At 40.5% G+C, this 70,300-nt stretch overlaps 7 protein-coding genes and 1 long non-coding RNA gene across 11 annotated transcripts in view; 2 read left to right on the top strand and 6 right to left on the bottom strand.

Moving 5' to 3' along the window:
- Positions 1-7,007, bottom strand: part of snx27b (sorting nexin 27b) — a 10,614-nt gene extending 3,607 nt beyond the window's left edge. For both annotated transcript variants that reach the window (XM_083989201.1, XM_083989200.1), the window contains exons 1-6: positions 6,562-7,007; positions 2,315-2,546; positions 1,829-2,021; positions 1,682-1,746; positions 1,491-1,595; positions 1,295-1,373 (exon numbers count right to left, since the gene is read on the bottom strand). In XM_083989201.1, coding sequence (XP_083845327.1) covers positions 1,295-1,373; positions 1,491-1,595; positions 1,682-1,746; positions 1,829-2,021; positions 2,315-2,546; positions 6,562-6,899 — 1,012 coding nt within the window. In that variant the 5' untranslated portion in view covers positions 6,900-7,007. The remainder of the gene's footprint in view (positions 1-1,294; positions 1,374-1,490; positions 1,596-1,681; positions 1,747-1,828; positions 2,022-2,314; positions 2,547-6,561) is intronic.
- Positions 7,008-14,005: 6,998 nt separating this feature from the next.
- LOC310998944 lies at positions 14,006-14,618 on the top strand. Of its 2 annotated transcripts, none has more exons than XR_014596021.1 (3): positions 14,006-14,053; positions 14,275-14,411; positions 14,520-14,618. It is a non-coding gene; the product is annotated as an uncharacterized lncRNA (long non-coding RNA). The 2 variants fall into 2 exon arrangements; XR_014596022.1 differs by having other exon boundaries at positions 14,020-14,053; positions 14,278-14,411.
- A 16,537-nt stretch (positions 14,619-31,155) lies between these two features.
- Positions 31,156-32,226, bottom strand: s100w (S100 calcium binding protein W). Its single transcript, XM_083989207.1, has 3 exons — positions 32,163-32,226; positions 31,644-31,792; positions 31,156-31,510 (listed from the first exon to the last, which is right to left on the bottom strand). Exons 2-3 carry the CDS (start codon positions 31,782-31,784, stop codon positions 31,322-31,324), a joined length of 330 nt encoding a protein of 109 aa, XP_083845333.1. The 5' UTR covers positions 31,785-31,792; positions 32,163-32,226; the 3' UTR covers positions 31,156-31,321.
- Positions 32,227-39,143: 6,917 nt separating this feature from the next.
- On the bottom strand, positions 39,144-40,539 carry s100a10b (S100 calcium binding protein A10b). Its single transcript, XM_083989208.1, has 3 exons — positions 40,305-40,539; positions 39,410-39,564; positions 39,144-39,315 (listed from the first exon to the last, which is right to left on the bottom strand). The coding sequence occupies exons 2-3, from the start codon at positions 39,545-39,547 to the stop codon at positions 39,157-39,159; spliced, it is 297 nt and encodes a 98-aa protein (XP_083845334.1). The 5' UTR covers positions 39,548-39,564; positions 40,305-40,539; the 3' UTR covers positions 39,144-39,156.
- A 607-nt stretch (positions 40,540-41,146) lies between these two features.
- On the bottom strand, positions 41,147-43,673 carry krtcap2 (keratinocyte associated protein 2). The gene is made up of 5 exons (XM_083989206.1): positions 43,545-43,673; positions 42,473-42,627; positions 42,190-42,253; positions 41,864-41,930; positions 41,147-41,742 (listed from the first exon to the last, which is right to left on the bottom strand). Exons 1-5 carry the CDS (start codon positions 43,546-43,548, stop codon positions 41,622-41,624), a joined length of 411 nt encoding a protein of 136 aa, XP_083845332.1. The 5' UTR covers positions 43,549-43,673; the 3' UTR covers positions 41,147-41,621.
- Positions 43,674-44,022: 349 nt separating this feature from the next.
- Positions 44,023-46,825, bottom strand: tmem107l (transmembrane protein 107 like). Of its 2 annotated transcripts, none has more exons than XM_083989204.1 (5): positions 46,412-46,825; positions 46,192-46,259; positions 46,012-46,112; positions 44,814-44,910; positions 44,023-44,499 (listed from the first exon to the last, which is right to left on the bottom strand). In XM_083989204.1, exons 1-5 carry the CDS (start codon positions 46,496-46,498, stop codon positions 44,430-44,432), a joined length of 423 nt encoding a protein of 140 aa, XP_083845330.1. In that variant the 5' UTR covers positions 46,499-46,825; the 3' UTR covers positions 44,023-44,429. The 2 variants fall into 2 exon arrangements, with proteins under 2 accessions (XP_083845330.1, XP_083845329.1); XM_083989203.1 differs by lacking the exon at positions 44,814-44,910 and adding an exon at positions 44,643-44,739.
- A 775-nt stretch (positions 46,826-47,600) lies between these two features.
- Positions 47,601-56,475, top strand: trim46a (tripartite motif containing 46a; the record flags this gene model as incomplete). Its single annotated transcript, XM_083989199.1, has 12 exons — positions 47,601-47,660; positions 48,579-48,837; positions 49,404-49,554; positions 50,358-50,556; positions 50,647-50,793; positions 50,879-50,974; positions 51,307-51,560; positions 51,650-51,771; positions 51,882-52,211; positions 52,937-53,166; positions 53,745-53,812; positions 56,022-56,475. The coding sequence occupies 12 exons, from the start codon at positions 47,601-47,603 to the stop codon at positions 56,473-56,475; spliced, it is 2,370 nt and encodes a 789-aa protein (XP_083845325.1).
- A 7,803-nt stretch (positions 56,476-64,278) lies between these two features.
- Positions 64,279-69,967, bottom strand: slc50a1 (solute carrier family 50 member 1). Its single transcript, XM_083990558.1, has 6 exons — positions 69,745-69,967; positions 69,445-69,522; positions 69,223-69,346; positions 68,960-69,121; positions 65,452-65,571; positions 64,279-65,366 (listed from the first exon to the last, which is right to left on the bottom strand). The coding sequence occupies exons 1-6, from the start codon at positions 69,810-69,812 to the stop codon at positions 65,259-65,261; spliced, it is 660 nt and encodes a 219-aa protein (XP_083846684.1). The 5' UTR covers positions 69,813-69,967; the 3' UTR covers positions 64,279-65,258.
- Between the last annotated feature and the right edge of the window lie 333 nt (positions 69,968-70,300).

Below are 70,300 nucleotides of genomic sequence, written 5' to 3'. Positions count from 1 at the left end.
ATATAAATAAAGTTGATTTGATTTGATTTGATTTGCATCACAGTTTCAGCTCTGTTAATCCAGTCAGGTTGAGTTTCCATTACGTGTGTCAAACGCCTTTGATCTGACATCAGATGTGATGGGACAATTGACATAAATACAAATGTATGTGCTGATTCAGATAGTTACATTGAATAGTGGTTGTTGTGATTATTTATTGCATTTAAATGTGCCTGACATTCTAGAAAACTGCCTGTGAGGTTTTGGTCACGTGTGCGCACTGTGTGCTGGTCAGCCAAACTACCACTAAGACCGGCTGCGGTCTGCCTTGCGCCGAGAGTAGACCAGGTTGGAGTTGGCGAACCTTCAATGCACCATCGGCGCAGCCTTTTGACACGAAACTGTCACTGCGTCAAGCTGAATCTGTCGACACCTCCCCCTACTGCGCCGCCACACCCATCTCAGCGCACCTCGGTCTGCCAAATTGGCTGCGCGCGGCGTTGCACCGAAAACAAAATTAGCACTGCGCAGGCTGCACCACCTTGCGCCTGGTACGAAATTAGAGCCCAATGTTTTATCTGCATGTTCAAAGTGTGCTACTAAAATATCAGTGATATAACATTAATTATAAGGAAACACATCTTTTAAAGTGAACTCTGAGACAGGAAGGTAACCAGTGGGAAAAGACGAGAAGACGAGTGATTCGCCTTCCATTTTTTCTACTGAGAAGAATCCCATGGCTGTCCTCCACATCACATAAAACATGCTTAACTTGAGTTGTTCTTTGCCTGAAAGAACTAACTTTGACCTCCTGCGACCTTTGTGCAAAATATCATCTACTTCTGTTTTATCGGCTGCTGTAGGACTGCTTCTGTCCTTGCAGTAACAAACACAGCTCAGAGTTCATGGAGTTGCTACATGGGTTGATAATAACTTTTGTATAGCTGCATTCAGTTGCCCTCTTTAATAGAAAAACTGACACAACCTTGCACCACACTGCCCTTGAGGAATGTTGGACAAGTTGATAAATAAAAAGAACATAGATTTGCAAAAGGAACTTTACTTGAAGTTTTCATTTTAGACTATTGTGAAAAGGACGGCTTGCACTCTTGACTCATGACACTCGAGCAAAAAAACAAACAAACATGCAATTACAACAAATAATACTCTCTGCTGCTCACTCATCAGTCAACATTTGCCACAACTGAAGCCCAAATATGTGTTGTGTTTCTGGCAAACATGGAAGACATTTTTAGTGTGGAAAAAAGCACGAGCAATCACACAAACTCATGCTTCAGTTTTATGTTCTACTGACCGAAGGTGTGGTTGATGACTTCAAACAGAGCAAAGTAGCTGGCTGTTACACTGTCCGTCCCTAGTTTCATAACCACAGCCTGGAAGACACAGGGGGAGAGAGGGTGAAAATGGGAAACAGGGTAAAGCACATGCAAGATGACTGTATGTCACATTTCCAATGGCGAATAGTTATACAGCCCTGCGTTTGTGTTTACCTGGTAAACCTGGTCTGTAGTGGAGTTTTTGCGAACTCTGACAGTGAGCGTGGTTTTATCCGGCATTGCTATTCTCAACTCCACATCCGACACGCCATTATAATTCTAGGTCATGAGAGGGAGAGACAATCTGTAGTGAGTCACAGACAGAGGGCTGCAAAAACAGACACAAATAGGTTTTTAAATCTTACCTCATCTGATTCAGACAGGAACTCCTGCATGATGTCACTTTCTCCAATTACCCGTACAGAGCACACTGGAGAACATATAATATCATTCAGAGATGAAGAAGATTACTTCACTTTAATTACCCTACTCTTCAAGGTTTTTCCCCTCACCTTTCTCTAAGTATTCTTCCAGGCCTCTGCGTCGTGCATCCAGCTGCTGCTCCGAGAGGGAAAATGGCCACTTCCCCGGCAGCTTGGGGAATGTAAAGTTGACAAACTCCCGTTTAAGATTTTGGTGTAGGATCACAAACTCCCGGTAGCGCTTGGAGCACAGCTGCCTGCCTGCCATGTACACATTATATACCTGGAATGAGAGAATGGGGCAGTTAAGGCAGAGAAAGACAGCGATGGACATGAATTCAAAGCAAGGACAGACAGTTAAGTTAAATTGGTTTTCAAACAAAAATATTTTACTATCACAGCAATTATTACTCGCTATGTTGACGTGATTTTTCTTTTTTTCCTCCTGTTCTTTTTTATGCAACACCTATCCACTGACCGGTCCTCTGATTTCAGCTTTCACTTCATCGGATTATTGTCTCAAATCCATGCCCTCCCCCTCCCCCCAATTAGTCATCTATCCAAAAGTTCACCCACCACAAACTTTTCCTGGTTGAGCTCGGTGTGTTTGTAGCTGGGCACAGAAATGGGGACGGCCTGTTTGTCAGAGTAGTCGTAGCAGGACTGAGCGGAGCCGTCATCCCCGGGATCCAAACAGTCGGCCTCCTGCGGCGGAACGGGCAGCACAGCCAGCACCAGCTCTCTCTCCCCGGCCCGGATCAGGTCGACCACCTGCTTATGGGTCGCTCCCTCTACATTCACTCCATTTCTGTCAAATGGACAAAGAGATGAGCACAATTGATTATATACTGACATTACTCTTTCTATATTTGAATAGAATACCTAATTCTAAATAAGGGTAGTACTTTCATTGTTCGTATTTATGGCACACTTGAGGCTGTAGCTGGTATTGGACTGATTTAAAGCAACACTTTGTGGGATTTGTGGTAGTTACTGGTATTCTGGTTGAGAAGAGCAACTGTCTGCTACTGTGTATTTCCCAGAGAAGCACAGATGTGAATTTGTTGCCGGTGCCATTGCCATCATTACCGGAGCTCACCATGGTGTTCCCACCCGCGCAGGGAAGTTACAGCAGTTTCAGTTGACGCGACCCGGCTCAGGCTGCAGTGACTGCACCATTCATCCTATTAACCATTTTTCTAACACTTCAATGAGTTTAGAAACATTATTTTAGAATGTCATGGATTTCTACAGTGTAACAAACAGCTTGCAAATATTAACGTGAATACAAAGCTGGACAAACCGTTCTTAAGAACAAAGAAAACAGCTGTGCCTCAAATGTTATTTGAACAAATTAAATACAACCCAGGCAATACATTGGGGGAAACAATTAACAAAATTTGAGTGGAATAAAGATAGACCCTTGTGTTAAAATGTGCTGGCTTCTTATATTAGTATATGCACTAAAATGATGCAAACATATATTTTCGACTTTTCAAACAGACAAGACACAGTTTTCAAGTCTATCTAATTGGTCAGCTAAGCCATGTTCATGTTGCCAAATACCACAAACTACCATCATTGTTTGATAGCTTATTAGGGATATAATGGTAGATGAAGGGTTTGTGTATCGTTATCCTAATCATATGATCCTAGAGTATTCACATTTTGTGTAAGAACATGCCGACAGTCAGCTATGAGCTCAACAAATGTTTTCCTGTCTCTCTCTCATGATTCCACTGAGGTGGACAATGTACAATGGATCCTATTGGCAATGACTACTAGTGGGAAACCAGTAAGGGGTCACATCCTTGAGCAGTGAACTACAATTACTGCCTTGCGGTTGTATGCCTCTGCCATAACTCACAATTTTCCCTTTCTAAGAAATGGCCAGAGTTTTTGCAGAACATTAGAAGTCACAGTAAAGTTGATACATACACTTCCTATGAAAGCACTTAAACTGTATCATAATAAAGATAAAGTAGTGAGTTATGGCAAAACGTGTTTTGTGCGGCCATGTTTGACCTTTGACCATCATATCTAAATCAGTTCATTTCTGAGCTCAACTGAATGAAGAAATTCCCTGAAGACATCATTGTGTTCATGAGAATACAACACACAGACGGAGAACACTAGCGCCAGCTATTAAGGAGGCAGTGGGTAGCAAGTGGATTTAGTGACAAAGTCCTGCTCACTGATTTGGAGTCAAATGAGTCAAAATCATTGTTGCAGAATCAGAGATGATCAAAGACTTTTTAGATTCTTCTTCCTTGTCCTGCCAAAACAAGTTGGGTAAATTGCAAACAATGCAACTAAGCTAGTGTTATGTAGCCTCAGGTTGTTAGCCTCGAGCAGAGATGAAGAGCAAGTTACAGATGTCTGGTAAACTCAGTAACTCCACGCTGCCAGATAACATTAACATTTTTAGACTTGTGCAACTTGTGGTCTTTAGCCACAACAGATGCTGAGACTTGACACAGCTCCCTCTGGTGACGATCAAGGCTTTACACAATGTACACAGTAGCACTTCCTAAAACATGTACAGTAAACAGACTTTGATTTTGTACAATCAGTAGGCCTACTGTATAATTTATATGTATCTCTCATAAATGTGGCCAAGCTCTCCTGGTGTATGGACGAATAGACAAGTTGCTGTTCCAGGCATAAAATCCAACAGTGCGCGGGAACACAGACAATTTGGGACAGGAAGTGACTGACAGCTGATCTGTTATGTCAGTCATTACGTGACAGCACAGCTTACATTGGCAGGGTAACAGAAGGCTAAAGCTCAGTGGACACAAGCTCTCTAATAACACAAAGACAAGAAACATCTACAAATGAGCTATACAATCAGACAAATGGATGTCCTCTGAACTGGACCCCAAATTACAAATCTGGAACTGTTGTTGATCAGGAAAGATAATGATATAGATATAAATATGCAAAGGAGAATAGGGGAGGAGTGAGGCAATAATAAAGCCATCTTGCAGGTGTAGTAGAAAAAACAGCAAGCGTCACCCTTAGCAAAAAACACAGACTAAGCACTTTGGCTGCTCTCTCATTCCAGCAGCTTTATGACTATATTATTATCACATGATGTAGTGGCCTTTGCTCTTGCACTATCAGCACTACCGAGCATGATAAACTGTTTTAAAGGGACATTTTCCTATGTGTCTCAGAGTCATTTCCCCCCCCCGTCTTTACAATTCAAGGTAATAATTAATTTATTTCCTCATATCACTGATGAGGAGTTAAGTGTTTTCCATACTCTTAACATGCACACATAGTTTCATGTGCATAGGAAAAGATGAACACATACACAAGCAGTTAATTGAAAGGGTAAATAAGGAGAGGAGTGTTGTTCTGACTGTCTATCATTGCACATTATACGTATATTAGTATTATGTATTTGATGCCTCTATAATGAAGCAGGAAACTGAATGGATTATTCTGCATCAAAGTCTGGGAAGCTGGCGTTGTTTGTAAATGTGCAAAGAAGTATTGATTGCATTGACAATAGCAGAGGCTGTGTACCACTGCAGCCGATATGCAGGCACTCCACTGTGTGTATACTTAGTTATTGTGTACATGCTGTGCTTTGACAAGAAAGCAGAAAGGCTTCACACAAACCATCAGATGAATAAAAACAATGAATCTGTAACAATCCAGCTTCATTTGGGCATGTCTTTTTTATTGTATGCAAAACCTGGGAGAGCAGATGAGGCAGTCCCAAATGAGGAGAGTAAAGCATTACCAGGAGTGCACACTGAGGCTGCATTAATTATGGACGATGTTGACCAAAGTAGCTAATAGAGGGAAGAATTATGCTTTCCTATGTATATAGTATACAAAGCAAGCACCTACATACATCCACATGCTTGCACACAAGCATACAGAAATAATGGGGTCAACAAACTGCCAGGTTACTGCAGACCATCCATTAACAAAGCAGTGTGCAAAAGCCAGCCAATGAGACAGTGAATTTTTAGAGAGCGAAGCCAATCAGAATTGAACTGAAGGCATCCCTCCCTTTCTGCATCACCTTATTCCACACACACACAGTCAGACATCCTACTGAAGCGCCAGTACTGGTGCTGATGCTGTATGCTGCACGTTGCTCTCCATAGCAACAGAGCCCAACATCAGCAAACCATCTGCATGCATACTAAGGTGCCAGTGAGGACAACCATCCTACATGCACCTCCCCTCCACACACACACACACACACACACACACACACACACACACACACACACACACACACACACACACACACACACACACACACACACACACACACACAAAATGTCATTGCAAACTGATAAGTAACATCAACAACACATGTGATGAATTTACCAAACTCAGTGCAATGACTCGTTATAACCTTTGTAAGGCACAGCAAGCCATCCTCGACGTGATGTGATGCAGGAATACTTGACACTGCATCTGGTCAGGATGATATGGATGTGTACAAGGGATGCCTTGAGGATGTTTGGCATGCTGGTCGAGAGGAATAGGTTTCAATGTGACAGGAATCCCTAATGATGCCTGGATCTGTCCTCTGTGACACACACAGACAGACAGTCCTTTCATGAGGACGAGCGGCTGCTCTGCCCTGCAGGAGGACCAGGGTGATGGTGGTGCCTACACACCCCGGATCCTGGTGGCCGACCCCGGCCCAAGCAGCCAGACAGACAGGGGGTGATGCTCACATGTCCTGCTTGCAACGGTTCGCTATGACAACAACCATTCCCCCCAAATGAACCACTCATTTGTAGCTTGCTGTGCTTTTTAGTCAAGCTAAGACGGTAGCAGCTACTTACACCTCCAGAATCCGGTCCCCCTTGGAGATGCCGGCTCGGTCGGCGGCTCCTCCCGGTAGGACGGCGCTCACGTGCTGCAGCGGAGCGTACAGTTCCCCGTTAATGCTCCGAAGTTGCCCTCCTTCGCTAACTTGTCCCCGGACATTGAAACCATAGCCCGAGTCAGACTTCACTATCCGAACAAGCCGTGGGCCTGAAGTAACGGTGGTTGCCGTCTGGCAGCTGCCGCCGGTGCCCGGTGTAACGTTACCGCTCCCGCTACCGGAGCCGTTACGAGAGGAAGGGTGAGGCAACGGAGGGACCGCTGAGCAGGTTCCTTGTCCCTCGACGTCCGCCATTTCTCTACACTATCTGTATCATCCACCCCAAGTCAGCTATCATTAAAGATTCCTCCAAACATTAGCTGGTGGTGGTGGTAGCAGGCTAATCGGCTTGGCTAGCCCCGCCGCGACCGATGTGCGCCGGAAAAAGCCGAAAGAGTCCGATGACGTGCGGGACCGCCCCGGGACGCATTCCGTGTGGATCACTCCAGACCTTCTAGAGAGCGGACAGGTCCGGGGAGCTGCAGCTCCGAGATGGTTTCCTGGAAAGGGCTACACAACTGAATGAAGTGGAGCTCCCGTGGGGTCAGTGGGAATCAAAGAGGGGAGAGGAGTTATTCTGCTATTTATTTACAAATCGGACCTGTAGGCTATTTCTGTGGACACTGATTGCAAAAGTGTCCCTGGCCAAGACAGACCAGAGCACAAACTGCATGTGCTTATACATTTCAACATAGGCTACTACACTACCATTCAAACATGGCTTAGTCTTTCTTTAAAATGAACCAAACAAGTTGAGAGTCGGCTACTGTTGTTCTAAAACCACATTTGACTGTGGATCTCCAAACCTGTGGATCAGGAATCTTAGGGGCCACTGGGGACAAGACAGAAAAATAGGGATAGGCCTTTATAGGCATCTTTTCTTTCATTCAGACATTTTTAAAGAGGCCTATGAAAACAAAAAAATAATTTCAACCATAAGATCATTCAAATAAAATAGGTGGAGAAGAAAAGAAAAAAATCACACTGAGACCAAAACTGAGACTATAACCTGTCAGGCTAGTTGTTTTCTACAATTCAACAAATTCAACAACACATCAGTGTTCAAAGTCTAAATACAGAGGACAAAAACAGAAAGATTAAGATGAGAAATAATTGCTGACAATGTTCATGAGCATATGCCTGAAGTTAACTTGAGAATAGTTTTCTGGAGACACAACTGTTTGTGAGTTTTAGAGACTTATTTTATGCTTCATTTAGCCTACATCTTACTCAGAGTTTTAAGGATCACACAGAGAAGCCTTTTGTTTTTATTCCTTCGATTTATTTGTCACATGACATTCACAGTCAGTGATTAACACGTAACATTTCAATTCTCTGAAGTTCACTGTAGGCTATGTATACAACGAGGCCAAAGTATTTATTCAGGAGGACATTCATGACAGAGAACAGTGAGGGCTGTCACGAAAGTGACAAACTCTTTGAAATCAACAACACTATCCTTGTCGGCATCCAGTATGCTGAACAAACTCTCCACTTCAGCGTCGTTGCTGTCCTAAAGAAAGAAAGACAGGGAATTGTTAGAAAATACTACTACTTTCGACTTATTGTAAAGACAGATTCACAGCTCTGTGTAACAGTGGCACTAGGTCTTTTTGTCTTACTGCTCCAGGAATCTCCTCACGAAGCAATGCAATCAGTTCCGTCTTGGTCAAAGTATCACTGTTTCCCTCTTTTCCGGCGTGTTTGTGGAAAGTAGACAAGAGTATTGCCATTGCATGTGGGATCCCTGCCATGTTGGCTGGAATGAGAAAATAACATTCATAGTGTTGATTCATTTATGAATTCATTTTACAAAGATGTAGGCTAGTAATGTGGTCCCATGCTCATGCATTATCGTCCAATCCACCCAAATTGTTTATTTCTTCTAATTTGTAGGCCTAGTTCTTTCCAGTTTCCACCGTACAGTACATCTGAGATTCTTGCAATTTACCAGTATATCTTTTGAAAGGAAACCTTGGCCTTTATCTTTTAACTCTAACCTGTTTCTCTAGTGTAATTTATTAATCACAATTACTTGTTATTTTAATATATTATATATATATATATATATATATATATATATATATATATATATATATATATATATATATATATATATATATATATATATATATTTAATATATATATATATAATATAGACTAGTATCATCCTTCAGAGACCCAGCGGTAAACATTATACACAAACTAAATTCTCGAGCTTTTTCACACATCGCTGCATAATAATTATGTTAAATGCAATGAATTTCAAAAAAAGTTTTAAAATATATTGTCACTTACGGATGCTGTGTGAAGACTTGTGTAGATCAAGAGCGTGGAAGAGACGAATGTGAGAGTAGAGCACAGATGTAACCCCTTTTTAAACAGTGCTCAACAGCCCTCCAGTAACACTTACACATGTCCAAATGTCATTTCAGGAATGAACTCTTTCTAGTCTGTCCTGCCATTGTACATTCCATTGAAATTAGAGTGGTGAACCACATGACAGTCTTTTAAGGGGAAGATGATGTCCTCCAGAAACATGGATAATCATGGGGTTCAGCTCTAAAATCTCTGAATGGGTCAGTGGCTCGTGTTGATTAGAATATACTAATAAGAGATATATAACTAAATGAATGCATTTCTAAAATTCTCCATTGTGTTTGTAAAGTGGCTGGAGAAAACACTAGAAACAGCTCATAGATTTTAAATTAAGACTATAGCTTTATACATGGCTCTTTCTTTCAAATGAATCAAACAATTTGAGGGTCGGTTGCTTTCATTTTACAGGTTTATTAGCAAAGTGGAGCAGTGGTTACAAACCTGTGGATCAGGAAACTCAGAGGTCACTGGGGATGAGACATAAAATTAAAATTAAAATCTGATAGGATATGTTTTCTCTCATTTAGACATTTCTTCAAGATCATTAAAATGAAAAACTACAAGACGGGGGGAAAAAATGACATCACATGTCAAAACTGAGAATATAAACCTAGGTCAAGAGTAGAGAGCTTTTTCATTTTAATTCACTGACTTTACACATCAGTGTTAGGGGTTGGGGGGCAGGATCAGAGGGATTAGAAGATGAGGTCAATTCATTATTTTTTTTTAAATGTTTATGAGCATACATGTGCATAAAGTTAACTTGAGAATACTTTTGTGGAGACACAACTGCTTATGAGATTTAGAGACGTATTTTAGGCTTAATTTAAGACACGGTAGTTTTAAAGTCTTACTCAGTGTTTTAAGGAATCACACAGAGACATGAAGCCATTTGCTTTTTAATCTGTGTTATCCCCTGCAATGAGGCCAATTAATTTTTTATGTATGTATGACAGAGAACAGTGAGGGCTGTCACGAAAGTGACAAACTCTTGAAATCAACAACATCATCCTTGTCGGCATCAAGCATGCTGGAGAAACTGTCCACTTGAGCTTTGTTGCTGTCCTAAAGCAGCTCTCCAGGCCTTTTTCTGCAATTTTTCAAATGTTTCTTTCTATCTCCCCTCCAGTAACACTTACAAAATGTCACTGCAGGAATGAACTCTTTCTTGTCTTTCCTGTCCCATTCGCATGCCATTTCCAATTAAATTAGTGTGGAAAAACTAGCCTACATGTCATTCTTGTGTTTCGTGAAAAATATGAAAACTTGAAAATTTCAGGGAAACATCCTACTGAATACGCCAAAGCACATTTAATTTGTGTTTGAGTTCTCGCAAGAACAAATAAATAAAAAATGAGCGTCTTCCATACTGTTGTACTGCACGCCTTTGCATTATACCATTGTTTTAGTTCTGTTATGGTTACTCCAGTCATGGTTCTATTTTTTTATTTGATTTAATTATCATGTGGTAGCACATAGTAGGCATTATAGTCTCATTTAAGTCATTTTCCAGAACAATAAATAACCATATGGAAATCAGGGCTTTCAGACCTAAAATCTTTGAATGAAGAGTTAGTTACATTTTCCATTGTTTTTGTAGGGCAGAGCAAACACTTAAATACAATGTACCCCACTGCAATGGCACTGGAGGCCACAGCCCTAATAATAAAGTATTTGTATGTAATGTAATGTAATGAAAACTTCTATAAACCTCAATATAATTATGAAGTTTGTAGAGGTAGAATTTATGGCCAAGCTGTTGTAGTCATTGGGTTCCACATGTCTGACCAAACACTATATAGTAGGTGGATGGGAAGTAGCAGGGGTCATTAATGCTTACAGTACCTAACAGGTTATTTCATGGTAGCTGTTTTGTCCCACAGCTTGGCTGCGAAAAGACAGCTGTAGGAGGATGTGGTAGATACTATACACCCCCCTCATTTAATAGATAGATTGATTCCTGGCAAACATTTGCATTGGAGAGAAAAATCTACAACACAACACACAAGGTGGTAGTGGAGAGACTACAGGTGCAGACACATGTCTATTGGACCTGTAGTGTATTGGAGAGAAAAATCTAAACACAAGGTGGTAGTGGAGAGACAGGTGCAGACACATGTCTCATTTTAGCCATTCTTAGTGTCAGAAGCCAAACAGAGAGAGGTTTTCTGACCCACTAGCAAAAAAAGGGGAATGCAATCGCAAGAGCCTGCAAATGTGGTTGTGAGTGTGAATATCCTGAAAAGTCTATTTTTTGACACAGTGTTGTTAGTATGAGCAGTAGCCTACCACAAGCATTTTAGTTAAATACATTTTTCATATTCAGTTACTGTGTTGATCCTAAGTTATTCAGTCTCCTATTCATCTGATGAATCCAAATCTTTAACATAATCAATGAAGGCCTCCATATACCCCCCAAAAACATGTTGTTTACCCTTTAAATGAAGTTATCCTTTATATTTATATAACAATGCAATAGTCTTTTTTGTGTGTATATATACTTATGCATTAATCTAATACCACATCTTTTTCATGTGTTCTACAATTGAGGTTTTACTATGAGGTGAATGCAGATCATACAATTCCATTTTAGTCCAGTGGGGGGAGTCATTTGTTGAAAAATAAAATGAATAGAGCTCAGCTGCACACCTCAATGGTACCACAGATATTGGCACCCTCGGTCAAAAGGCAGGAACAATGTTGATCCATACATACCCCGCAAATGTGTTTTTTTTTCTTTTCTTTTTCAATTTTAGATAATAAATCTGGAGCAGCAGCAGAGGAGTGTTTTGAAATTGTTTTGTTACTTTTCTGACATGATTTTGTTGATCATTTTTAGAATATCAATTTTTCCAAAGGTAATACCATCCATCTTTCATAGGACTCAACCATTCCTGTCATTAAAGGTTTATAGTACACAGTGACCACATTTTCTAGTCTTGGTGTAACATAAACTCTCCAACATTTAAACTTTTCTACAACATTAAATTGGGCAACCACAGGGGTGGGACTCCTCAGTAGTGAAATAGATGACTTGGTATTGTTCACTTTATGGTCTTTTGGAGTAAAAGGAGGCACTCCTTAAGACCTTCTACGACACTGTGGTGGCATCCGCCATCTTGGGGGAGACTGGACAAACTGGTCAAGAAGGCCAGATCAATCTTGGGATGTCAACTCAACCTGCAGGAAGTTGGAGAGGACATAATGATTGCCAAGCTGTCATCTGTGATGGAGAATGACTCCCACCCTATGAGGGAAATACTGATCGCACGGGAAAGCTCCCTACTGCTTGTTATACTGCTTCACCCAAAATGTGTGTTGGAGCAATTTCGTAGGTCCTTCCTTCCTGCAGCTGTCAGACTGTTGAATCAGCACTGGTCCCAGTCCACAACATAGAAGAAGGAAGAGCGCGCACACTCAAAAGAAGAAAAAAAAAAGTCTGGAGGTGCTCGGCTAACAAACAATTTAAAAAGAACAAGAAGCCAGCAACACTCGGTTTTTTGTGCTTCTGGGTTTTCTTGGTACTCTTTGGAAATTCCAGGTGTGGTTTTGCTCCCATAAGTTTAAACTTGGCATGAAAGTGCAAGTTGTCAAAAAACATCCCCAATGCACACTGTCAGATTGGTGATTTTTTAAATTTTTTTTATAAAATGCCACTTGCTATTTAAAATAAAGGCATTGTTACATAAATCACCAATCCTACAGTATGCCCTCGGATGTTTTTTTGAAACTTGCACTTATGTGCCAACTTTTGACTGTAGATTGGGGCTTGTGGAGGGAAGTTGCTGTGAGAATGAGAGATGCGTACTGTAGGTGTATCAAGATGGGGCAGGTTATACAGTATAACTGGTATGTTAACCTTTTGAGTGAGCTGCATGGGCAAGTTTAAATGTCATGTTAGTATTACGTTTGTAAGAGCAAGTGCCAACCTGGAACATAAAGAGGTATTCTGAGGCCAACCTGTATAGAAAAAAGAAAATTATCACGAAAGAAATGGGATTGAGTAATGCATGCAGGTCCTTTCTTTGGTGGGAAAGGACCTGCAGGCTTTGTTGATCTCAACACTTTGAAAAACCACTATCTGCTGATTTCATCCTCATGCCTGGCAGGAAGTAATTAACATCCACAAACTGGCACTGAGGTTTTGTACAACTTAAAGCTCCTAAAACACTCAGACACAACAGCTGCGGACACAGCAGAGTACTGGCAGCTGAGGTTACGAGTGCAACTTTGTTGGAGGTGGACTTGGAGTTTTTGAATATTATGCAAGGAGGACATTACTACCTGTCCTGCACACATGAAAGCAAGGTTATAATAGTATCACGAGACATAAGCAAAGAATAACTCAAACCGACAAAACCATGTGTTTGAAACCAGAGATAGTTAAAACACAAAAGGGAGAGGAGAGAGAGGAGAGTCATTGTGCTGTTCTCCGAGAGTTTCATATTTGCTGGTGCCATTTGATAACTCTCTGTAACCTAAAAAGCCTCATTCAAAAACAAATTAACTCACCTGTATTACTGGAGCTGCTCATTGCATAGGCCTCTTTTTTTAATGAAACCCACATCAATCTGTTGCACCCATACATGAATGTGCGTATGAGGATACAGATATATATATAGATGAACGATTTAATCTACATTTTATAATCTTGCTTTTCTGAACATTTACTGTAGGAGCAGTGAAGAGCAAAATGGCTAACAACAAGAAAAACAATCAAAGGACTCTAGTCTTTCTTTTAATCTTTCATTCTGTCTTGATTTATAAACAGTTGAAATCAGTGTTTCTACTACCCTCTATGGCATCCTCTGCTTGTCTTATGTGACATTTGAACAACAAGAGAGGATAGCATTACTGATAATTTGGAAGTTTTCCAGGAGAGACAAAAGAAAAGGGGGGGGGGGGGCAGGCAGGCTGGGAGAGAAGGTGTGTCAAATCTCATATAAAGGTTTGTGTGTGAGTGTGCTCTTCTCTCACTCCGTCTCTTCCACACTCTTCCACACTCCAGCTCAAGTCTTCATACAACTTTGGTAAGTGAAAATGTGCTTTTACATTATTACGTTATTATTACATTATTATAAATTTTAGACAATCCATTTGGGGGCGACGACTTGACTTCTGTTCAACCACCTCTAGTCTTTAGACACAGTGCTCCATGACGGTGGATCCATATCCATGTTAACACATTATTACACTCATGTTGAATGACTAATTAACAAAAAAATAACTCAGCAATATTTTCTCCTACCAGCAGCCATGTCAGGACTTAAACCGATCATGGACAAATTGAAGACCATTTTCCAGAAATACGCTGGAGAAGAAGGCTCAAAAGACACTTTGTCCAAGAAAGAGCTTCGTGCAGTGCTCTCGAAAGAGATTCTTGGGGAAGTAAGTAGAAAATGAGTTTTATTGTAACATGGAACTGTGAATGTGTCTTTGCCATGTCTCTGAAGTTTTATGATTTCCTTACAACTGCCCATCTGTCTTCCCTTATAGAAAGTATCAAAGCTTGAGGCACAAATCTACCTGGAGATGCTGGATAATGACGGGGATGGCACTCTTGATTTCAAGGAGTTTATGATGTTTGTGGCAGGCTACATGGTAACCCTCAATGAGTGACCAATAAAATACTTTGGACTCTTTGCCTAATACTGTTTTTGCCTCATTTGATTTCGACTCAATAAAAGGTCTGAGTGCTCACCTTTCACCAGTATTGCAGTCACATATATAAAATATACTTATGAGAAACAAACATGCTCCCACTATTGATGTTATTACATAGATTTTGCAGTTTGGGGGTTGGGGGGGTAAGGTAGAAGATGAAGATGGTCTCCAACAGGAACCCTGGCCACATTCATGCAACAATGACTGATCATTTGGACCTCAACAAGCAATTAAAGAATCATATCTTACGTCTTTAAAATTTCGTTTTAGAACAATAATTACATGAAGTAAGGAAAAAAAACAGGGATTGCCACACTGAGCAGAAGAAAAATCTTGGTTAAAAAGCCTTTATTCAAACATGGCTACTCAATCAATACTGGTTGGTTTCAAATTAGAAGGTCTTCATCATAACAAAAGATGTGGACTAACTTAAAAAACAAACAAATAATAAACTTGCAAGGGGGTGTCATCAATCTTAATTAAAGAAACCAGTTGGCCATGTGAGTCCTCCACCCTCCAAGTGTTTGAAGAAACATTCTATAATCCGTCACAAAAGTGACCATAAAAAATATTTCCAGTTGAAAGGCCCTAAAGGTGTAAAGTAAAGAGTAAATGTAGAGTGTAGAGTAAATGGAGTATCAACATATTTACAAAAAATACTGAAGCAAGAAACCCTCCTGATATGTGCAGGTACACGCACTCAACTGTGTTTAGTGTGGTCACAAAATGAGTACAATTGTCGATTCACGCGCATCCCTTGGCTGCACACACAGAAAGGACCGCCCCTTTATGCCGTTCTCTCTCCTCATTGGATAAAGGTTGTAGGATACAAGGAAAGTTTTCTCCTCGGCTAACAGCAGAGCAGAGTGACTGACAGACCCGTGTTTCAGACCAAACACTCTATATAAGTGATTGCTGCCGGAAGATATAACTATTTAAGACGTATATTAACACAAACATTCCGCTTACTTCTGCTTTAACCTATTTCTCAAAGTGAAATATTGTCCCCAGTGACTGTGATATGGACTATAAGGGTGAGACTGGCCAACTGCCAGCCAGGCTGTTGAATAAAAGTCAGGCAAAAAGGATTATGAAAGAAACAATGTTATAAAGGTGACATGATAACTTCCCTCTCACCACTACCTCACTTCCACCCACTGTTTGTGAAGAGGCAAATTCCTCTACCCACCTGAGCAGCCATGGGCAAACTCTTTCAGAAAGGGCCGTATGGCTGTGGGTTTTTGTTCTAGCCAAGCAGTACAGCACAATAGACTTGATCCATTTCATTAGCTGAATTCAGTCTTCAGGCAGCTGATTAGTCAAACTGTGGGTTCTTGACTGGTTGGAACAAAAACCTGCAGCCAGACAGCCGTTTGTGAAAGAGTTTGTCCATGCCTGCACCAGAGGGTCCAGACAGATGAGCCAAGGACCAAGTTGCAGGTGGTCAAAAATAAAATCTAAACATTTAAACAATCTACAGGTTTCAAGGTGCCATATCTCAATCAGGTCCATGAAGTGGTGGTGGTGGAAATATTTTAAAAGCATACATCAAATTAGTTAAAAGGTACATTTTGTAGTCATATTGGTCTTTTGAAATTACATTTGAGCCTGAACAAAAGTAGACTGAGGTTATGCAGTTTACCTCTATTGTGAGTGACCCCTACGTTTAACGAACAAAGTCAATATTGCACTAAAAATGTACATTTACAATGGTAAAATGAAAAGTACACTGAAGCAATATTGCACTAAAATGCAAATCCAACAACAAAGTTACAATATGCATGTCTTAAATGTTGCACAAAAGTGACAATGGTAATGTTGATAGGCGTCTTTTTGTTTTTGCTTTCAGTTGTTCTACATGTTTTATATATGTAAAATAGTCACACTAACATGTGATAAAGCACACAAGCATCTGTTATGTATGCTGGTACTGGTAACAGTAAAAAAAAAAAAGTTCTGTATTCCATAGCTATGATGGATACGTAAAATTAGTATACCTATTATCCCACCGGTCACAATTGTGGCCAACTATAAAACAATTGGTAGGCTATTACTTTTTCCCAAGTGTTGAACTTTTGAACAAATGATCAAAATAATTTTCTTTACATTAGGCCTACACCTATTTTCTACAGCAAGCTAACTTGAGGCTGCAGAATAACATCATATTCCAACATGATCCCACAATTTAACATGCAGTGTGTTTGAACATATCGCTCACAGTTTTTTTGTTGTTGTTTAGATACTGTATGACCATTTTCACATTGCTTTTCTCTTTGTAAACCATGAGAGGGCGGTGAAATCATAGTCAACCTGTCAACAACATTGTTGCACTACGCTCATTTACAGTAAACTAAGTTCATACACACAATAAAATTGAGCATTTGCACTGTGGAGTCGGATAACATCAACAGTGGGTGCATGTAATCAATGTTTGCTTCTCATAATGAGAAGTATATTTTAGATGTGACTATAATACTGGTGAAAGGTGGAGCAGAGTTTTTATTTAATCAAAATCAAAGACAAAGGCAAAAACGTTATGAGGCAAAGTATTTTATTCCATCATGCCATCAAGAACATGTAGCCTGCCACAAAACCGACAAACTCCTTGAAATCAAGAGCGCCATCCCCATCTTCATCCAGATCTTTGAGCATTTCCTCTGTGCTTATATTTGCAATCTAAGGAAAGACAGATGGGCAGTTGTAAGGAAATAGTGAAGCTTCAGAGACATGGAAAAGACACAATCACAGCTCATGTAACAATGGTACAACATATTTTGAACTTACCACCCCAAGATCCTCCTTAGCAAGCAGTGCACGGAGCTCTTTCTTGGACAAAGTGTCTTTTGAGCCTTCTTTTCCAGAGAATTTGTGGAAAAGTGTCATGAGGTCCTTCATGACTTCTTCAAGCCCTGCCATCGCTGCTGGAAAGAGAGAATACAGTTGATGGTTTATCTCTGTGCTGATTTATTTTTTGTTCATTATTCATGAGTGTGGCAATGTGGTAACATTCATATATGGATTTGAATCTACTACTATGGGGCACTGAATCTAAAGACTAGAGGTGGTTGAACAGAAGTGAAGTCAGGAATGTCCTCATTCAATAGTTTTATGCTCCTGTTAGTTTCCCCCCCGACAGTATGCCCACAGATCTTTTTAGACAACTTTTAAATTCTTTTACATGGCGTTTAGTGGAGACCTAGGCTAACTCCATGTAGTTTACGACCTCTACATGCACCATAATAATCACAATAAAATTTAACTTTTTTAATAATATTTGCACATTCAAAAGTTGACATCCCACAAAATGATGTTATCCCGTTTAAATCTGGCAAACATACTGTACAAACCACACCTAAGCCTATTCATTCATTCCAAATGTGACATATTCGATTTTAACTATTTTGATATTTCAAATAAAAATGATTTGTCTAAAAATAATGATAATATATTTTATAAAGAGAGACACTTTTTCACTTACCAAAGTTGTATGTAGACTTGACCTGGAGCTTAAGAGTGTGGAAGAGACAGAGTGAGAGAAGAGCACACACACACACAAACCTTTATATGAGAGTTTGACACACCTTCGCTTCAAGCCTCCACCCCCACTCCCCCCCCCACCACAGTTTTTCTTTGTCTCTCCTGGAAAACTTCCAAATTGTCAGTAATGCTACTCTCTCTTGTTGTTTAACACTAGAACCGCCAACTGCCGTTCATTGGACGACTTTGATTTTCATTTGTGCATAACTTTATTTAAAAAAGACATTGAAGTCCACCAGTCTGTGACTTTTCCTAAAATGATGTTGGGCAGCACCCCGTTTTGTTAAATACAATTAATATTACTCACACAAAAAAATATCGATCATGTTTTCTCATTTTTACCTATAACCGCCACGTTCGTTCATTGGACGACCAGAGAATTCACCGATTTGCGCCGACATTATTGGGCTTATGCGCTCTCTCTCTCGCTCTCTCTCCCTCTCTCTCTCTCCGTGTGTGTGTGTGTGTGTGTGTGTGTGTGTGTGTGTGTGCGTGCGTGCGTGCGTGCGTGCGTGTGTGTGTACGTGTGTCTCTGTGTGTACACGTGCGCAGGCTGCGCAGATGCACACTCACGTCCACACTTCACACACGCACAGTGCAGAAATTATTTTCCAGACTGGACAGACTAGTTGTAGAAGAGGTGTAGCCTACATTCAGGGGGGAAATATCAATATGATATCAAAAGAAAACGAAATTCGTTTTATAAAGCCTGTATTTAGGAGCAAACTAGTGTAAAAACAGAGTCGCTGTGCTCTTCATGTAAAGCGCCGACGTGAGCGCACGCGGGGGGGGGGGGATCCTGCGTCGGTATGATGGGCAGCTCCACCTGACATATCAAACAAAGATCACTAAGGACTATGGATGTTGCCGTAAAAGAGGGGGGAAAAAAAGAAAAAAAGTCGTTTATACGGTGGAAACCCGGCTTTACAGGCGGGGGCGGGGGTTCCTACGGTATGCCCCCCCCCCCTGCCTCGCGGAGGCTGCGGGGTGCAGCCTACTTCATGGCCCAGAGTAGCTGTTAAAAGACTACGACAAATGTAACACCTATACAGCACTAATTAACGCTTTATTACAGTTCGTCCAATGAACGACTCATGGAGGTTATAGGTATATAGTGTGCAACGGCGGTGCTAGTGTTAAATGTCACATAATGGACAAGGCTAGGCAAGGCAAGGCAATTTTATTTGTATAGCCCATTTTTACCAACAGTTTGTTTCAAAGGGCTTCACATAGCATCATTACAACACCCTCTGCCATTAGACCCTCACATCGACTGCGGAAAAACCTCCCAAGAAAACCCTTAACGGGAAAAATTTGGAGAAACCTCAGGGTGAGCAACAGAGGAGGGATCCCTCACCCAGGACCAGTAGACGTGCAAATGTTGTATACAGACAAGAAAACACTTTACAACATGGAATATGGGAAAACATGGAAATGGAATATGTCAGTAATAATATAACGTTTAGAGTTGATGATGGCAGTTTCTGGTGGGCAGGCTGGGCCACATACAGGAACGGCAGGGAGAGCAGGCCAGCTTAATGGGAGTACTGGTTGGCAGGCTGGTTCATGAGCAGGGAGTGCAGCCAGTTTAACAGCAGCGGAAAGGAGTTGATGCAGGCGGCGGTTGGTGCAGAGGGATGGAGCTCTGGAGAGATCTGTGGAAACACAGAGAGAGTGCGAGACACCAAGGCCAAACTACAAAGTGCAAAAAACTTTGCAGCAGTGGTCAGGGGCAGGCAATTTTGGACAAATTTAGGCAATTCTGAGTAACAAGAGACAAAATAGGAAGACAACAAGAACATTGGCAATACAATGTCCATTCTGCCTCAGTCAAGATTTGAACGCAGAACCTCTGACACCAAGAATCATCCACTACACATTGAGCTATTTGGCTAAAAGTGAGATCTGGTGTGTGGCTTGACAAATGGAGTCACCAGACAGACAGCCGCTGTGAAGGCAGATTTCCAAAAATGTCAAAAATTCTGTTATGAACACAAAAATCTGATAATTACATCTTGACAGCATGGAAATGGTGGTGATTTGTTTTTAATGATAAATGTTTTGCTTCATAAGAGAAAATCTGATGTTTAAAAATGCCCATCTTACCTTGACTGCAGTTGTTCCCATGAGAGCAGAATTCAATTCAGTTTTTGAGATAAAATTCTAATATTTGCCAAACTTCATCAACCATGACTCCAAAATATTGTCAATCTTTTTCAGGAAGATTGAAAATGTTTTAGCAAGAATTGGCTGTGTGATGTTCAATGTGTTTTTCGATGTGTGTTGTTTCAAATTAATTGGGCCCTCCAATTAATTGGTTTCATAATTTATTTCAAATATATTGATAACATCAACTGAGAGAATGAACTTTGTGTCACAGTCCTCCCAACATATTGGACATTATGGGGGCCGCCTCTTGGAGGCGCAAAATGGTTTAGTCCACCCATACCAGCACTGGTGTTTGTTCAGGACACTTTGCTTATGGAAAAGGAGGTGGCTGTTGTATAGTGTGTGAGTTCCACTGTCCAGTGGTTGCTTGTGTATGTGTGTGTAAAAACACTATTTTTTTATAGCAGAGGATTTCATAGAGGGAGTAGCTACGTTAAAACATTGATTTCAACTGTTTTAAATCAAGACAGAATGAAAGATTAAAAGAAGGACTACAATCTGTTGATTGTTTTTCTTGTTGTCAGCCATTTTGCTCTTCGCTGCTCTTAAATGTTCAGAAAAGCAAGATCTTGAAATGCAGATGAAATTGTTCACCTCCCCCTAAATATCTGTATCTTTTTACATGTACGTTCATGTATGGGCAACGGATTAATGTGGGTTTCATAAAAGAAGTACAGCAACAAGTCATACAGGTTTCATTCAGAGTTCATCTGTTTTTGAATTAGGCTTCTTTAGGTTACAGAGTTACTAAATGGCACCTGGAAATATGAAACTCTCAGAGAACAGCACAATGACTCTCCTCTCTCTTTTGTTTTTTTAACTATCTGGTTTCAAACACATGGTTTTGTCAGTTTGAGTTATTTTTTGCTTATGTCTCATGATACTAACCTTGCATTCACGTGTGCAGGTACAGTAATGTTCTCCTTGCATATTCAAAAAGTCCACCTCCAACAAAGTAGCAGTCATAACCTCAGCTGCCAGCACTCTGCTGTGTCTGCACTGCAGCTGTTGGTGGATATAAATGCAAATGCATTTGTAAGTATTTTCCCATGGAGGACATAGTGACAGAATTGTGTACAAACCTGGGGCCACAATACCACCAGCTTGATCAAAAAGGCTCAGAAGAGCTTCTACTTTCTTAGGAGGCTGACAAAGAACCTCCTCTCAGGATGTGCTGATCAACTTCTACTGCAGCACTGTGGAAAGCATTCTCTCCTACAGCTGCACGATCTGGCACAGCAGCTGCACTTCTGCAGAGGGGAAAAGCCTGCAGAAAATAGTGGATTATTGGCTCTCCACCTATGTAGTTCATGTCTTAATATGTTGATATCTAATTATTTATTGGCTCATTGGTGCACCTTATGTTTTTTAACTTTTCCTAAAATGTTTTGCTGCTACAGGAGAGACTGCCAAACAAAATGTTGTTGTTTATGCTTCTGCAATGACAATAAACTTAAACAAGCCTTCTGTTCATTTGTGTCACATCAAATGTATCTATGATGATTTATCAATTCTGCAAGTGCATTCATCTTGATCAATATTCGAAAACTCACAAGGAAATGCATTTAATTGTGTTGTCCTGTTTCCATATGCTCTTTGCTCTTGGTGGGAACTGTTGGGCCATTGTACATGCTGTTATGAAAAGAAGGTCTATTTTGTCTCAAGTGCCTTGAGGTAACTCCTGATGTGAATTGGCACAAAACTGATTTATCCTGACTTGACTTGACTTTGAGGCTCAAAGGGATTTCATGTCAGATTCACTTTATTGCCCTTCCTGCCAGGCATGAGGATGAAATCAGCAGATAGACAGCATTTTAACCCCATCCACCCATGAGCTTTGGACTTTTTCAAAGTGTTGAGACCAACAAAGCCTACAGGTCCTTTCCCACCGAAGAAATATAGTAACATTACTCAATCCCATTTCTTTCGTGCTAATTTTCTTTTTTCTATACAGGTTGGCCTCAGAATACCTCTTTATGTTCCAGGTTGGCACTTGCTCTTACAAACGTAATACTAAGATGACAATTAAACCTGTCCATGCAGCTCACTCAAAAGGTTAGCATACCAATATTATTACATAACCTGTCCCATCTTGATACACCAACACATCTCTTACTCTCACAGCAACGTACCTCCACAAGCCCTGTTTAGGTTTATTCGAAATCTCACAAGGAGATTTTGTTGTGGTGATGTTGTTTCCATGTTGTTGTTTTTTTACTTTTCTTAGAGATAAATGTATGTTTCTGATTGAAGCATTTTGTAATTTTGATGCCATGTATTCATGGAAAAATGTATTCATCTGGGGATAAAAGTATTAGTGATGCGATGACGCTACATCTGTTTTCATTCCCTTCTTTGTTCCTGATCCTTTTTGACATTTTTGTTCTGTTTAGTTTGGCTATGAAGTAGTTTGCATCTGTCATCAAATGAATAGCAACAGATATTTTGATTAGGCAGACCTTACAGGACATTCACACTCAAGCCATGACATTTGGTGGTGTGTTCATTTTTTTCTGCTATGGTGTGATAAGGTCGCCGCTCTGGTGGTTGACTTCTGACACAAAGAGCTGAATAAAACTTTGAGAACTTTGAAACTTTTTTCAACCACAACATACATGTGCATTTCAAGAAAGATTTTGGATATAGTCTTATCAATACTTAGAGGAGAGGATCAGCATAATTTTTCAGTTGAGACAACTCCACAGCCCTTTCCAGCAGAACAAAGACAGTTAGAGTTAATTTATGCTTACGCTGCTTTTGGTATAATCTTGCGAGCCAGTAATTTGGGTCCCTTATAGCACTTATTAACTTAATTGTACATAATGACTTTACATAGAATATACAGTATTAAACGTTTTATTGAGCCCAAATGTGCAACTGTGAACCACCTTCTGTGCCTGTTGCATGATTCCCCTATTATTTTATTGACATTTTTGGTTTAGCTTGTTTTCATTTGGCCTCTCTCTCTCTCTCTCTCCCCTGAGTCTGTTACTGCTCGAGGTTTATGCCTCTTAAAAGGAAGCTTTTACTGTAGTAGACCTTCACTTTCTAACAGTATATTGATGATTTTTGAAGTGTTGAGATCAAGAAAGTCTAACATGGTAATTTTCTTTTTTCTATTTATTAAGGTCATTCCGTTTTATTTAACCTTTCTCTTGTGTCCGGGTCACCACTGACCCGTTTTTAGGTTTTTAATGCATAAAAGTACCACATAAATTTGTTTAGAAGAATCAAGGCTTTTTGACTTTGTCAGGAACCTCTATTTAAACAAAATAAAACAAACAAAAATTCATCATGTCTGCAAATCAAAAGAAATTGGTAAATAACTTCTTGTCCTCCCTTTTATAACCTTGAGTCGAAAACAAATGATGAAGTTCTCAGGCCTTAATTTGTCTCCGGTATTTAAGCTGATGTGAAGGACCGTAGTTGCTCTCCTTCTTCCTTTGTATGTATATCATGTTAGTTCAGCTTTGAAATTTAGATGTGGCATAAACGATGTAGGGTTGACACAAAATAGAATTTGTTTTACAGTTTGCACACACAGACTCGTTTCCATGACATGACAAAACAGACATAACTCAAAAATTATAAGATGGTATAGCCTACAAACTGTCTTCATCTTCTCATGGTCTAAATTTCACTAATCATGAGCATTCTTTGCATGACCAACTTTTTTATTTCAGTGTTGAGACTGCACTTACAGTAGGTAGCACTATATTGTATTAAAATATAATCTAAACTCTTGATTTGTTTGTGTCTTCTCCCTTTGTTTCTTGGATCCACTATGAATCTGTTTATGCACCCGCAGAACAACCCTACTGGACTTTCACAAAAATGTGCTTATTAATGTGTCTCTGGAATATGTTTTAATTCATAGAAACTCACTGAAGATGCATAAGAGAACACTACTTGCTCACATGGCCAGTGGTATGCTGGCAGATGGTTACCTCTACTGAAGTAAGTTGCTACTTTGGTACACTAGCGCCACCCAGCATTCGTTAGAGGGAAATGCAGTTGTGCAGTTGCTGAAAACACAGAGCAGCACTGAATCACTGTTACAAGACAGTGTGTGACTATTCAAAGCTTCTGGACACAGGTTAAGGATTTATCGTTAATATACTAGATTGTGTAAGACGATCATTTAGATGTAAAACATATTGATTTAATTTATCATGACTATAAGCATGAAAAATAAATATCCAGAAATTAAATTAGAAACAAACGAACATGCAGTCAATTAACACTTTGTTATCAGCCAGGTAGACTGTTTCAAAAAGACAACATGCACATGCTTTATGACCACAAACAGGACAGGTTGGACAAGTCCCACAAAGACAGTCCTTAAAGTCTAAATCCTGTTGTTATTCTATTCTGCTGTTGGCCTTTATGCTCTTATGTAGGATTAACATTAAAATGACATGTCCTGTCCTGACTATACCTGTTTGTTTTTGCAAACACTGTAATTTGTATATAAGCTCTACAGTGCTGCTGTATATTTCACTAAACAAACTACTGTAATTACAGACGCCATTCAGACAGGTTGTAGGAAGGCAAAGGCCACCAGTGTAACTATACATTATGTGTCTATAGGGGCTGGAATGACTTAACACGCAGGGCTGAGCGAATGAAAATCCAGTTTAACCTTCGTCTTGTGTTAGCTTTCTACTGCCATCTATGGTGTCCGGGTCAGTTTTGACCCGTGTTTTAAGTCAGCTGTAAAATATACATCTGTCATCAAATGAATAGCAACATATATTTTGATTAGGCAGACCTTACAGGACATTCACACTCAAGCCATGACATTTGGTGGTGTGTTCATTTTTTTCTGCTATGGTGTGATAAGGTAGCCGCTCTGGTGGTTGACTTCTGACACAAAGAGCTGAATAAAACTTTGAGAACTTTGAAACTTTTTTCAACCACAACATACATGTGCATTTCAAGAAAGATTTTTAGATATAGTCTTATCAATACTTAGAGGAGAGGATCAGCATAATTTTTCAGTTGAGACAACTCCACAGCCCTTTCCAGCAGAACAAAGACAGTTAGAGTTAATTTATGCTTACGCTGCTTTTGGTATAATCTTGCGAGCCAGTAATTTGGGTCCCTTATAGCACTTATTAACTTAATTGTACATAATGACTTTACATAGAATATACAGTATTAAACGTTTTATTGAGCCCAAATGTGCAACTGTGAACCACCTTCTGTGCCTGTTGCATGATTCCCCTATTATTTTATTGACATTTTTGGTTTAGCTTGTTTTCATTTGGCCTCTCTCTCTCTCTCTCTCTCTCTCTCTCTCTCTCTCTCTCTCTCTCTCTCTCTCTCTCTCTCTCTCTCCCCTGAGTCTGTTACTGCTCGAGGTTTCTGCCTCTTAAAAGGAAGCTTTTACTGTAGTAGACCTTCACTTTCTAACAGTATATTGATGATTTTTGAAGTGTTGAGATCAAGAAAGTCTGAAGGTGCTTTAACATGGTAATTTTCTTTTTTCTATTTATTAAGGTAATTCCGTTTTATTTAACCTTTCTCTTGTGTCCGGGTCACCACTGACCCGTTTTTAGGTTTTTAATGCATAAAAGTACCACATAAATTTGTTTAGAAGAATCAAGGCTTTTTGACTTTGTTAGGAACCTCTATTTAAACAAAATAAAACAAACAAAAATTCATCATGTCTGCAAATCAAAAGAAATTGGTAAATAACTTCTTGTCCTCCCTTTTATAACCTTGAGTCGAAAACAAATGATGAAGTTCTCAGGCCTTAATCTGTCTCCGGTATTTAAGCTGATGTGAAGGACCGTAGTTGCTCTCCTTCTTCCTTTGTACTGTATGTATATGACACAAATATGACGCCATATATGTATATCATGTTAGTTCAGCTTTGAAATTTAGATGTGGCATAAACGATGTAGGGTTGACACAAAATAGAATTTGTTTTACAGTTTGCACACACAGACTCGTTTCCATGACATGACAAAACAGACATAACTCAAAAATTATAAGATGGTATAGCCTACAAACTGTCTTCATCTTCTCATGGCCTAAATTTCACTAATCATGAGCATTCTTTGCATGACCAACTTTTTTATTTCAGTGTTGAGACTGCACTTAGGTAGCACTATATTGTATAAAAATATAATCTAAACACACTCTTGATTTGTTTGTGTCTTCTCCCTTTGTTTCTTGGATCCACTATGAATCTGTTTATGCACCTGCAGAATAACCCTGGACTTTCACAAAAATGTGCTTATTGATGTGTCTCTGGAATATGTTTTAATTCATAGAAACTCACTGAAGATGCATAAGAGAACACTACTTGCTCACATGGCTAGTGGTATGCTGGCAGATGGTTACCTCTACTGAAGTAGGTTGCTACTTTGGTACACTAGCTCCACCCAGCATTCGTTAGAGGGAAATGCAGTTGTGCAGTTGCTTCTGCTTGCGGTCAACATGGCAACTATATCAAAGCAATGAGTAAAATTCAGGAAGCAATGAGGTCACAAACTGAAAACACAGAGCAGCACTGAATCACTGTTACAAGACAGTGTGTGACTATTCAAAGCTTCTGGACACAGGTTAAGGATTTATCGATTGTGTAAGACGATCATATAGATGTAAAACATATTGATTTAATTTATCATGACTATAAGCATGAAAAATAAATATCCAGAAATTAAATTAGAAACAAACGAACATGCAGTCAATTAACACTTTGTTATCAGCCAGGTAGACTGTTTCAAAAAGACAACATGCACATGCTTTATGACCACAAACAGGACAGGTTGGACAAGTCCCACAAAGACAGTCCTTAAAGTCTAAATCCTGTTGTTATTCTATTCTGCTGTTGGCCTTTATGCTCTTATAGGATTAACATTAAAATTACATGTCCTGTCCTGACTATACCTGTTTGTTTTTGCAAACACTGTAATTTGTATATAAGCTCTATAGTGCTGCTGTATATTTCACTAAACAAACTACCACTACGGTAACACTTTATTTTAAGGGGTCCTTGTTCCTGTGTAGTTACCTAATTAATTACAGTGTAATTACCTATGTAACTGCATGTAATAGCATGTACTTACATTGTAAATACATAGTGTATTTTGGTGTACTTACAGGTCCTTGTTACACTTGTAATAAGAAATGCTTGTTACAATACCTGGTCAAAGTGGCCTCTCTCTTTGGGGAAGGGGTACACCTGCCAGAAAAATGGGTGAAACCACAACCCATGTTGCCTGGGAAAACTTTTCCATCAATCTTCCTCCTGCCTCTTGAGTCTTTGAACATTTATGCTGTTTCACAACTTAGTCTATGTAACAGTACACCGTTGTTACTCTTTGATACAGTGTAATAAGCACATTAAAGTGTACCTGGGATACCTCAGTCCTTAAACATTAACTGCAATAACCAGTGTCTTTGATAGTGTACCACGTGTGCTGTTACACAACGTAGTATATGTAACAGTTGTGTTAGTACACCGTTGTTACTCTTTGATACAGTGTAATAAGCACATTAAAATAAAGTGTACCTGGGATATCTCAGTCCTTAAACATTAACTGCAATAACCAGTGTCTTCAGTCTTGTACCACTTGTGCTGTTTCACAACTTAGTCTATGTAACAGTTGTGTTAATACACCTTTGTTACTCTTTGATACAGTGTAATAAGCACATTAAAGTGTACCTGCTGGGATACCTCAGTCCTTAAACATTAACTGCAATAACCAGTGTCTTTGATAGTGTACCACGTGTGCTGTTACACAACTTAGTATATGTAACAGTTGTGTTAGTACACACTTGTTACTCTTTGATACAGTGTAATAAGCACATTAAAGTGTACCTGCTGGGATACCTCAGTCCTTATAAATTAACTGCGATAATCAGTGTCTTCGATCTTGTACCACGTGTGCTGTTACACAACTTAGTATATGTAACAGTTGTGTTAGTACACACTTGTTACTCTTTGATACAGTGTAATAAGCACATTAAAGTGTACCTGCTAGGATACCTCAGTTCTTACACATTAACTGCAATAACCAGTGTCCTCGATAATGTACCAAGTGTGCTGTTACACAACTTAGTATATGTAACAGTTGTGTTAGTACACACTTGTTACTCTTTGATACAGTGGAATAAGCACATTACAATAAAGTGTACCTGCTACATACTTACATGTAACATCATGCAGAAACTTGGTACTCAAGTATTTTTACATAAACCAATAACTAGAATAGCATTTTTTTCAGAAAATGAGACAATGCTGGATAACTCAATTCATATGGAACTGAAAACATCATCAGCAATCTGTATGCATAAACCACACACTCAAAAAAATGCATTTCAGTGTTCCTTTATCGTCCTTTATTTTTATTATCCCCAAAAAACCACAAGGCTTGATTTTTTCCTTTCCAATGGAGTCCTCTATTCTACTCCTCCGTAAAACTGAAATGATCACAGAAACACAATTTACTTACAGTACTTACAGTAGCATTGCATGAATAGGTACACTTCAGTTAGCATCCAGATTAACAAAATGAAAAGAGTTAGCATAGACTGAAAGCTAGCAAGGTATATTTACCGAAAACATAACTAATTATGTCTTAATTACAAAAATACACAATCATGTAACACTATTGACATATTCTACTCACAGATAGACATTCCCCAAGGCAAAAGCATCCATCAATATTATTTAGCAGTCTGTTTAGCCGTCTGTGCTCACTTTTACACCGGAGCATGCAAGTGAGCATGTAACAGAAAAAACACAACATAGCTGGACTTGACGAGCCGAGCGCTCACTTCGACGCGGTTTCTCTGAACCAAAGAGAAGACCACTCACTCGGACATGGTTTCTTTGAACAAAAGCACACACTTTTTTAACCCTCAAAGACAGTACAAAGACACTGGTTATTGCAGTTAATTTATTAGAGTTGAGGTATCCCGACCCAGGTACACTTTATTTTAGTGTGCTTATTTCACTGTATCAAAGAGTAACTAGTGTGTAGCCTACTAACACAACTGTTACATATACTAAGTTGTGTAACAGCACATGTGGTACACTATCGAAGACACTGGTTATTGCAGTTAATGTGTAAGGACTGAGGTATCCCAGCAGGTACACTTTAATGTGCTTATTACACTGTATCAAAGAGTAACAACGGTGTACTAACACAACTGTTACATAGACTAAGTTGTGAAACAGCATAAATGTTCCAAGACTCAAGAGGCAGGAGGAAGATTGATGGAAAAGTTTTCCCAGGCAACATGGGTTGTGGTTTCACCCATTTTTCTGGCAGGTGTACCCCTTCCCCAAAGAGAGTGGCCACTTTGACCAGGTATTGTAACAAGCATTTCTTATTACAAGTGTAACAAGGACCTGTAAGTACACCAAAATACACTATGTATTTACAATGTAAGTACATGCTATTACATGCAGTTACATAGGTAATTACACTGTAATTAATTAGGTAACTACACAGGAACAAGGACCCCTTAAAATAAAGTGTTACCCAAACGACTGTAATTACAGACACCATTCAGACAGGTTGTAGGAAGGCAAAGGCCACCAGTGTAACTATACATTATGTGTCTATAGGGGCTGGAATGACTTAACACGCAGGGCTGAGCGAATGAAAATCCAGTTTAACCTTCGTCTTGTGTTAGCTTTCTACTGCCATCTATGGTGTCCGGGTCAGTTTTGACCCGTGTTTTAAGTCAGCTGTACTAAAAAAAAATGTTTTCATCCAATTTGTTTTTCTTCTCTTGGTTACATTGTTAGGCTTTCTATCCATGAAAATATTGGTATTAATATCTTTGGTGTGGGCCCCTGGGCCTTTTTTTGTCAGTATACCCCCCTTGGCTTCAATTGAACCTTCCTCTTGTCAGCTTTCTGCTACCATCTATGGTGTTCGGGTCAGTTTTGACCCGAGTCTTAAATCAGCTGTAAAACACACTAAAACAATTATTCATCATCCCATTTGTTTCTCATCTCTTGGTTACGTTGTTAGGCTTCCTTATCCATGAAAAGGTTGGTGTTGCACTTATGATTTCAGTTTGAACTCTCATTATTGTTCTTATCGTTATAATCGGGTCAAAATTGACCCTACACCACAAATGTCATAATTTTTCTTTGTTTTATTTTGTTTAAATTGTGATTCCTGACAAAGTCAAAAAGCCTTGATGCTATAAACAAATTCATGTGGTACTTGTACGCACCTGAAAACGGGTCACTGGTGACCCGAACACCAGGAAGGTTAAAGGATAGAACATTTTATATAAAACGATATTAACACTTTCATGTAAATAGAAAAGTTCCACAGATATTGGTCCTGTTGTTCACCTTTCATTTTCAGATGATTTACTATTAATAAATTGAGAGACAGAAGAATACAGATGGACACAAAGTTGTAGTATCTTTAGTGGTGTGGATAAAAAGGTACTGGTCAAAGTTTTAATCTACGGGGAACTTCAGTAAGTAAGACTAGGAAGTTGCAGACGAAACATTTCCTTTCATGAAGCACTAACTGTGACACGGCCACGGGAGACCAAAGTGAGTAATGTAGTTAAATGTTTGATGAGTGAGTGCTTATTTCCTTCCGAAACAATGACACCAGACACTTAGCAATGAAGCAGTGATTGAACATAAACGCAAAAGCAAAGGAGGCCATCAACAAATTAAATACTCTTGAATTTATTTATTCTCAGTTGCTACTGAAAGGAAACTTCTTTGAAAACCATCTTATAAGAGACAAAAACAGGACTACCAGCATGTGCATGTACGTTTCAGACACAAGATCAATCCATTTTTAGCTTTATGTGCAAATGGCTTGGTACCAACAGCATCTGTCGTGTGATATATTATCTATGTTGTGTACATGACATATGTGTAAAACTTTTTATACATCATGGTGCTACAAGCAGCTTGAAGTAAATATTTAGTCTTCTTGTTCCTCTTCTTTTTCTTTGCCCTTGCCTCTCTTGCCTCCCTTGCCTGTCTTCTTCTGGTAGTAGCATTTGGCCAGGACAGACACACACCGACAAAACTCTCGGAAGTTGACCTCACCATCATGGTTTTTATCGAGCATCTCCATGGCTTCCTCAATGTCAACTGCGTTGATTTTATCCTGGAAGATACATTCATACAGCAAAGTAATGATTATGACATGTACATGAAAAAAGGTGTGTAAGAAGTGGGGCAACATTTTTCACTAATGGGCCAGTGCATGTCATGTAACCTGGGTGTGTTGCATTGTTTACCTTCAACTCAGGGCTTTCTATCTCTTGTTCCAACATTTTCTTCAGCTCCAACTTGTTCAGCTGTTTTTTCTTGCCTTCATCATCAGCATACTCCAGAAATATATCTACAATGTTTGTAATTACCTGCTCCAGACGGGCCATAGCTGAAGCTGAAAACAAAGACATTTATTGATTGAGACACAGGTTTAAATTTTAAGTTCAAATTTAATTAAGGTGAAAGATAACACCTCTATACAGAAAACACACCTCTCTATAAGAGACATGACATGAATCAGAGACATATACAAAGACAAATGTATCATGGGATGCATCAAAATCAAAGGTACAGAGCTCTGCACTAGCACAAGAATAAAGGTTTTGTAAATGCCATGAAGCACTCTTAAGTTTGACCTATTAAAAAATATTGTCAATTTATAGACTGTCACACACCTCACCCTCGCTATCTGGATTAAAAGTTGCTATCTTCTCTCCTGCCACAGAACTGCCCCATCCCACATCCCCCTTTCCATCACAACTCACCTCAGAGTTCACGTTACCCAGAACAGAAGTGAAGAGAGGTCTGTGTCAGCAGCTCAGCTTAGATGAGACTGTTGTCAGACGGACGGGAAAGCCTCCTCTTAAAGGCTAAGCACCCGCTGCCTGACACACACAAACACACACAAACACACTCACCCACAGTGATTCATGCCTGGGTAATGCACTCCACTCCACCCACCCACTGTCTGTCTTAAAGTTGTACAATACATCACTGTAAAAATAGTTTTGTTTATAATGGTTGTCGGTTTGTTAACAACTTGCATGCAGGTTTGTTTGGGTGTGTGTATTGGTATGCGTATATGTGCCTACCTTTGTGCGCTTAGCTGCATGAACTATTCGGTTGCAGATGAAGTAAGGTGGGGCTAATTTTTTTTTTTCATTGAGAAGCTGCTCGGTTTTGGCCTTCCGGAGAAAATATGCCAGAGCAAATGGAAAGTTACAGTCACAGCCATGAGAGAGACAGAGAGAGTGTGTGTGTCTGCTCCGTCCTGTTTGTACTAAAGTTTTGCTAATGTTCCATATAAATAGGGCTACCAGTAATTTCCTATTTTACGAGGTTTTCGAAGTTCTGCGAACCTAGTTAGTGATGGAGACTTTATCAAAACAATACATTGTGTTTCTAACTGCAATGACATTATTACTACTTAGTTTAACTCTGGTGTTAAGGTGGTTTAGAAACCCAGAGATGTTTTATTGCATGTATTGTATTATGTACTATTGGAATAATGTTACACACACTTTTGAATTGATGTTTGTAACTTTTTATTTTATTAATGAATGACTTCTGAATAGCTTTGCTGTTATCGAGCTTCATGATGGGAACAAACAGTTTAACTTAAGTCTGTCTACTATAATTCAGCTGAAATGAATAAAATCAGCAGCGGTTAAAGGTATGCTGGATATGAAGTGAGTTGCTTGAACATGTCTGATTCTAGCCCAGGCCATTCCCATTCATCCTGCTCAGCTATTATGTAACTTGGCCTCCATTTTCCATTTCTCTGTTCCAGGGCAGCAGAGAGGTATAGCTCTTTTCCTCCTCTCTTCCCCTCTCTTGTCCCCTGCCAAGTCCTGTTAATAAGTCAGTTCTCTTTTTACTTAGACCATATTACTTTCACTTATTGAATACTATCAGATTCTCCTCGCAGGGGAGAGAAAGAAAATAGAGACGGAGGATCATGTGGTGTTAATGACAAAAAAGTTCATCTTTCCACACTCTGCTAGTTGGGGTATGAGTTACACTTTCACCACTGGAGAGGTTCCTATCTCTGCAGTGATACGCCTGCACCATGGACATGCACGCTGCATTGGGAAAGGTTGAAATAGCTTTAAACTCCCCCCTCAATATTTATTAACCATCTGGTTTAACAGTTCCAAGGATCAATTTTTAGAGATAAACATATGAAGATGTAAAAAAGGTAGGAAGTCATCACCTGTCTGAGTTAAAAAACAACAGCAAACAAAAGTAGTGAAACAAGTTCTTACCATAAAGGCACCATGAGTCACAGAGCAACGACTGACAACAAGGACTGGGTGGTACAGGTATTTCTACACAAAGCTATAGGAAACAACGTACGTTTTTCCAAATATTGTTGTAGGGTGCAATGTATAATTTGTCTTTTGTCTCTTTTGTATTTCAAGGTAGCGTGAGAAAAGAGCAACCCATACAATATACGGTACATTGCCCACATAGTTTGTGGGCAGCCACAGGCTATGGCAGCTGTGGCTCAAGAGGTAGAGCGGCTCCTGCAGTCTACATGTCACTGAACCTATAATTGCCCCAATGTATAATCAGTGTAATGTGTGTGTGAATGGTTACTTAGAGCTACGTTATAGGTAGGTACAGGAGTATGAATGTGTGTTAATGGGTGGATAGTAAAGCGCTTTTGGTGGCTTTATAGAGATTAGAAAAATGTTAAATAAATGCAAGTCCATTTAATTAAAATTCAGTACACTCAAATAAAATAAAACTCAAGCTTTACTTAAAATGTTTTGTCAAGAGGTTTCACATAAGGGTGGAAAATACAATTTATCTAAATAAAATATGGACATAAGCTAAAAAAAATAATACAACTGACTCAATAAACTTGGAAAAATGAATTTGAATTAAGAATGATAATGGGGTTTTTTTATTCACACAACCAACCAACCAACCAACAAGTGTAAAATACTCACGAAGAAAGGGCACAGCTTAAGATGGGACTGCTTGCCCTGTTCAACAGCAATCAGCATTTGAAATAGCAAAGAAACAGTTTTTGTGTTTCACCCTGCAATATTAACTGTGAATAGTGTGTTTCCACAGTCAGTGATGGGAGTGAGAGAGAAACTGGGAGAACTACCAGACTGTGTAGATGGAGTTTTCTGGACATCTAGTGGTGAATTAGAGACAATACACAACCTCCTGCTTAAAGGGCCAATTCGCCAATTTGATAACATCATGGGATGACCTGTTAACCAAGCAATGACCGCCCTAAACTGTCACTGTTATTTGGTGAAGAGAATGATCAGAAATGAGTAGGCTATCTTGTGGTAAATGTTATTTGCTGGAGAGAATCAATGATCCAGTCAGTTGGACTTGGAAAGTCCAGGTTTTTTTTTTGTCTGTTTGAGACTACTGAATCAGGCTACCTAATCATTTCAAATTATACCCTATAGTTTAAATTAATTATCTTTATTTACAAGGGTCAGCTTATTTTTTTAACTACAATCCTTTAGCAAGATGCCAAATCAAATAACATTTTATTTGTATGGTACTTTTCACACATAAATGCAACACAAAGTGCCTCACAGAGGCTAAAAACAACAAAGACGAAAACCTAACCCTCCCACACAAATACAAATAATTGCGATTAATGATTTAACTGTCTTTTTCTGATCATTTTATGCCACTATTATAGTGCCTAAATATAGATTAGTAATACATATATTTATGAAGAAGAAGAAGAGCCATTTATTGGCATTAAACATTGGAATCCCTGATGCTAATACAGTAGCAAAATGTGGTCATTGAATATTAGAAATTAAAGCAGAAGTAAGTGGTCCGGTCGTTTTCGCTAATGCTGCGTTCCAGGCAGGCTTTTGAAATCGTAAATTACAGCTTCAAGTCACAACTTACGACTTTGTAGCGTTCCAGGCAACCCACTCGTGTTTTTCCGACCTGTTTTACCGGTGAAAGTCACTATAACGGCCACTCGTAACTTCCGACCGGTGAACTCGTACCAGATCGAACTGGTACGACTTCACGGTCGGAAAAATACGAGTTTCCTTGAACGCACCATAACAGTCCTCGTCCCTACGTCGCCACATTCACGGCGTCCCTTGGCTGCACACACAGCCCTGCATGCCGTTCTCTCTCCTCATTGGATAAAAACTGTAGGATACAATAAATGTTTTCTCTTCGGCTCAGAGCAGAGCAGAGGGACTGAGAGACCCGTGTTTCAGTCCAAACACTCTATGTAAGTGATTGCTGTCGGAAGATATAACTATTTAAGACTTATATTAACACAAATATATCACTTACTTCTGCTTTAAGCTCCTCAAGATTAACGGTTTGTGGCGCTCCACTAATGTGTCATTAAACTGTAGCAGAAGAAAGAGGACCATTCAAACCTCAAATGGTGGAAAAGGATGAGGAAATAGTGATGGAAATAGGACGTTTCTGCTAGTTTCATACAGCTGTTTTTATGTAGATGAATGGAAAATATTTTAACGATGTAGGCCTAACACTACTGAGGTGATGCATCCACTGTTTATCCATACAAAACAGTAGAACAATAGCAATGCAGAGCACAGAAATGATCAAAATGATGTTATTTAAATGACTGACTTGGTGTTATTTAACACGAGTGTGAGTTGATGTAGCAGTGTCCTCAACGCTGACTGACAGCCCTTAGTGGCTTGTCAGGTAGGAAATATTCAGACTGTATCAGGTTCATGGCTGTAGCTGAGTCAGTCAACAAGATAAAAGCACTAACACTAATGGTGTTGTTACTTAATATGTGGCAAACAGTGAATGCATTGCGGCTTCACGCAGATGGCTTATGGTTGAAAAGCGTTAGTTGCTTTCCCCATATTAAATTATGTGATGACTACTCAAATGTGAGCACCAGCAATGTTTTCTTAGCACTGGGAATTTAACTTTGTTGCCCTGGCCTGACTTGAGATGGATGAACCATGCCTGGCCTCAACACGCTTGACTCACAATCCCAGTCCAAGGTTTTGAATTATTTGTTGTCAGCAGATGTTACTATCTGTTGGGACCACCTGTACCTTGTGCATGATTTACAGCAACAACCTGAGGGACAATATCAACACCCATAGGCCTACTGTAGATCTATAACAACAACAAAATACATGATTATAAATATTGTTTCCTGGACCAGCAGCCACGTTTTCAACATACACGTGTACATAAACAATGTGTGGCTGAATGGCCACAGCCCACAAATATACCTCTATCACACACACACACACACACACACACACACACACACACACACACACACACACACACACACACACACACACACACACACACACACACTGCTCTGTAAGGTCATCAATAACTGTGGCAAAACTATGAGTGTGTGAGTTTCTCAATTTGTAATTAAAACAGGATTTGTGTTGTGAGAAGTGTGCAGTTGCTTGAGCAAGTACTTTTACCAATATGTTTGTGTGACTACAACAACAAATTCCACTGCCACAATTGCCTTTTCACATCAGAGAAAAAACTCATAAAAGTAGACCAATGTATGTTACCTGGCTGCCCCACACCGGATTTCCACCATGTGGTATTATATCAGTGACTGCAGTCTAATGTCATCCAAAACCAACCAGTGCCAACCACTTCATCATCATCATCATCATCATCATCATCATCATCAAACATCTTTGAGGTAGGAATATAACCACAGGAAGAAGAGCAGTCCAAGGCAGGAACAATAATGAGAAAGAGCCTACCTCATGGGAGGGTCTTCTTTACTTCTGGGCTTTCTCTGCATGATTGTTATCAGCTCATTTCTAATTTACCTACGGTGACAAATTGAGGGTCTGTCTCTCTGCAACACTGGGGTCCCACTCAACCACCTCAGTAGGACACAATGGTGGGGCAGTGGAGCAGTACCTGAAGCAGGGCTGTTGCTCTGTCTGTTTCAGGTTAAAGCTAACTAACAGCTTTCCCCATCTCCAGCTTTCTTCTTTTATTTTCTTCTTTCTTAGCTTCTTCCTCTCCGGGCTAGTGCTAATGCTAACATGTAACGTTACCGACTTTTGAAAAAAAAAAAAAAAAAAAAAAGTTGATAAAGGTTGTATATTTGTCTGAATTTCCGTTTATCTGGATTTTTTTTTCGCGCCCTCCTTTTGGCTGCTCTAAACCTCTAAACCACTCGTGTTTTTTTTTCATGAAGCATCATCTTTCCTCCATAGCTCTCTGCGGCCTCTACCTGACCTGTGACCTCTGACCTCATCGTCATGATTCCGCCAGTCAGCAGGAAATCAAAAAAACAAAAACAAAAACAAATCTGCAAATAAATGCCCATTGGTTGGTTTCTTTTTCAATAGGCTACCATGTACACACTACTTTTCATACGATTTAATAAAAAAAGAAAAGAAAAACGTTTTACCTCCCCTGCCCAGCTGGTGGTGCTCCAGGGCTCTGTATCTTGTCTCTTATTGCCAATCAGATATGTGACAGAAATTGTTTGGTGATTGATTTAGTCACCATTTTCAGTCCTGCGATTGCATCTTTTCTGAAGCGTCCATGTACAAACACTCCATTTTAAACTTAATAGTAATAACAGACTGCATATTACAGCCTTTAACTGCCTATTTAGCTACCGTACTTCAGTTCTCTGTATTGCAGATGCTGACTCACTGTCACACTGTCAGATCTAGATCTTACTGCTGCCACCTGTAAGATATGTCTGTAAACACACAGAACATGTAGACTTATTCTACTATGACACATTACATCTACTACTGAAAGCATTACACATGTGTAGACTTATGGATAAATCAGTTGCCTGTGGTACTTACTACAGGCAACTGATTTATTTTGATCTTCCATTTTACAGCCTTTGCAGTATCATTATAGTGGTGACTGCCAAACATATTCAGAATCAAGCAAGAACGACTGACAGAGATTGTTTTGAGAAAACACATTCCCCTGTAGGTATAGATAATTAAATTGATCTTTTGACAGATCCACTGTCAAAAGATCAATCCACTGCAGCATAGCAGTTTCTTTGGACTGAACAAATCTCAATTAAATTATGTAGAATACTTTCTTCCAACTTAGACATTTTGGCTGATGTATTTACAGTGAAGTTCCTTCAGGTAAGTTTCCACTCAGGATAAAGTCAACCCAAGCCTACCAGTGCCACATGCGTGAGATAGCAGAAGAGCTGAAAACCCAGGGGAAAGCTCTGGTATCTGAACTGGAGGAGAGCGTTGAGATAAGACACCACCACCCCAGAAAACATGAACCTTCCAACCACAGAAGATTTTGAGAGTACTTATAATCAAAGCCCAAACCCCAACACATGAGTTCATGGCACAGATGCAAAAACTCAGAACACACCTATCTCATACCAGCACATTCCCATCTTGAACCATTTACATACTGTATAAAGAACTGCTGCCTTTGCTGAATGATCATGGTGGATTTACGAGAGAAATTATGTGCATCAGATGTGAACCCATCAAAACTCTTAGTACATTCTGTGATTTTTCTGGCTTTGGCAGAACGCTTCTGGACTAAATTGGTTCCAGGGGTTCATGAAATAGGTGGCAGGAAACCGTAGCAACATTTAATATGTAGGAATTATGTATATTAATGTGCAAAATAAGCCAAAAGACAATCACACTGTTATTCTTGTTGTAGGGAGTTTTACTTGTGAATCTGGCACATTTGTGCTACAATATTCTTTAACAAAAAATAAACAAAAAGACAAAATGTCACATTTCCTGTATTATTTGCCAATCACTTCTTGGCCTTCTTTGAATGGAGATTACAACATCTCTCACAAGCCATTGAGAGACCGACGATGAGGGACATGAATTCTTCAAAGTCCACCTTGGCATCTTTGTTTTGGTCCAAATCTTTCATCATTTGGTCGATGAGTTTGGGATTTTGCTGTGCCTGGAACAGAGTTGATGAGAGGCAATTCATGGTGGAGTCATAAATTATACTGATGAGTGCCGAGGATAGTGCTCGTATATGACAAAGGACTTACTTTCAGGAATGTGGGTAACTCAGACTCCATGAGTTTTTTCAGCTCTTTCTTGCTTAAGGTTTTGCAGTCGCTGTCCTCATTTGCGTAGCGGTGGAAAATCACAATGAGGGACTCCATGCATTTCTCCAAGTCAGTCATGGTTCCAGAAGAAGATGCTGAAAGGAGAAAAGACAAGTTTGAAATTATACGTCACAAGAAATTTCCTTTTACTTCACTTCAGTTGGAGCAAGTTGCATTATAACGTTTTTAATATAGGACTACCCAGACTTTGTGGAAGACTAACACGCATTCCTGCAGAGGTATGCAAATGTTAAGACTGCTGAGAGAGCAGTGGGTTTGAGTACTTCATCTAAAAACTAAGTGAGGATGTCAGTGTTGCTTTTACTGGCACTCAAAGCAAATTCCTTGTGTATTACACTTTTCTGGCACAGAAACTGAAAGCCTTATCTGTAACCCTTATCCCACCCAGCCTCTCCCTCTGCCTCCCCTCACTTCGCCCTTTATTTGGTTGAGGTTCAGGGAAACGATGCAGGCCATGGGGACGCTCAAGACAAAGAAGTGAAATAACTTAGTGACTGACTAACGGAAGGCCAGCCGCTACTTGTCAGAGGAGGAACACTTGACGTAATGCGCAAAACACGTCCAAGCCAAGCAGAGGAAACATGTCGACATATCGACATTAAACTGAGAGAGAAAAAAAAAGTTTGTTAAACTATAAATGCAATGCGACATTTGGAAGCTGAGATTTCCAATATTTGTAGTCCTCCTGAGAAATGATCACTTCTCAGAATTAACTCCCGCAACTTTGAAAAGAACATTATAACTATAAGTAAAATAGATATAAAACAAAAGCAGGGGAAGAGAGAAGTGTTGAAATCATAAAAACTAAACTTACCAGGATACGATGAGGCAGAATCTGTGGTTTTGGGTTTGGAGAAGCGAGCAGGGGCTCACTCACAGTTTGTTCCTAGTATTTATAGTCAGCTGGCAACGCCCAATGTGATGGGAGGGACAAGGAGGGATACAGGGGCAAAGAGAGTGGGCAGGCAAATACAGCCATGCGCAAATATAATCTCTGCCCGTTTTCACCTTCACCGCAAGACACAGATGATACACAAGTTTCAGATACGACACAACATAACAGTTGATGTCATTTCTCAGGCACACCAGTTCCCACGGGGTGCAATCAGCATAACAGTTTTACGGCATATTTAATATGAAATATCCTCCTTTATTTATCTAGGGAAGTTCCACTGTCCGACGCCCTGTCTACACTGACACGGTTGCACCTGGAAGCTGCCCAAAACAACCATAGTCCGACCCGATGAGCTGTTGCACTGAAACCCCTGGGTGATTAAATCTTGTTCAATGCAATTTGACTTCCTCCAATTCTTTGTTTTAAACCATTGTTTGAAGTGCAAATCGTAGTCCAACCCTTTCCTCAGTCCCTTAAATTAAAATGGTCCTTCAGGAGTTGTGAGTTTTCCATCTGCATCACAACTAACACACCTCAAGACATATTTGGAACCTCAAATCAAAGTTAGAGTTGCATATTTTCTTTGTCTTCATTCCCAACTATCATGATCTTTGTCTTAGGCAGTTTTATGAGTTCGTCAGAGATGAATCCATGCAAGTCATGGTTTGTCCATGGCTGTGCATGAGCTCACAGCGCTAAGGTGGCGCCACACCTAGTTAACCTAGTAGCAGCTGCCAGAAAAAACAATAGGCTACATTCAATGTCTTTCACAGAGTTTAATTACAAAATGAATTAAACAAAAAAGCAACTCGAAGTGCTGATGAATATACAAACAACATGATGAATCTCTTTGCAACCAGTGTAAAAACAGTGCTAATGAGACAGTTAATAAAGGAATGTAGAGCCCTGTTTAGCTGTTTTTATGGCCTATCAAATAGTATAACAAGATTGTATATGGGCATTTCTCCATGATTCAGATTTTAAATTACTGTAAAAACAAACAAACAAACACACTATGTCATGGTTCCAAGATTGTAATAATTGAAATGATTAATACTTGTAATATTACCCAACCATTTTTAATAGCCTGGAGATACACTTAAGGTCAGGGATCTCAAATCCATGACCCTTAGTGTATCTAATGTAATTTTGTGACATAATATGCAAATGCTGTGTTGCAATGGCCATCAGCAACTGGACAATATTGACTGGTTCAAATGTGCTCCAACAGATTCATCAGTTCTTCCTCTTGCCCTTGCTGGCAGCCTTGGCTGGTGTAACTGCAGGAACAGCTGCCTGGTAGAGGGCGGCAGATACTTTGTTGATGTAGTACAAGGCGAAGAGGGAAAAGATGAGGCTACACAAAAGTAAAGAAAAAGCAAAGGGTTAGGGTTAATTTTTAAATGTACACAGTGAGAGATAGTTTCAACTGTGCGGTATGAAACAGAAAGAGGCATTTGTAATCTACTGTTACTTACCATGTGGTGACACAGACGCGATGCACTAACCCAGAGGCAAACAGTGACAAGCACAGGCAGAGCAGAACTGAAAGATGAGAGAGTGAGTAATGCTGGTGAGAAGCACAACCTGAATGATACACCACAGGACTTATATTTCTGTATATTGTGGGATTCTTACAAACAAATTATAATGTTAAGATGGCATATCAAAATCACTGGCTATTAAAATGGTTAGTTCCTTTTAACTTCTATTACAGTGATGTTTGGATATGAAGTGATCGAGAATGCTAGTGTTTCAGTGTAATCTGAAAACAACAACACTGACTGCATGAGTTTACACTTACTCTCTGGGAATATCTTAGCTTGGAATCCCTTCCCAAAAATCAGGTTTTCCATATTATTGAATGCCTGGAAAAAATGTAGTTAAGGAAGCATACAACTTAATGGTACTTTCATGTACGGTATGTTAAAAATTGATTCAGTGATAGGCTACACTGTGCTCGAGCTTAGTAAACAAATGAAAACAAAAATAGGAGATGTTCAACAACAAATAGCTGTGTTGCTAAGTGAAGTCTTGTGACATGGGTTAAAACAGTTCAGTCCTTAAGGCCACAACCAAAAGGATACAGTGAGGGAGCAGATGAAGAGGACTGAGCCCAGGAAACCTCCCAGGATGGTGAGCCACTCAGTAGATCCCAGCTGCTTACTGAACATCTGCATCCCAGCAAACACCAGCACCGACAGCAGACTTGACAGCACTAGTGAGGTTCCTGTGTTCGCCGCTAGAAAAAAAAAAGAGTCCAGAAATACAGCATCATCAGGAAAAACTCAGGTTATTATTGTCCTAGAGCCGAGGCATTCGTCAGTTTGTTAGGAACAGGTAGCTAAAACTGCTGCAGTCTCTCCTGTCCAGTCAGTCCTGTGATGTATCCTACCTTCCTATCTGAGTCAATTGGTTTTTGTTAAACTGTACATTAATTCAACTGCTGGAGGATTTTAAAAAGGTACACAGTTCACATTGCTGTTGAAATGAAACTGCAACATACAAAGAAGTGTGCCACCTGTTTAGACTATACTCACTGGTTTGAAACAAGCTGACAAAATTATAGAGATAATTATCACTTTTTCAAATGCAGTTGAGAAAACATCTGCAAAATGATCATGCAGGTGAACGCCTCTCTAACGCAGTAACAATAAAATAAATAAATAAAAACTGCACAATTAAATCTTAATGGCGGAGGATTTAAATCAGGTCTCTGTAGTTTTAGTTTGAGTCAGTAATTAAACTATAATGACGGATCATAAACAAGTGTCCCAGAGTACTTAGCCCTGTACCATTTTATGAATTAAATCAAACTCTAACTCTTCCTCAACGTAACGCCACGTCAGTGCTCGCACTCCTTCCGACACCTAAGTTAGCTATTAGCTCACGCTGAACAGTCCCTGTTCGCAGTAACAATCCCCAACTACTCCACATACACAGAAAAAAAAGCAAATACGGAGTTTCTGTTTCTGTTGTTTGTGAAACGTTACGAGGACTAATCATTTCTGCAGGTTTAAACCATTCACACATCGTGCTAGCGTACTTCTCTACGTTAGCTTGACTGCAGAACTGGACGCTAACAATTTCAATATCTGTGCAAGTGAAAACGCCTTCTGTAAGATAATTTGACCGATACATTAATTGTGCAGCACATACCCATTATTCAGTGTTAAATTAGAGTCCTTGAAATGAAAAAGAGGCGAATTGGGGTTAATTTCGTTGAGCCAACGAAATGTCCCGGCTACAGGAACTGAAAAACTTCACCACCCGGTCCCAATAACAGGTGGGACCGGTGGGCGGAGTCACAGGACTGCGCGTCATCAGTAAATACAACCACGATGCTCTTTGTCTTCACAGGATTATCTCCCCACTACTACACACAAGACACAACTAAAATACTTAAAAAATAGATACATAGTTTATGCACAATTTCTATTCTGTAAATAACTAAAAAACACAAAAACAAATAGTGAAATATGAGAGAATGTAATCTTTTATTATTTTCTTCAACTGTTTCCATATGTCTTTTTTTTTAAATGTTATTTTTTATTTAGGATTACATTATTAATAATATATACATATATTATAATAATAGCCTGTGCTGTTCTGTACACTCATTGTAATAACCCACCATTCAAGTGCTTGAATGTACACTGGATAAAGACCATGGTGGTAAGTAATTGATAAACCAGCATAAAAAACCCCCAGCTAGAAACAGTTTAAGTAAGAATTTGTACATCTATTTGTAATTACAGTAACATTGTAAGATTTTCTAAAGATATCACAAAAAAAGTCAAAGACCTCTAAAAACAACAGCACAATGTTTAATGAAAAAATACTAACTCTCTTTACACTTCCTTTCATAAACATAACTTAACACATATTCTGCATCCATTTCTTTCAATATAAAATTAGTAAACACACATTGCAGACACAGAGTGGCTTGTATATTCCCTTGATGTTTGCTGGCTTTGGTGGTGATGCACTGAGGAAGATGTCAATATTCTCCTTTTTTGTAGCACTTCACATCAGGACTGTCTTTCACAATGGCTTCTTCTTAAGGCCCAAGACAGATATAAACAGAAGAAGCTCCACAAAAGTAGGCAACACACTAGAGGGAGACAGAGACAGAGACAGTCACATTACATACCTCATACTTATATACTTGCTGATACTTTGCTGTTTACATTTGGTCTGTCTGCTTTGCTCTCTTTACTTAAACCAGTATCAGCACACACAAGGACACACACCAACCTGCAGACTGCAAATATAACCCAATATGTCCAGCATTCCCACTTCTCAAACACAAAGAAAGACAGGGAGACGGATGCACTGCAGTGAACAGCCAGCGCTGGTTGTAATATCGGTCAGGGAAAAAACACTTTGGGAAAATAAACACACATTACCAAGTTCATCCACACTAACCTGCAAATGGCAAGGATCCACCAGTAGATGTCACACGCCCACTGCTCAAATAGAAAGAAAAGCAGAGCCACTGAGGCACTGGCATGGACTCCTATTGCTATTGACAAAGAAGTTGGAGTCATGGAATTGTAACTGATGACTAGATGACCTGACTGTTTCAATATCATTCATATTTCATATTCATATTTTATTATCTATCTTTGTACTGTGATACTTTTTGAAGGCTTTAGGACAGGTTTTCAATGTGACTCTAACTTCATGTTGAGGCTGACATCACTTCGGTAGGAGTAACATTTCTCAGTACACCTATAAAATTATGATTTTTTTTTTTTTTAATGGATGGTATTACAGTATTATTATTTGTATTTAGTAGCTTATAGTGAGGAGTCATGCATGTAACAAATGGGGAGAGAAGAGTTTGACCAGCAACAAAGGTGCCCACTGTACCAAGTCTCAACAAAGAATGTTCCACTTAAAGAAACTCCTGTCCTTTAATGTTGAAAGGAGAATGCTTCAAATGTTCTATTGCTCCTTCATTGAAAGCATTCTTTCTTTTTGTATTACCTGCTGGTTTGGCAATGCCACAGAGGCACAGAAAAAGAGGGTTAGAGAAATTATAACCATATCTAGTAAATTGCTGCGCATTACTTTGCCATGTATGGAAGGCATCTACAGAGATAGGATAGAGAAAAAGGCAAGGAATATTATAGGTGACCAAAGGCACCCCCTTGCCCACTCATTTAACCCTCTTCCATCCGGGAGACGATATCGCCCCCCTCTGTTTATTAAAAACAGAGCTAAATTTTCTTTTGTGCCCCAGGCCATTAAATCCCTTAATAATAATCGATAGTCACTGTTAGTGTTGGTCAGCTCATAGCCTGCTCAGCTGGTCTGACCAGGTTAAGGCTGCGATAAACATAAAGCTGACTCACTGATGATGAGTGTTAATGATGAGTGTTAATCTGTGTGAAAGTTGTACTGTGCTGTTTTTATCTGTGTTGTTGTTGTTTTTTTAGATGAAATGTCAAGTGATCTGCTGCAACTCAATTTCCCTACAGGGACAAATAAATTACTACTACTACTACTACTACTTAGATTTGAATTGTTTGTGTTGATCTGGATTTATATCAAAGATACCATTGTCATCATTTATCACTTATCAAAAATGAGTAATCCATAATGTCACAGTGAAGGATACACAGGAGTCCTTGGCTGCAGCTGAACATGGACACTCCTGAGAGGAACCCAGCCAACTCTATAGCAAACAGGCAGACAGTGACTCCCAGTCCCAGCACCAACCTGAAACAAAGAGACACCTGTTAGAGAGGGTGTGTTTTTCTGGCTTTGACTCATATCTCTCAATCATTACCGTACTTACTTTCTGTCCTCATAGTCATATTGGTCCTTTGTGAAACCCAAAGGCAAACAGGCCTTTACATTATGTTCCTGTAAAACAAACATTACACACAATTCAGCAAGAAAAATAGAAGACGAGTGATAATTTGCGAAGACATAAAACGATAGTAATTCTTGCCCATACAACCCGCAAAGTAATAATAATAATGATGAAAAAAATCTGTCCTTCTCACTTAACTTACCCTTGACCAAAAGATGGTGATGACGATGACAAGGTGAGCTATGATGGTGAGAAACCGTGCAGGGACGAGACTGCTGGCAGCCGACATGCTGAAGTTGCACTTACTAACCTGAGCTAAAACAAAAATACGAGTGGCAAGCAAAAAGTACTTATATTTTGTGATCCGTCGCAGTTCTGTCCTGCAACTCTCCTTGGGAATAATCTCCGTCTTTTTGTCTAATTTAGCATCTTAGCTCCAGCCCCACACTTTAGTTCAGTTTCACCGAGACGAAACAAGCGCTGCTGTGATTTAAATGTGAACTGGCTGTAGATAAACTGTTTTTCAGCCCACGCGTCGCTGTCTCAAACAGGATCGATGTTCACGAGTGACAAAAACACGCGACCTTCACGCCGTTGTCGCCCACGCTTAAGATGGTTGCTACCGGGTTGCTACAACAACCGCCGAATCGGTACGTTATTTATAACTCACCGGGTTGGCAACCGACATTAGAAAGGTTCCGGACCGACTGGTGTCGTTTTCCTTCTTTTTATACAGTCTATGGTTTTCCTTCACAACACTGCCATCTAACGGTAACACGAAGAACTAGGCCACAAACAATTAAGCAGAGGAAATATTAAGGTTACGGAGGCACACGAAGAATCCCCCCAAAATTCAAACGATCAAAACGCTGTTGGCAGGAAACCAGGGTTAAATCTATGGGTTGAATTCATGCTTTTAGAGGGAAAAAAATAGAGAGAAAGGAAAATCTGTAATAGCCTAGCCCACTGTATAAGAGTGTGATAATTAGGCCCTATATAAGATTTTATTGTGTTTACATCTTCGAACATATAGGCCTACAAATCACTCATTATTGTATTAAAATGTAAGATATGATTCATGTTTATTTGCCAATGCGGCTGATCTCGCCTGCAACCCCGGATCCCCCCACCCCTCCTTCTCTCCTCCCCCCGCAATCCTGATTCTACGACGACTCGTAGCAAGACAGACAACATCAGCGTGTGCGCAACAGCACAGCACACACCGAGCAACGGAAAAGCACCGAGAGCAAATCTGTAGTCACGGTTCCCCAGCCCGGGCCTGTAGGTTTGTCCTAACGTCGGTGCGACTGAGACAACCTGTCCCCGGCTTCTCCACCAAAAAAACGAGGTCTACAGTCGCTGCACCGCACAGACGGTGGCATCGTGAAAGCATGGCAGATGCGGAGTTACAAACCTTTACCTCTATCATGGATGCACTGGTTCGCATTAGTGTAAGTATGACGACCTTTCTTTAATTATTTTTTTTTTATAGTATCAACCATGTGAGTCAATTTCTATGGACGGAGATATCACACATGTAGCCTACACGATGACCGTTTTTAATCACAGAATCTTTATATTACCCCTCGACAGCCTCTGAATGCTCATGTAGCATGTGTGTTGTTGAAGGAATGTGAATCTATTTCTACCTTTGAAATATTTTTGGCACCCAATCAAAGAGAGATGGGTTGTTCAAAGATCTAGCTACCATGGGGGCTTGGGAGTAAGACCACAAATGTCATACCTAAAAAAAAAAATCCAAACGTTGAAGCAGATATGGGTGTATGTTTGATGCTTGCAATTAACAACATCTGCTAACAGTAGCTGAAAACGCTTGCTTACGGGCCGCATACGATGAGCAGGCAGAGATGATGCGCGTTGTCATAGAAACGGGATGCTGCGTTCAGCAGCTGCAACACCGGAAAAGGGACTGTGTGTAAAACCGAGGCCGGCGGCCACAAAAAAAACTGTAAGCTTAATTAATTTTTATTGACTTGACTCTCCCTGCTTGGATAAAGGCCCCTATACTCTGTAACCAATATGGTATCTGCAAAGCTTTTTTCAGAAGTTAGATGAATCATATTAAGGGAGATTGGTCAACAACTGAAGTGGGAGAATAGTATTTTTCCATTACATCTGCCCATCCGGTGTTTCTTTTTTTTCTTCTTTTCCAGCACCAGCTTACACAACCAGTATCTGCATCAGCTCCCCCACTTGCTTTTGACTCCTACACATTTCATAAGCCTATACATTTTTTCAGGTTACAGGAGGTGAATATAAAGAGCAACTGATTTTTTTTTTTTTTTTTAACTTAAAACCAGTGACTCAGCCTTTCTCTGGTCTGACTCCTTCAATTCTCTACTCTCCAGTCCAACATGAAGAGTATGGAACAGGAGCTGCATTGCCCCGTGTGTGACGAGATGGTGAAGCAGCCCATCCTTTTGCCATGCCAGCACAGTGTGTGTCTGCTGTGTGCGGCCGAGGTACTGGTACAAAGAGGTTATCCTCCTCCAGACCTCCCTCCAGAGCCCCATTCCCCGGCTTCCACCCCCAACACCCGCTCCCCAAGACAAACACGTAAACCCACACCGAGGACCCCTGACCGCCTGGAACGGGTCCTAAAAACAGGTAAAGGACTTGGAGATGATGTGTGTGGATTGGATAAGAGTGTTTGGTACAACTGACTGGGAACGTTTTGTGCTTGCAATATAAGTGTTGCTCATGTTTTAATGTGAAAAAAAACACAGAACATCCAAGTGACTAAAAGAGTGACATCATGGTTTGAAAATGCAGAGATTATGGTGTGGTGTGACGCCACTGTCTTCCTTAGCATCTGAGTATTATAGATGATCTAGCTGACATCAATATCCTGCTGTACACCCAGAGCCTTATGCATTCACCTCATGATTTATTTAACTGCATGTAGAACAAGGTCCACAGAGGTAAAGGGAGTCAAGGAGGTAGAAGAGGGAGTAAGCATCTATAGAGCAGGTGTTTTTCCTATAATAGCTGTGTAGGCACATAGCATTTCCTCTGCTGTATCCTGACTTTTATTTACCCCTCTGTTCTATGTAGATACATAATGTGTTTTTCTCTTAGTTCACTTAACAGCTGCCTCATCCTCCATATCAATATTACATTCTCCTCATGCTCATTTTTCCTTCACTTCCACTACATCTGTGTCCTGTTCCCAGTATGTGGAACATACCCAGGGCGGAGGCGGAAGGACACAAACACTCCCCCCATGTTGTTCCCATGTCCTTCCTGCCAGCAGGACGTGGAGCTTGGAGAACGAGGCCTGTCGGAGTGCCTCCGTAACCTCACTCTGGAGCGCATTGTGGAGAGGTGCGCACCTGCACATACACCATAACTACATGATTTGTGGGATGTTTTTGTTTTATTTTGTGCGATTATCGTCATGAGCTTATTAATAGAAGTCAAAAACAAAGTAATCACTGTTTTGTGAGGAAAAAAAATCCCTTTGACTACTCACTGCAGGCAATGAAGTGAGGCAGCAAATGAAGGGCACAGTCAATACTACTTTATAAATGAGACAGGAAATCATTTGCTGGAAGGAGTTTCAATAATGAATCCTTCCTGTTCCCCTGGGCGGACTGCAGGGACAGCTAAAAACTGCAGTGTTTGACAGCAACAACTCTGGCAAAATGGTTACATTGACAAAAGTTAAGTTGGGGCAACTTTAGATTGAATTACCTTACCCCCCCCCTCGCCTTAAATGTTAATCATTTTCTCCTCTTATCAGTTCAGAAAGTGAAGATCAAAGGGAGAGGAGCTGCTTTTGAAATAGAAGCGTTCTGGCATGGGGGAGTGAGTTATGGGGATAGGCAGTTTCTCAGTTTCACACACAGCAGTATGATGAGTGCAGCTGCTCCCTCCCCAGGCAGTGGTTGTTTTGGTCAGGAGAGTGTGACGATGCATGTTTTACTGCACAGAAAGCACTAACAAGACAGCTGCTGGTGGTGTATCCAGGTCAGGGCAGTTGAATAGCTGGACATCTAACTACTGGAAAGAGAGCAGGGCAAAAACATATCAGCTGAAATCTCTCCTTCTTAGCTTGATTTCCTTCTTAACTGCAGTATTACACCAACACCTCCCTTATCTCCCCTGTGCCCCTGTCTACCCTCTAGGTACAGGCACACAGTAAGTCTGGGCAACATCGCCATCATGTGTGGTTTCTGTAAGCCACCTCAGTCTCTGGAGGCTACCAAAGGCTGCGCTGACTGCAAGTCCAACTTCTGCAATGAGTGTTTCAAACTCTACCACCCCTGGGGAACGCCAAGAGCTCAGCATGAACACATTCTTCCCACCAACAACTTTAGGCCAAAGGTCTGGCTGTTTTTGTGTTTTTTTTTTTACGTGACATGCAGGAGCTTTTCTTCTGTTGTCACAGTGTGTTCATCCTTGTTTGTGCTCTAGGTCCTCGTGTGCACAGAGCATGAGCAGGAGAGACTGCAGTGGTACTGCCGTAACTGCCAGAGGCTCCTGTGTCCACTGTGCAAGCTTCGACGTGTCCACCATGGGCACAAAGTGTTACCTATAGCACAGGCCTACCAGGCCCTCAAGGTACATTCATGTGAAGTCTGTCACTCTGTCAGGATAGTGGTCAGGATCCAGCTTTGTAATATTTACTTATGTTTCGGTCCTACAGGAAAAGGTCACCAAGGAGGTCAACTTCATCCTGGACAATCAGGACATCATACAGAGCCAGATCACTCAACTGGAAGCTGCCATCAAACAGATGGAGGTTATTTAGCTTTACTCTGCTTATCGACTTATTCTGCTTTGTCAAAATACCTGTTTCATCAGTATCTACACTAAGTTGTGGTCTACACAACCAATCATTAGTGTTTGTCTTTTAAAGAACAGGCTTTGAATTGAATTCATGTTTTCCTGTTTAGAGGAAAAAGCCTTTTTTTTTTAACAATAGGATAAAATATGATACAATAGAAGGCACCTTACTGTAATTTCAACTGCAGCTAGGTAGAATAAGTGTGCCATCTAGAGGCAATATGGCACTCCTGTATCAGCAATAGCTCAACCATTGTCTCTGTGTCTCTCTTTTTTTTCTGTCTGTAGGCTAACAGCGCAGCAGCTCTGCAGCAGCTGACCCACTGTATCCGGGAGCTGGGAGCGGCTGTAGTGGAGCGTCAGGGGTCTTTGGTCCTGGCCCTGGAGGGATCTCGCAGTAGAAGACAGGACCTCCTGTCTGCTCAGGTCTCTGAGAGGCGTGGACTGCTGGAACACGCAGGCCTGATGGCCTACACACAGGAGCTGCTCAAAGAGACCGATGCACCCTGCTTCGTTCAGGCTGCCAGAATCACCCACAACAGGTACCTGCAGACTGTCAGCTGAATTCACTGGTTTGGTTTGACTTGTTGACATTTCTCCATCTACTGTGTGTGTGTTTCTCTCCCTCCAGGCTCGTGAAGGCCATAGAACACCTTCAGTGTTTCACTCTCGCTGCCGATCCCTCCTTCAGACATTTTCACTTGGACGCATGCAAGGAGGTGAAACTCATCAACAGCCTGGAGTTCATACGCGGTGATGAGCTTATTTGTTTTTCTATTATAAACCATTCAAAAGTGAAATCTGGCCTTTTGGAGATCAGTAAATGTAACCTGAATTTTTCCATCACTTTTTCTCATCCGCAGCTCCACTGGCTCCAGTCATTGACACTCAGAAGACATTAGCCTACGACCAGCTGTTTTTGTGCTGGCGCCTCCCTCAGGATTCGGCACCAGCTTGGCATTTCTCTGTTGAATACCAGCGACGAGCCGGAGGAGCTGGAGCCGCGTGGGGCGGCACCAGATCCCCCAACTCTTTAACGGCGTGGCTGCGTCTGGATGAAGTGAGGGGGGTCAGTGCTGTGATAGATCGCCTGCAGATGGACAGTGTGTACGTGCTCAGGGTGAGAGGGTGCAACAAAGCCGGGTTTGGAGAGTACAGTGAGGAGGTGTACCTCCACACTCCACCTGCACCTGGTGAGATATGTAGATCTGTTATGGTACATCATACTTCTTTTTTGTTTTACATTTCATTCATTGCAAAACTTACACACACAATATATTGATTTGAGTGTTTTTTCCAGTATTGTCATTTTCTCAATTGATCGACTAACATTAACAATTTTCTTTCTCTCCATCCCTTTATTTCCTCCATTCCCAAACTATTATCATCATTTTATTTCAGCATCTTTACCAAAACTTCCTTTTTTGTTCTGCATCCCAGTTTTATCCCAGTCAGACTCTTTCTGCTTCTGTCTCTCTTGCTACAGGTCTGTCTTTCAAAAATTCTTCACTTTTCATTTGTATGTCCATTGTATCTCTTGCTATTATTCCACCTAGTCGTCCTATTACCTAGGTCCTATTACATTAAATCAGTCATTATCTGAATCACTGAAGCAACATGTTACCACTACTTTCTTGTGTTCTTGTTAAAGTCACTTCCTGTTTTCCCGAATACACCTTTTCTTCTTGATCTGCCTCTTATCCAGCTCCTCTTCCCACTCTTCTGTAGTTCTTTTTTCCATGATGTGTTCAGACTTGTTGTAGTCTGACTCTGTTTCAGCTTCAGGATCTAATCCTTCCTTCCTTCCTCGTTTAACCCAACTCGCCATCCCTCCCTCTTTACTCCTCCTTTCCCTGTCATTATGCCTCCTCTCTCCTCTTCCTCCTCCTCCTCCTCCTCCTCCTCCTCCTACTCTCAGTGTTGAGTTTCTCCTTGGACTCTCGCTGGGGTTTGCATGCTGACAGACTAGCACTGGGTAAAGGCCAAACCTACGCCCGCAGCGTGCCCGGCCTCGCCCTCCTGCAGGCTGCTGATCGCACGCTCACCTCTTGCCACTTGACCTCTGACCTCCTGGTGGCCGACCTGGCTGTCACTCAAGGCAGACACTACTGGGCGTGCTCTGTGGAGCCTGGGTCCTACTTGGTAAAGGTGAGAGGAAGTCAGTTGTTTTTTTTACATTGATAGTTTTTCCCACATATATATAACAAACAGACACACGTGTTACACAAAACACAATAGAGAACACAAAATGAAGTTGAATGACACTTTATCAGCAGGAGTCAGGATCTGCTTATCTCTGATGCGTGTCCACAATAAATCACATTACTAACAAATCTGTAGATTTTGTTCTCTCTGTTTAACAGAGTCCAGTGATTCCGCAGCATATACTTTGCAGAAAGCTTAATGACCAAAAAATAACCAAAAAAGAACAATTTGCTTTGTGAGTGTTGATTGAATATTTGCTCCTGTCTTAGCAACAGGCAAATTAAAGGGAATTGGGGTGGTTTTAGATCAAAAATAGAGTCTTGCCTCTCCACAACCATGCCAGCATAAGTGAGAAAAGGAAGATTTTGTTTAATCTGTGTGGTGTGGTGTAAGCTCTGTACTTCGAGTCAGTTGTTTTGGTGTTATAATGGGTTATATATGTGTAACCAGCTTCACCTTCCATGCTGACTCAGAGTGGATGTGACTAAAGCTTCCTGTCTGTCTGTTTCTCCCTCTCGCAGGTGGGAGTAGGGCAGGAGGCGAAGCTACAAGAGTGGTTCCATCTCCCTCAGGACATGGCCAGTCCCCGGTAACTACATCTTACTATCCTAAATATACAACACCATGTAGAACCCACACATCGCTTTCAAAGACTAAACTTTGTTTCCTACGACAACAAATATACTGCACTGAACAAGTAAAGGAAATATGAAAGCATCTATATATTTATTGGTAAATGCTCTTCTGATATATATCTGACTACGAACCGTGCCAGAATTGTCACTTTCCACATTCTTACATCAGAATTTATTGATTTTTATTATGGATATTTCAGCCACTTGGAGGCAGTGGAAACAACCTTTAAATGCAACACTGACATAATACAACCTGCTGCTGTAAAGGGAGCAGTTGAACAAAACAGTAAAGTTGCAGGTTGTGAAACTGAAACAATGAGGTGAGGATGATGAAATGCTCTGTAGAGCTGAAAACTGTAGAGTCAGGTGATGGTTCCCACGAGGGTTCACAAGTGAAAGCAACACTTGAAAACACAAGGAGAGAACTTCATTCATTTCTGTGATTATTTATAGTTTTATCACAAAATTGTTGCCATTTTTTTTATTTTGCTTATGGCTTATGCCACTGTGGTTGTATCTAATTTGTTGTTCATTGTTTAAACTCAGTGACGGCTGGTATCAATGGGCTAGTGGGGCTAAGCCCTCCCTGCATTGCACAACAAAAGATGAGGAAAAAATATTATATATAGCCTATATTATATTCTCTAAATAACATACAAAAGATTGTTCTAAGTCTTAGTAAAATCGGAACTGGCAACAATATTAAATAGTTTCGAGAAAAACACAGGATATCTCTAAATGGGCTAATTTTAATCAGCCCCAGCTCACCGAGTCTGCTCTCATTCATTTTCCGACTGTGGATGATTGACAGGTGCTATGTCCCGCCCTCGCCATTGACCGACTGTTGGGGCTAATTTCATTCAGCCCACAGGCCGAGCGGTTCTGACCAATCAGCAGCGGGCTGACGCAGGGTCAGTGATTGACAGGCGTCATGTCCCGCCCCCTTGGTTTACTTGTCATTGGGGCTAATTTCATTTAGCCCAACAGCGCTGTTTTCAGACCAATGACAGGAACCGGAGGAAAAGTTGTGTTGTTGTGGGAGGGAGAAGACAGAAACAGCAGCGCTAGGCGCTAGCATCACAGGTAGCATTATTTTTACTAGTTTCTAAACTCACTGGGAGCACCAGACTTAAATGACATGGCGATAACAGACCAGAAAGGCCGTCGATATGAGCTGCATATCGTCGGGTGTGTGTGCGTGCGTAGGTGTGTGTGTGTGTGTGTGTGTGTGTGTGTGTGTGTGTGTGTGTGTGTGTGTGTGTGTGTGTGTGTGCGCGTGCGTGCGTACGTGTGTGTGTGCGTGCGTGCGAGAGAGAGAGAGAGAGACTGTGTGTATGTGTGAGATAACCAGGTGAAGTTTTTTTTTTTTTTTTTGACTAGACCCTTCTACTTAATGCAGTGTGTAGGCCTAGTTAGTTGCTATACTTTTGTGAGATGGGATAACCCTAACTTTTAGCTGTGTTAACCATTTAATGGGTATAATTTATTTATTAGCCCACCCAATTAATTTGACCACCAGCCGCCACTGTTTAAACTCATATTAAATTTGCATAACTATACCAGTAATTTACAGTGTTTCTACAGTGTTTAGAATCATGAGTGGTGTGTTTCACATTTTCAGGTATCAATATGTTTAACCCTCCTGTTGTCCTTCTGGGTCAAATTGACCCAATCTGTTCACTTCGTCCATCCTTCCTTCTTTCCTTCCTTTCTCCCTTCCTTCTTTCCACAATCCTTTTATCCTTGCTTCTTTCCATCCTTTCTTCCCTTCGTCCTTACTTCTTCTTCCTTCCTCTTTTGATCCAGTTGACCTGGTCTGTTCCCTCCCTCCATCTTTCTTTCCTTCCTTTTTCCCTTCCTTCTTTCCTCCCATCGTTCTCTTTGTCCTTCCTTCCTTTCTCCCTTCTTTCCCTTCGTCCTTCCTTCCTTCCTTCCTTCCTTTCTCCCTTCTTTCCCTTCGTCCTTCCTTCCTGCCTTCCTTCCTTCTTTCTTTCCCTTTGTCCTTCTGTCCTTCCTAACTTCCTTCCTTCCTTTTGTCCTTCCTTCCTTGACCCAGGAAGACAGCAGGAGGGTGAAGTGTGTAGTTAAGTCGTGTTTTCATCCTTCATTTAGCTTCTCTCTTGTTAACCCTAATTTTCTCTCCCTCCTCTGCCTTCCTGCCAGTTGTGATCCAGACAGTGGCCATGACAGTGGGGCAGAGGACGGCCAGGACTCCCCTCCGTTCTGCTTTCTCACCATCGGCATGGGCAAGATCCTGCTCCCTCAAGGACACGGTCAAAGTCAGAGCCAGGGGGACAGCCAAAGCCACGGAGGAGTCCACTCCCACTCCCACAGCAGCAGCCACGGCAACATGCCTCACCCTCACACTACTCCTCTGCCGCCCCGACTAGGAGTGTGTCTGGACTGTGATAAAGGACGAGTCACCTTCTATGATGCCCACTCCTTGCGGATCCTGTGCGAGGGACACGTGGATTGCTCGGTCCCGGTGTGTCCGGCCTTCTGCTTCATCGGCGGAGGAGCCCTGCAGCTGCAGGATCTTGTGGCCGAGCGGATCATCGATGATCCGCCGCCACGCAGGGTAACCATCCAAACACGAGCGACAAACCTCAGTAAATAAATAAGGAGACAGTTCACTCACAGATCTGAGTTTGTTTCATGTCTGTAGAGTAATGGTGGTTCATATTCATCACTTAATGTTAGTTGATGATTAACTGCCTTTGATGCTCTATCGGACTGTCACTGCTGGATATGTTTACGGTTTTTTTTCTCTTGCTAAAAATATCTGATGTTATTTTGCATTTGCACTTGAAGATATCAATCACTCCTTTTGGCTTGATTTATTTCATTTTTTCTGCTTTCTTTCTCCTTTACTATGGACATTGTGGCTGAAGTGATTTTAGACTATGCAGAAATCTGTTGACAGGGTGAGTCAAACACCTTTATACTGGTAAAAAAAAAAAAAAAAAAAAAATCAGTTTGCAATGTTAGAAAAAAAAACCTCTGCTTTCCCTTTACACTTGTCTTAATTTGTCCCAGAATGTGTGGACACACACAAGTTGCATGCAAGTGTAACTAGGATTCATAACTCACATATATGCAGATAACTGACTGACACCTTGTAAAAGCACCTCAGATGTACTGTACGTCTAATTTTCTATCTTAATTTTTAATGTAGCTTCAACAAGTGTGAACAATGTGTATATAATGCAGAATTAGAGAATGTGAATATTCTTTGGTTGTCGAGTTGTTGAGTGTTGCCGGCTCTAGTCAGGATCACGTGTCTCTGTGTCTTAACAGTCCCACTTGGAATTTTATATAGCCACTGTTTTGCATTTCAAAAGGAAGCGTGTGGCATTTCGGCTGGATAAACATGCTCACAGTTGCCTCTCTGTTTCCAGATTACAATAGGAATGACAGTAAAAAAAAAAAAACCTTATCATGCTTGTTGACTTATGAACATGCAAATACATTTCAGTGTTTTACATCCTTACGAAAGTTAAAAATATAGATGGCCTACTTGTTCGGTATTAAACTGTGGTGTTCGAGTGATTTGCACATACATATTAACCCTAGAACACTAACGTCGGGTGATTTTCACCCATGAAATTATTGTTTCATAATTTTCATTATGTTGCTGTTGTCTGAGTTTCATGGGTCCCTGGGTAGCTTCATACTGCTCACTGACGTCATTGAAGGTAGGCATGTTACCCTGCTCCCATCCCTAGTTTTTTCAGCAGGCACATGTTCGGGTGGATTTCACCCGACGTTAGTGTTTATGTATCTAAATCTGGCGACCATTTCTGGTGATGCTGAAAATTCTTCTTTTTTCTTTTTACTCCACCAAATAAGGCTCAAATGTCCCACAAATGGGTGGTCTGAAGGACAAAGTCCCAGCTCCATTAGTTTTTTTTAAAGGAAGTTTTTGTTAAAAAAAAAAAAAAAAATCACAAATTTTGGACATTTTTTTATAGGGTCACCATGATACCTTTTTTTCATTTTGTGAAACATTGTACAGTGGAAAATTAAGGAAGTGTACTTCAATTTGCCATGTATTGTTGTATTTGAATATACTTTGGTGAGAAATATTTTTTTATGGGTATATTATATCGGGTAAAAAATACCCGGCGTTAGTGATGGTGTTACTTTTTGTAACGTTAGTGTTCTAGGGTTAATGATCGGCTGGAGGAAGTGGACAGAAGTAGGTCTTTTTGAAGAGCTCTGGTTGACTTTAGATTTGACTTTTTTTATCTATAGCTTTTGGTTTTCCCTACTGCAGCTGACAGTAGCTTCTTTACTAACTGACTAAGCTGAAATACAGTTATGTTTGGGGAATGTAAGAGCCCGGTTATGTATCATTTCAGTTCAAGAGATTGTCTATATTCTAATATTTTCAAATCAACTGACTCTGACTGTATTTTGATATATGATATGATTTTCTGGCCTCTGTGAGTGTGCGGGTGAGAGTGAGAGAGAGAAAGATAGATATCTGGCTGTGACTTTCATGCTTTCTGATGTGTGTCTGTCTGTGTGTGTATCCTGTCTTGAAGAACCTGTCTAGACTCCTCTACGTGTGTTACAGCACAGCACTTGAATGACTTTAGACTGTAGCATCTCAGAAATCAGAATCTACAAATTTAGACTTTGCCTTGCTGGCAGAATGTTTCTATCATGTCATGAGAAACACAATAAATGACTGATAACTGCAGCATGGAGTCACTTTGTGTCCGATAATGAGCACAGTTAAAGCTGATAATGTGAATTGTAGAGAATTTGTATTCACAATATTATCAGTAAATGCTGTGATGTTGCTTTTTTTCTGCAGCTGTAAACAGGAGAGGCTGTTTTCTGTTTCTCTGATACAGTCCATGTCTTCCTGTGTTTTAGTACTGACACTAACCTCATTTGTTGTAAACCTCTGTTATTTTCGTTGTACCACCCTACAGCCAAAATTACAAACATGTCAAATGCAACTGTCTTGTTTAATTGTCACGTGCTATTAAGTTGTCACATTTTGACTGACTGTAAACAGCAGGACCATACTCCATTAGGGATATAAAAACAGACTCTCTTTGTTAAAGTGTCACGAGAAAACTGATGCCTGTGAGTGCGTGGTGCCAGCCTGCAAGTGAAGGCAAGTGTTAACTCAATCACGCCAGTGTGCCAGACCTGCTTCAACAGGTAAAGTGGATCCTCTTGTGTCACGAGGTTAACATAAAAACTACAAAAAAAGAAAGAAAACAACCGTAGGACTGATACAGAGCAAGGCAAGACAGAGGAGCCAGTAAATGAGCCAGTTTACTGGTAGTCAGAACTGTGTTTTAACGAGCTATTATGACCCAGACAGTGACAAATAGGGAAATTCCACAAAGGTAAAAGAGTCAAGTGTAGATGTTGTGTAACACCAGAGGGGTTGCTCATTTGTCATTATCATTTTACATTAACAAGGAGCTGTTGCAATCCATCTGTGGCCAGTGTGTGCAACATTAAAAACTTGCCTTTAGGGGGCGACATTGTTTGCGCTTTGATTTTTCCACTGTCTTTTGTTTTAAAAAAAAAAAGAAAAAAGGATCTAGTCAGCAACAGGTGCAAAGTCTGTCAACACCGACTTGACCACAAATCTGTGATGACATGTTAGACATTGCAAGTTAAAAGCTTTTAGTCTGTATAGTTCCTTTGAGCCAAACTTTGTCCTATTCGCACCTGGAGGCAAAATATCCTCCCATCTCCCTCTGGTTCTTTTTCTTTATTTCATTTTTTTGTACTTATTCATTTGTTAGTGATAATACATTATTAAAACCTACGTGCGCTACAACCAGCCAGGTCTGATCTTCATTAATACTCCCAAGGCAGAATGCACTATATTAATCACATTTAGCTGCAGTGACTTTACACCACACACATATTTTGACACAATACAACAGGAAGAGAAAGGAAACCTTCAACATGCAAAGCTACAAAATCAACATCGATTCAAGTTGGAACTCATTATTATTCCAGACAGGGTTCAACTTGAGTGCAAGATGTGTCATACAGACACAACAACTTAAATGTTTTCTCCCTCACCCTAACACCGTCTCCGCAGGGCTCTGTCTCAGTGCGATTGCGTAATTTCTTAGCTACAGCTATCGTTAGTTTACATGTGTTTACATGAAACAACTCCTGCCAACAGAGGTGAATCTGGTGTTTTTCTGGGTGTTTGCACGCAAGCATGTGGGCGTGAAGTTCATCTGAATTAGTGCTATTGTCCTTGTAAGATGATTTAATGATGGGTCTTTTTGATAAACTTAGTCAAAAGATGAATAAGCTACTAATCTACAGTGTGTATCAATAATGGGGGAAAGTGTGTAATTTCAGATGAATACAGATGATGGTGGACTTAAGAGATGTACCATCTATTGTATTTCTCTTTAATGGTTTTATATTGGAGTCATTAACTGTGATGAAACTACAGTATTTGAATAGCCAATTAAAATTTGTCTGATGTGTTGGCTTTGACTGCCAAAAAAATGCTGAGTGCCATGCAGAATAAGTTCCACACACGCAATGAGATGTAGCAAACTTTCAAATGTGCACACAGTGCAGGAAGCTGCAGAAATGTTTGCTAATGCAAGCACAGACTCCCAGTCCCCTGAACAGCTGTGTCTCCTGTCTTTCCTCAGCACCTCTGCATATCACAACGGACGTGTATGATCTGCCTACAGTACATATACACACACACACACGTGCAAATGCAAACTCTCCCCCATCAGCCTCCACAAGTTCCATCTGTGATTTGCACTTTTCTCCAAAAGAGAAATCATCAAACAAAATGGCCGAATGGCAGAAGTTTGTGAAGATCATCACCACTGCTGCAACTACACTGAATCCTCCACACATACACCCACTCAATCAAATCCAAATCCACTTGATATGCCATTCAAAAATACATCCAAATCCACACACGCACGCACACGCACACAAACCTGCCACATGTGTGTGTTCTGGGAGGATGCCAAAGTGAGCAAGCATGCTCAGACAGGACCAAAGCCCTACAGGCTCTTTGAGTATTTATGTGTGAGTGTCTGTGTCATTTTTAGACTGGAAAAACATTAACTCTCCATATAAAATCCTTAACTGTCCTAACACCTGCGTGGCTTGATTTTAAGTTGTATTCTTGGCAACTGTAACCTGCTGTCTGCTCATTTTAATTGTACAAGTAAAGAAATGTGAGTAGAATAAGAAGCTTGTGATAGATGACCTACATTGATATGCGCTGACTTAAATATTGTTCCTGTAATGCTGTTGTTGTCAAATCCAGCTTAAATCTCTGGTGTGTTCTGCTGGTAAAAACAGAAGGATACCTGACAAATGATTTATATCAAAGGTGAAATGTGTATGTTCATCCTTGCTGACAGTGTTTTGGTCCGTAGGCTGTCCCCTGACAGCTTAATGACTGGCTGTCCACATATCACTTCACTCACTGTTCCCATTCTGAAGGACGGCAGAGGCAGGAGGAGGAGGAGGAGGAGGAAGAGGAGGAAGAGGAGGTGGGGGGAGAAAAACAATTTGGAAGACTGAGACAGGACATACTGAACCACACTCACACCCTCAGGACACACTGGAGGTTCTGCCTGTTTATCTATTTCCGTGGCACAAGTACAGAGCAAAGGTCTTTTAGCACCAACTGGCACCAGTGAAAGAGCTGAAGAGTCACATTTTTTGCATTTGTGATTGTGTTTGTGTCAGAAAAAGGAAGGTGGTCTTTGTGTGTAACCTGCGATGTATGCATTTGAGTTTGTGTGTGAGCCTCTCAGCTGTGCCGCCTCCAGGCCCCGAGGAGAAAAATGCTGATTATAAAATCAAAACAAAGGCGGAGAACTTGGTAAAACTGGGGATAGAAAGTCACTTGCTGCTCCCTGCACATGGCTCTCCTATAAATACCTACAGCACCAAACGCATTTACAAACAAGGGATTGCATGCATATGCAAGTACACCAACAAAAAGCTATGACAGCAAGCTTGTGTATGAATGTTAACAGGGCGACTTTTATATGCAGTTCTTTGTCAATCAATGAAATCTCCTGCATATCAAAAATACATGAAGTGAGACGGCTCCTCTGCTTATAAATCTATAAATCTTGGACCGGCTGACAGTTTCACGAGGCAGGCCTGATTATCACTGCAGATGATCACAGTGTACAAAACATGGCAGTCAATTGTATGACTCCAACATGAATGTGTGTGCAGGACTGTGAAACAACCAAGCCTTTTTTTCCAAGGAGTGAGAGGTGAAGGAGAAGAATGATAAATTGAGCAAGAGAAGGAGTAAGATGACATGAGTAAGAGGTATGATTTGGGAAAAGATAGGGAATAAAAACGACAAGAGTGAGAAATGAAATGACTGATGAGTGGAGGAACAATAGCTGTCCTCGGGAATAATTAGATAAATAAGCCGAGGGAGGACTGTGACAGAGACGACTGCGGTGGGTGAGAGGTTGTCAGGAAAACTGAGAGAAGCACATTCCTCCTTTCTCTCTTGTTCTCTTCAAAACAGCAGCTGGGACAGGTGTGCTTTTACTGGTGGCAGAAAGTGCACAGGCTGCTGACTGCCTCCCAGTGAGCTTTGTGTGTGTGTGTGTGTGTGTGTGTGTTTATATGCTGAGTGTGCACACTTTCTGGCTGCAGATCTCATGAAAGCAGAGACTTTGTTGTGTGTAATTACTGGGGAAACAAACCCCATAGATCAGAAGTCGCCCATAATGACAAAAATAGACATCTGAATGCACACATGGTGTTTGTTGGGGAGAGATTGTGAGAGTGTCTGTGGAAGAGACAACACTAGTGCACGTGCAGCGTGTGGAAGGCCTAAAGGATGTGTGTGCAAAAGTACAAGAGTCAGCTTGTGTGTCTGTTGTTTAAGGAGACAGTCTCTACTTCAGGAAACAGAGGGATCCTGTTTGTGAGTTGTACTCATTGTTCAGCTGATTATCCCCCGCCCTGCCGCCACCCCCCCACTCCCACTACAACACACACTCATATACAAAACATAGGCCTCATGTTACCATTTGGCCGTCAACCAAAGACATGTACACAAAAGTGTAAGGGCCGTGCTTCGATTTCCTGCCTAACACTTCACATTTTGTCTCTTCACAATAAAGCCACAGTTTCTAATGAGGGGTGTGTCCGGCCAGTCTATCTGTCTCCATGCATTGTCTCTCCAACCCTATTGATGTCTGTCTCTTTTTACCTCAAGAATGGACAACACCTAACACGTCCTGGACTCATCATTTACTCATTTTTCTTACAGCTGAACTGCCCCCGCCTTCCTTTTCCTCTGAAAATGACTTATTAATGCTCACAAGGCCCACACCTTATCACTGCCTCCATCTTCGTTTTATCAAAGCACACTGGCTTAGATTTCAAGTCAAGAGCAGACCTGATGACTATGACGCACTTGTTTACACAATCCCATCCAATTTTTTTTAATAAACTTTTTTTTTTGTAAGTAATCCTACTTTGGTGTTGTTTCCTAGAGGCACAATGAAGCTCACACACAAACACACAGTCCACTACTTTTGTTGATGACTATACCTAAAAAAAAGAGTGATAACGGTTTCTGGAGTAGTTATTAGTTATTTTATGCAAACATGCAAAACATTATGCTAAAAAAAAAGGTAGCAGTGACATTGTTAACATGTTCGCAAGCTGACTTTTGCATTTAGCTTGAGGCACCATTCAACTTAACAGCTAGCTGTTAAGCATGATGACTGTGGAACAAACCAAACTTGCAACTGTCCATGAACTTCTTTATTCCCGTCCCTGGCTTCAGTGTTTCCCACCTCTATCTCATTTATACATTCTTCTTCTCTGCCTTCTCATCTCCTGCTCAAAGTTTCCCCCTTTCTTTCTTGTTTTCTCTTTCAACTGTAGCTCACTTATCTTGCACTCCCACTCTCCTCAGCTTAGCTTTTCTCCTACATAACACTCAGCTCCAGCACAATGCTGTGTTGTGTCTGTGTGTGCTCTTTCAGGGGGCAGTCTCTTTGAGCGCAGGAAGAGAGTCCAATGTTACACACACACACACACACACACACACACACACACACACACACACACACACACACACAAGATGAGAACCTCTGGCGTGGCCTTTCCCACCGCTGCCCTCTCTGTATCAACATACTCACACAAACAAGCTCATTCGCGCTGCTGCACCATCAAACGAGCTTTTCTCTTTCTCTCTCACACACACATACACAGTTATCTCTACAAATCTGCATGCAAGCTCATTACTGCATCCAAAACAAAAACCTTCAAACTACGGCACAAATCCTCCTTATTCAAGAGCCATGTGCGGCCTTCATGCTTTGTTGAGCAGCTGATCATTTCATCTTCACCTTGTTAACAACTTAATATTCAATCGACAAAGAAAAGCCACAGATGGTTAAGATAAAAATGTATTTATGTGGCACCTTTAAGGATCTTACATTGTTTAGAAGTGAGTGAATTAGCAATGACACTCAGCTGTTTCATTTGCATAACATATGTCCTTATTACAGATAATAAGGGGGAAAAAAGCACAATTATATCACCCATGACAAGCCACGAGAGAAATAAGCATCATTCATTTCTGTAAACAAATCCTGTGGCACTAATCTCATCTAGCATTTTATTTGATCCCACAAGAACTTACAAAAATTGAATTAACAATATAAGTTAACAATATAAGGATTTGGACATAAAGTCAGACATACAGTATATATCCCGTATCAAAAAGATTTAGCCACAATATATATAGAAATCATTTACAAACAAATATAACTTACCGCCACTGATATGACTCAATATTTTGTCTACATGATGATATAGAAGTACCAACTCTGAAGAGACATGAAAACATTTTTGTCTCACCAGGATGTAAATAAAAATATAAAACTATATAGGAAAGCCTTCCATAGCCTACCACACATGTACCAGGGAACAAAGAAACAATATATGTAATATTAAAATAGCAGCCCACAAGTTACAATTCCATAAAATCTTTGGCTCATATGAGGTGAGGAAGATTCAATCCAACTCACTGGATTGGGAAACAGGTAAAGTCCGATGCCATTGATTGTTAATGGCAAACATGAGCTAACAGAAGGCACTTGAAAGACATGGAGAGGAGACACAGGTTTGACACAGCTGCAGGAAAGAAAAAAAAAAAGAATTGACATAATTGAGTTTTCTGTTCACCTTTATATACTTCTCCTAGAAGCACAATACACCATCTCCACTTCATAAGTAGAGTCGCCCTATTGTTTGTTCCCTGTCATGTGACTGTCTCGCTCTATTAAAAGTACAAGACGACTGATAGGAGAGCTGCAGGCAACAGATCTGTCATCTCTTTCTGGTTGCATAACCATCGCCCTCATGTCCTCATATCTGCATAGACTTATAAGAAGGCGAGCTTTGATTGGCAGGCGCAAATCTCCAAAACAGATAAAATCTGATGAGGCTGGTGAGGATCCCAGGTGTATTCGGAACCTGGAATTCAAATAAAAAAACACAAAGATGAAGGTTTTTATTTCAATCAAGAAACAATGTTGAAAACAGCGTTCACTTGTCTTACCACAATATAGTTATCCATTAGCTGCAGGCCGTAGAGAACCCATGAGGTTGAAGTGAAGAAGGTGGCTACAGTCAGGGGAAATGACAAGCACTGCACATTACGACTACGTATTATCTCTACCTAAAAAGGAAGAGAAGAGGAGAGAAATGTAAAAAAAAAAAAAAAAAAAAAACCCATGAGAACTATCTCACAACTGCAATTACACTTTTGATAAAACATCTGTACACGTCCTTGAGTAGATTCAGGGTGTGTTGTTTGATAAGGGTGTTTCTTCTCCCCAATGTTGCCAAGTGTTGCCTGTTGAGGGAGCTGTCAGGTTTCTCTCTGTAATACTTACAAGTTCTCATGTGAATTCTGTGTCTGTGAACTGAATTGTGATAATATATGGTCAGATTTGGCACTCTAGTACTGAAACTGGATCAACATCATAGCATAAAATAAAGGCAAAACTCCTGTGTGTCCGTCAAGTCAGGTTAGTAGTAGTGCATGTGATCACACCACAATAAACAATCCAGCTTTAGACTGAGGTAGGACCACCTACCTAATTAACATACAGACCCATGAATAACTACATGTAGAAAATTTCTACATTTAGAAATGTTCTACGACTTTTATGTCTATATTTAATATAGACATAAAAGTTGGCATCAAAAAAATGTATTTAATTACATATGCTTACAGCATACATTTATACCCATGTCATTTTTTAGTCTTTCATACCAAAAAGGTCTGGCTATCAATTTGTTTTAAACCAACATGATTATCTGTCTGTTTACTTGTCTTCCTCCATCTGATTTCCGTTTAGCAACGTCACCACATGCCCAGTTCTCAGTAATTCATCTTGTGAGTACAATTGTATTTTCACAAACAGGAATGATGACCATGAGTGTTGCATTGACCTGGAATTTCCCTTCAAATTCCAAGAGCACATCTGGAATGTGCTGCACTAAATGCCTCGATAAGGATGGCTTCAGGTTTACACTCTGTGTAGTGCCAGCACATATACAGTATATATACACAATGCTGCTTGAAAGTTTGTGAACCCCTTGAGTAGTTTAGATGTTTCTGTTTTTTTAACATAATTTTCTTGTTTATCATCACCAGATTTGATATATGAAATGTCAGGTTTATGTTTATCAATTCCATGTACTTGTTATGAGGGAACTGTGTGAGTAGCCAGCAGACTACGTAAAAAGGTGAAACACTTGTGGGTGTTCAAGTAATTAATTCAGCAGACCATTCAAATTAAACACCCTTAGGAAAGGTTTTGTAAGATCTGTAAGACAAACCATTTACACATGGAGGGCACTCAGCATCACCACAGCTCTGCCCAGAAGTGGACGGCCATCAAAACTTTCACCAAGAAGCACCAGAAGAATAATAAATGGGGTAAAAGCCAACCACACATCATCTCCAGAGAGTTGCAGACCTCTCTGGCAGCTTCTGGGATAAATGTACATGTGTCAACAATCAAGGACATGTCATTCATGGTAGGGTTGCTAGAAGGAAGACCTTTAAACTTCGGCAGAGATCACTTGGACAAACCAGAGGCCCTTTGTACGTCCATTCTCTGGACAAATGAGTATAACATTGAATTATTTGGCCAAAATCACAGGCACCACGTTTGGAGGGTTCGCAAACTTTCAAGCTGCACTGTATACGTATATAAAACAGTAAAGAGAAAACAAAAAGTAACTAAGGGGATGGGGCACAAACAGACAGAGACTGAGAATAACAGGAAAACACAGATGAGGGAAAGAAAGGCAGGAAACTGACCGGGGGTCATTTGGAGCTGTGGGGCAGATGGGGGGAAGGAGACAAACAGGATAGTAGATGGAACCAAAGGATGATAGGAAGACACAAAAGGAAAGAGAGAGGACAGGGGATTAATTCCTTCACTGATAAATAGCTACACATACAGAGCTGACATTAAAGGACAATTCCGGCTGTTTACATCCCTCAAAACCGCTTTTTTTTTTTCACAGACAAGCGTCAAATGGCCTTAAACACACACTGAGGGGTTTGTTTACTTCAAGCAAGCCGGCATATTTGTAAACAGAGAGCTAATACAAAGTCTTGCGTAGTCTCACGCAAGAGTCAAGTTGACACTCTCAGTATGTTTACAGGCAGAATAAACAATATTATCCAGACTTTCTCTTACTGCTATGAAGACGTTGCAGCTCTGAGTTGATATTCCTTTGATAAAACAAACGGGGGAGCTGGGCGACCTGTAAACATAGTTAGCCGTCAACTCGACTCTCACGCGAGACTTTGCGAGTTGACGCAAGACTACGCAAGATTTTGTATTACAGTTCCGTTTACAAACATGTCGGCTTTCTTGAAGTAAACAAACCCCTCTGTGTGTGTTTGAATAGCCACCTGATGCTGTCGGTGGAAGAAAAATGTGGTTTTGTGGGATGTAAACAGCCTAAACAGCGGAAATGCTGTCCGCTCCCATTCATCACTGCTGTGGCGATGCAGGGACAGACACAACTACCGCAAAACAGGAGCAATTAAACAGAAAATCTCCAGATTCCTTCTTTTAGACCTAAAATATTAGGAAACTAGAGCCCCAGGTTGAATTTGCCCGGAATTGTCCTTTAAGAGGAAGGCATGCTGTGTATAATAGTATGTAGGAAGTTGTTGTTTATGTGAATATTGTATTGATGTTTGTATAAAACAGCTGAGTGTTTAGGATAAGAGCTTCCTCCTGACTCCTACAGACATGATTTCCTGAATGTACAGAAGTAATTCCTATTATTTATTTTAAAAGGTCTTGTTTTGCCTTTTTTAATAATACAGCTCTGCCATGCACATTTCCTAATTTTATCTTTAGTGCTTTTAGAAAATGAATGGTGCCTTTCAGAGATCTTACAATGATGACTTGACAATGTTGCAACTGCCACTTGACTTGTTTTTCTACATTATTACGAAGCAGAAACGCAGCCACATTTAGTTACAATGACTGACAGCTGACACTGGTGACATGGTGACGCTAAGCAATGACTCCCTCACCTTAGTGTTTATCCACTTTCAAAAGTGTGACAAGTTTGTTGTTTACCACATTTACTACTATTGTCTTACAGAACCAGGAAAAGATAGAAAAGAGCATCCCAGGTTGTGGCTCTATGTCAGATGCTTCATTGATCAGTGATTGTGTTTGTGTGTTTCAGGGCAGTTGCAGTTCATACTTGCTTCCCTAAGAGCAATTTAGCTGCAGTGTTTCTGGTTTGGCAGCAGGTGACAGGTGTGTACAGTGTCCGTGCTCTGACACAACAGGAAAAGAAGGGAAATTTGCAACTGTTTACATCAATGCAGATTGAAGCAGCAGCTGATGAACCTGCCAACCCCAGCAAAAGCCTGATGTTGGTGGATATTAGTGGGTTTTACTATTATAATTTCTACTTCGATTTGATTTTTCTGTGAGTGCAATGAAAGAAACATCCTATGGGACTTCGTATGTATAATGTTTCCATTCTGTAGTGTTAAAATTGTGAGCTGTGTGTACCAGGTCGGTGAGCGGCGACAGGTACATGCTGACGGTGACCACGCTGCAGGTGAGGCCCAGCTGGTTGAGCCGAGTCGGTCCCTCAGGAAGAAACGTGGTGAAGTAAAACCAGCAGCAGGTCAGCACCATCCCCGCTGCAATCGTCTGCGACATCACCAGCCTCTGAAACAAAAACACACACAGGGGAGATGCTGAGCTGCTCTCACATCCAAAATAAGCTTGATGTAGCCTCAGTGATGAGCTCTCTGCAGATGCATGCTGACCTTTTGTTTTGTGTACTGGAAATACATGATGATATAAAGGAACTGGAGGAGGGCTCCGATAATGTTGACCAGGACAATTGTCTGATCCACTTTTAGCATCCCATAATACAACCAACCAAGGTTACTATGAAAACAAGAGCAAACATCAGATGAGCACTGAGTGGGATGACAGCAGTACTGAAAGATCAAGGATAATGGACAAACACAAAAACACCCACTCACTTAAGACACGTGGTGAGGAAAGGGAGAAACTGGATGTTGTCAGCACTTTTGGATTCTCTCATCTTCTTTAGGTCGGTCCTAGGAAAACACACACACACACACACACACACACACACACACACACGCACACGCACACGCACACGCACACGCACACACAAATAACTTTATCAAAAGAGTTCACTCAACCATTCATGTTCAAATTCGATTTTGCTGCCATGGCATCCACATAAAAGTAACAGGAGGAGATGTAGTAGAGTAGAGCTGCCATGTTGCATGTCATTAATCACCAATACAACTTACAGTCCAGTCGAGAACATCCCGACTGTGAACACGATGCAGGCCCATGACAGAAGGTGCAACAAATCCATAGAGCGGGAGAAAAAAGTCCACCACAGCAGCCTGTTTGCAACTTTTTACGAGTAGCGTCTGTTGTTAATCGAGAAATCTTCGGTTGCATGAAATAAAAAACAAACTATAACTACGCTGACGTGCTGCTCCTTCCCTCGCTCACTGTATTTCCGTGTTTGCAAACAGTCCTCGCGAGGTTTCTGCGCTGTGATTGGCCAGCTGGAGAGGACTTGCTCCAATGGGATGCTGAGAAAGGATGGCGTCGATTGCGCGTTACGTCACCACGCTGCAAACGTTTAGTGGAGAGGCTGATGGATGTAACACAGGCAGTGATTACATTAGTATTCAATATTCAGTGTTCAATAAAGCCACAGATTTTGTTCATGTTAGTTAGACATAGGCTATAAAGAAAAAGAGATTATCTGTGTCAAAGCTGTAAACAAGAATCAAAATAATTATCTGCACATCCAACAAATGTTTAGTAAGATAATTGAAAATGCACTTCAGT

The sequence above is a fragment of the Trachurus trachurus genome (genome assembly GCF_905171665.1).
Source record: "Trachurus trachurus genome assembly, chromosome: 16".
Taxonomy (NCBI): domain Eukaryota; kingdom Metazoa; phylum Chordata; class Actinopteri; order Carangiformes; family Carangidae; genus Trachurus; species Trachurus trachurus.
Note: the sequence above shows the minus strand (reverse complement) of the source record. Positions and strands in the feature narration are given on the sequence as shown.

What these genes read in the sequence shown, in the direction of transcription:
- s100w (XM_083989207.1), bottom strand. Translation starts at nt 31,784, where the DNA reads ATGGCCCGTCTGGAGCAGGTAATTACAAACATTGTAGATATATTTCTG. An exon ending in TAGAAAGCCCTGAGTTGAAG is followed by an intron (nt 31,511 to 31,643) that starts GTAAACAATGCA and finishes TGTATCTTCCAG; the next exon opens with GATAAAATCAACGCAGTTGA.
- s100a10b (XM_083989208.1), bottom strand. Translation starts at nt 39,547, where the DNA reads ATGACTGACTTGGAGAAATGCATGGAGTCCCTCATTGTGATTTTCCAC. An exon ending in AGTTACCCACATTCCTGAAA is followed by an intron (nt 39,316 to 39,409) that starts GTAAGTCCTTTG and finishes ACTCTGTTCCAG; the next exon opens with GCACAGCAAAATCCCAAACT.
- krtcap2 (XM_083989206.1), bottom strand. An exon ending in AGCTAAGATATTCCCAGAGA is followed by an intron (nt 41,931 to 42,189) that starts GTAAGTGTAAAC and finishes CTCATCTTTCAG; the next exon opens with TTCTGCTCTGCCTGTGCTTG. An exon ending in CGCGTCTGTGTCACCACATG is followed by an intron (nt 41,743 to 41,863) that starts GTAAGTAACAGT and finishes ACTTTTGTGTAG; the next exon opens with CCTCATCTTTTCCCTCTTCG.
- tmem107l (XM_083989204.1), bottom strand. Translation starts at nt 46,498, where the DNA reads ATGTCGGCTGCCAGCAGTCTCGTCCCTGCACGGTTTCTCACCATCATA. An exon ending in TCACCATCTTTTGGTCAAGG is followed by an intron (nt 46,260 to 46,411) that starts GTAAGTTAAGTG and finishes TTTGTTTTACAG; the next exon opens with GAACATAATGTAAAGGCCTG. An exon ending in TGGATCCTTGCCATTTGCAG is followed by an intron (nt 44,500 to 44,813) that starts GTTAGTGTGGAT and finishes GTCTCCCTCTAG; the next exon opens with TGTGTTGCCTACTTTTGTGG.
- slc50a1 (XM_083990558.1), bottom strand. Translation starts at nt 69,812, where the DNA reads ATGGATTTGTTGCACCTTCTGTCATGGGCCTGCATCGTGTTCACAGTC. An exon ending in GGGATGTTCTCGACTGGACT is followed by an intron (nt 69,523 to 69,744) that starts GTAAGTTGTATT and finishes GTGTTTTCCTAG; the next exon opens with GACCGACCTAAAGAAGATGA. An exon ending in TGTCGCCGCTCACCGACCTG is followed by an intron (nt 65,572 to 68,959) that starts GTACACACAGCT and finishes CTTCCTTTTTAG; the next exon opens with GTAGAGATAATACGTAGTCG.